The sequence below is a fragment of the Phoenix dactylifera genome, unplaced genomic scaffold, assembly GCF_009389715.1.
Source record: "Phoenix dactylifera cultivar Barhee BC4 unplaced genomic scaffold, palm_55x_up_171113_PBpolish2nd_filt_p 000121F, whole genome shotgun sequence".
NCBI lineage: Eukaryota > Viridiplantae > Streptophyta > Magnoliopsida > Arecales > Arecaceae > Phoenix > Phoenix dactylifera.
The window spans coordinates 5,573-77,661 of NW_024067689.1; the positions used below are offsets into that span (position 1 = coordinate 5,573).

At 41.5% G+C, this 72,089-nt stretch overlaps 1 protein-coding gene and 2 pseudogenes across 1 annotated transcript; 2 read left to right on the forward strand and 1 right to left on the reverse strand.

Annotated features, from left to right (window-relative positions):
• The first annotated feature begins 9,015 nt into the window (after positions 1-9,015).
• LOC120104850 lies at positions 9,016-9,113 on the forward strand (annotated as a pseudogene).
• Positions 9,114-22,222: 13,109 nt separating this feature from the next.
• LOC103713472 (mitochondrial adenine nucleotide transporter ADNT1-like) lies at positions 22,223-31,960 on the forward strand. Its single transcript, XM_008800414.4, has 8 exons — positions 22,223-22,779; positions 24,552-24,600; positions 27,698-27,861; positions 28,706-28,743; positions 29,707-29,819; positions 29,986-30,099; positions 30,998-31,342; positions 31,472-31,960. The coding sequence occupies exons 1-8, from the start codon at positions 22,619-22,621 to the stop codon at positions 31,553-31,555; spliced, it is 1,068 nt and encodes a 355-aa protein (XP_008798636.1). The 5' UTR covers positions 22,223-22,618; the 3' UTR covers positions 31,556-31,960.
• On the reverse strand, positions 31,856-37,644 carry LOC103713503 (annotated as a pseudogene).
• Between the last annotated feature and the right edge of the window lie 34,445 nt (positions 37,645-72,089).

The following is a 72,089-nucleotide window of genomic DNA, read 5'->3' on the forward strand; positions in this document are numbered from 1 at the left end:
CTTCTGGTGTTCCCCAGGCAATGCTTGGAGAAGAGGAGAAACACGATCGCAACTGGCCACGGAGAAACCCCGTCGGGCTGCAAGCGACAGGCGCATGGCCAACGAGCGGAATTTTCCGAGGCACGGCCCTCGGATGCCAGGCTAACCCGATGATCATCCCGGGAGCAGACTAGCCTGAAGCCCCGACCGGTCGCCTTGGCTTGCGCCAGCCTTGGCCGACCAACGAGCGGAATCTTCCGAGGCTCGGCCCTCGGATGCCAGGCTAACCCGATGACCATCCCGGGAGCAGACTAGCCTGAAGCCCCGACCGGTCGCCTTGGCTTGCGCCAGCCTTGGCCGACCAACGAGCGGAATTTCCCGAGGCACGGCCCTCGGATGCCAGGCTAACCCGATGATCATCCCGGGAGCAGACTAGCCTGAAGCCCCGACCGGTCGCCTTGGCTTGCGCCAGCCTTGGCCGACCAACGAGCGGAATCTCCCGAGGCTCGGCCCTCGGATGCCAGGCTAACCCGATGACCATCCCGGGAGCAGACTAGCCTGAAGCCCCGACCGGTCGCCTTGGCTTGCGCCAGCCTTGGCCGACCAACGAGCGGAATCTCCCGAGGCTCGGCCCTCGGATGCCAGGCTAACCCGATGATCATCCCGGGACCAGACTAGCCTGAAGCCCCGACCGGTCGCCTTGGCTTGCGCCAGCCTTGGCCGACCAACGCGCGGAATCTCCCGAGGCTCGCCCCTCGGATGCCAGGCTAACCCGATGATCATCCCGGGAGGAGACTAGCCTGAAGCCCCGACCGGCCGCCTTGGCTTGCGCCAGCCTTGGCCGACCAACGAGCGGAATCTCCCGAGGCTCGGCCCTCGGATGCCAGGCTAACCCGATGACCATCCCGGGACCAGACTAGCCTGAAGCCCCGACCGGTCGCCTCGGCTTGCGCCAGTTGATGCAAAAATAAAATTGTTCTCCCAAGTGCAGGAGAATCGCACAAGTAGTAAAATCTCGGGAGTCCGAGGTCGAATCCTCAGGGAACGATCTATAGATTATTAGCGTAATTTTTAGATATAATTAGTACTTTAGTTGAATAAATATGTGGATTAAGATGATGTTTTGATTTTCAGAAATTAAAAATAAAGATGATATGCAACTAAACAAAGTTCAATGAAATAAAGATGGTAGGAATCTGGAATCCCCCTTGATGATATTGCATCCAAGAAATAAACTCTAAGATTCTTGATTAAAAATTAATTGTAGGATAGATCTAATCGTGGTATATGTTTCATGAACATATGAACTCAATTTCTAAGCATTCATCGTGCTTTCTACATCTACGACGAATCAAATACTAAAGCAATCCATATATCAATAATCATAATCCATTAAAAAGCTATCTACGAAATAACTATGCATGCATCAAGAACATATCAATAAATATAAGTCATTCAAAGCAAAAGTTTAGAGTTTACTTCAAAGAGCAATACATCAAAGGTTCATCCATCTCCCTCCCTAAGAAATCAGCCACTCATTGAAAACATTAATCCCCCTTTCATTTTTTTCTTTTTCTTTTTCTTTTTCGGAAAGAGGGGAGGCCCTGTTTCCCTTTCTTTTTTTTTTTGACAGAGGGCTCCTCTGTTTTCCTGCCGAATGGGAAAGAATGAGGCACTGTTTCCGAATGAACTCTCCCCCGTTTCTCCCCGAATGGCCAAGATAACCAGCCCTGCTCCTCCACCTTTCTCGCACGCGGTGGAGATGGCCGGACGAGATGCATCCTCGGGCGAAAATGCTGGACGCGGACGGCTGGATGAGGCTGTGAATGCGGGATGCTGAGAGGCGCCATGAGATTCGGATGATACGCACGGAATGATCGCAGGGCGTTGGACGCTAGGATGCGGGAAGCTCGCGGGATGATGAGCTGGGACGCTGGCGCTTAGATCACGGAAGCTGGGACGCGGAAGGTTCGCACGCGGACGCGATGGGAGATTCGCGGATGAGGCCGAATCTAGGAGAAACTGGATGCTTGGATTGATCTCGGATGCTGGATGAGGGATTCGATCGCACGAACACGAAGCTGGGAGGCGCTGTGAACCGAAGCTGGAGCTGGAACGCGTGGGAGGATGCTTCACGGACGCTGGAAGGCTTCACGAACGGCCGGGACTCAGATGGATGCGAGGAATGTGAGAAATACGCGGAAGATTCACGGGTCCTGGGATCACGGTAGAGCTGGTGGCAGGGCATTTGAAGAGCCAATTCGGAAGCATGGGATGCGTGGCTTTGGACTCGGATGGGAGCTGGAGCTGGGACGCGTGGGAGGATGCTTCACGGACAGCTGGGAATTGCACGGACACGGGGTGCTTGGGAGCTCTGTTCGTGGGAGATTAGATCATAGATCCTAGGATGCGGACGGATGAGGGAGCTGATAGCATGGCTTTGGATGCTGTGGATCACTCACGGTGGGCTCCATCGGGCTGAGATGCACGGGCTTCTGGGAATTGGTTGCAGTGAACTGGCTGGCTGAACTTAGGTTCCTTCTAGTGTGCAACTAGGGTTGAACCATTCAGTTAACTGCATCTTTTTGGACCCAATGCGTATTTTAACTTTGATTTACGATCACCTGCACCCCACAAAAATATAATATTAATACAGCATTTCTATCATCATTTGTTAGCAATAATACTAATTTGAGTGATGTGTAGATCGCACTTTTGTGCTCTCATCACACCCCCCAACTAGCTTATTGCTAGTCTCTAGCAATTAACGAGCAAATAATAAAATGAGAGTACAAAAGATGTGGTTTAACCTTTGACTTTTTTATTGAAGCTAAAGACATAAAACTAAGAAAAGTACTCACTTTCGTAGGAATCACGATTGCACTTAGCACGTGCAACAAGCCGTTAAACCCCTAGGTTACCCTAGTGGACGAGTGTTGTCTCGTGAGGGTTTTCAGGGATGTTACCCACAAACATCATGAATTATATGACATGAGATTCTAATAAAAATAAACCCTAAGCTAATACACATGTAATTAATTGACAAATATTTTCAAGTATGGCAACTGTCAAAGCAAGGAATATAAAAGTGTAATGTGCATCAAATCATATGACTTTCTCAGAGTACTAATACCTCCACCACAACAGGGCACCGCCTGAGTTTTAGGTGCACTACTCAAGTCCACAAATGTTTTCTACACTTTATTAGAACCTGATCCATCAAATTTTCAGAATATCACATGTTGTCTAAATTTGTCAAGAATGGTTCGTATGTAAAGAAAGAACTATCAATCTCAACTAAACAACCCGGGTACACAGAGGTCCAATACAATGGAGTCAAACCAGCCATTACCACATATCACTAGGTTCAGCCTAACCAACTCATTCATGCTTATTTTTATTTCATTTTTTTTTTTTTTCAATACACATGACAACTACAGCTATCCAACCCCATTAGGCTCTAGTAAGGTCCATGTAGCGAGCTTTCAGTCAATGACCCCCGATCCAGTTGGCTCAAGACATTAGGTGAAACACCCCTCGGACTTAATTACTCGAACCAGACTACGCCACGAGACCAGACTTGTCATCATAAGTTTTTTTTTTTTTTTTTTTTGAATAATAATTATGCAAGAAAAGAAATGATAGACTGAACCATATAAATATTTTTATTATATATGTGACTGCATCGTGACTATAGGTCAACCAAAGTCGGATCATAAGGCACCTAAGTAATCTAGTCGGGATATTCAACCTCTATCTTTATGTGAAAACCAAATCCTGAACCTTATGGTACGAACAAGGATACTCATACTTCTTTTATGGATAAGGCTAACAAAAATGCAGTTAACAAATATGAACTCCTGAGGCCTTCCTATTGTCATTAAGTACACGTGTGGGGATCTAATAATAGGTCTCTGATCAGTCATAGTATGCATGTGTTCCTTGCCTTAATAGTTGTACACACTCAATATGAAAATACATGTGCATTTGCTCAGAAAAGAAAGTAATAGAATAAATCAAATGCAAAAACAAGTTTTTTTTTTTTTTTTTTTTGTCAAAATATTTCCCTCCCCCCAACTTAAACATTGCATTGTCCTCAATGTAAAAAAATGCAAGAAAACTATATGTGAGAAACAATAGAGAAAAGAATATTGGAGAGAAAAAGAATACCTTGAGCTGTTGATTTTCAGAAAAGAAGACCTGGAAAATAAGAAGAAAAATAAAAGAAAAAAATAATTCTAACTAATATACACATACCTTGGCCGTCATGCTCAGTCATAAGAAGGCTCCCCCAAGGGAAAGGAGTCCTCTTCATCTGCAAAATTTTCAAGAAAAGGTTTTAATCTGTGTCCATTTACCTTAAAAATTTGACCATCCTGTGGATTCTCAATTTCAACTGCCCCGTGTGGAAAAACAGTTTTTACAATGAAAGGACCTGTCCATCTTGATCGTAACTTTCCAGGAAACAGATGTAAGCGAGAGTCATACAAAAGAACTTTTTGTGCAGGTTTAAAAGATTTTCTTAGAATTGATTTATCATGCCTAATTTTCATTCGTTCTTTGCAAAGTCTAGCATTGTCATACGCATCCCGACGAATTTCATTCAACTCACTTAATTGTAATTTTCGAATTAAACCAGCATATGACAATTCAAAGTTCAATTTTCTAATGGCCCAATATGATTTATGCTCTAATTCAACAGGTAGATGACATGCTTTTCCATAGACTAGCCGATACGGGGACATACCAAGAATAGTTTTATAAGCAGTACGGTAAGCCCACAATGCGTCAGAAAGTTTTAAAGACCAGTCTTTGCGTGATGGATTCACCGTTTTCTCTAAAATTCGTTTAATCTCCCGATTGGCTAACTCTACTTGGCCACTAGTCTGCGGGTGATAAGGAGTTGCAATTCTATGAGTGATACCGTACTTTCGTAATAGGATCTCAAAAGGCTTATTACAGAAATGTTTTCCTCCATCACTAATTATAACCTTGGGCATCCCAAATCGTGAAAAAATATTTTCTTTCAGAAATTTCAAAACAGGTTTGTGATCATTAGTTCTACAGGCAACAGCTTCTACCCATTTTGACACATACTCAACACCAACTAAAATATACTCATGTCCAAAAGACGGTGGGAATGGGCCCATGAAATCGATGCCCCAAATGTCAAAAATTTCAATAGCAGTAATGGGCTGAAGAGGCATCATTTGCCTACGAGTTAGACTTCCAACACGTTGACATGGGTCACATGTCCTACAGAACTCGTGGGCATCTTTAAATAGTGTAGGCCAATAAAAACCACATTGCAACACCTTAGCTGCCGTTTTCTTAGATGCAAAGTGTCCTCCACAAGCACTGGCATGACAAAAAGAGAGTACACTTTGTATCTCATGTTCCGGAATGCATCTTCTAAAGATTTGATCATTGCAATACTTGAACAAATAAGGAGCATCATAATAATAATTTCTTACTTCACGCAAGAAATTATTCTTATCATTCGATCCCCAATGCTCCGGCATCCGGTTAGTGACAAGAAAGTTTACAATATCAGCATACCATGGCATAGTAGAAAGTGCAAACAATTGCTCTTCAGGGAACGAGTCCTTGATGGGCAACTGTGGCACCGAATCATTAAAAACTAGCCATGATAAATGGTCAGCAACCACATTCTCTACTCCCTTTTTATCTTTGATAGTGATGTCAAATTCTTGGAGTAAAAGAATCCATCGTATTAAGCGTGGTTTAGCCTCTTTCTTATCCAGTAAATATTTTAGCGCTGCATGATCCGTAAAGATAACAATAGGAGCACCAAGGATATAAGAGCGAAATTTGTCTAATGCAAATACTACTGCAAGCAATTCCTTTTCGGTGGTGGTGTAATTCATTTGAGCATCATTTAAAGTTTTGCTTGCATAGTAAATGACATATGGCTTATTATCCTTACGTTGTCCTAGGACAGCTCCTATCGCATAGTCACTAGCATCGCACATGATCTCAAAAGGTAATGACCAATCGGGTGGTCGCACGATGGGTGCAGTGCTAAACATAGACTTCAACTTTTCGAATGCCTCTTGACAGGTTTCAGTCCAATTGAACGGTGTATCAAGGGATAGGAGGTTACATAATGGTCGGGCTATGACACTAAAGTCCTTGATGAACCTCCTATAAAATCCGGCATGACCCAAAAATGATCTAACATCTCTAACCGTCTTGGGTGCAGGTAGCTTGGCGATTAAGTCAATCTTAGCTCTATCAACTTCCATGCCCTTCGATGAAACAATATGTCCTAGGACAATTCCCTTTGGCACCATGAAGTGGCATTTCTCCCAATTCAGTATCAGGTTCTTTTCTATACACCGAGCTAAGACAGCTTGTAAATGTAGTAAACAATCATCAAAAGAATCGCCAAAAACAGAAAAATCATCCATGAACACTTCCAAAAACTTCTCGTTCATGTCTTCAAAAATACTGAGCATGCATCTTTGAAATGTTGCAGGTGCATTACATAACCCGAACGGCATCCGACGGAAAGCGAATGTACCAAAAGGACAAGTGAAAGTAGTCTTCTCTTGATCTTCTGGTGAAATCTCGATTTGGTAGTATCCGGAATAGCCATCGAGAAAACAATAAAAATTATGTCCTGCAACTCTTTCCAAAACTTGGTCTAGGAAGGGTAGGGGAAAGTGATCTTTCCTAGTGACCAAATTCAATTTGCGATAGTCAACACACATGCGCCAACTCGTCGGGACACGAGTTGGGACTAACTCACCCTGCTCATTTTTGACTACCGTCAGACCTGCTTTTTTGGCCACGACTTGAGTTGGACTCACCCACTTGCTATCGAAAATTGGGTAAATAATACCCACGTCAAGCAACTTGAGGACTTCTGCTTTAACCACATCTCTCATCGTAGGATTCAACCTGCGTTGCATTTGCCTTGTGGTTTTGGCATTGTCCTCCAAATATATCCGGTGCGTGCAAATTAAAGGGCTAATCCCCTTCAAGTCTGCAATAGACCACCCTAAAGCTCCTCTATGATTCTTTAGAACACCAAGTAATTTTCTTTCTTGGGCATGATCAAGATCAGATGAGATGATTATAGGAAAAGTGTCATCGGATCCAAGAAAGGCATACTTGAGTTCCTTCGGTAAAGGTTTCAACTCGAGCTTAGGTGCTTGTTCATGGGATGGTACTATCTTTGTTCCTCGAGATGGCAAATGTTCAAATTCCTCTATTCTCGGTCTCCACCCATTGACCATCATGACATCCGAGTTATCTAAAATAGGTGGGACCGTATCATCAGCAGTACCTTCAGAACACCAATCTATCAAACCATTGTCGGCCGATTCAGTAAATGTTTCTTTTAACAGATATTCTTCCGCAATGGTTTCAACCCATTCAACTTCTTTACTTTCTTCATGATCACTGGGTTGTTTACCTATACTAAAGACGTTCAGTTCCAAGGTCATATTTCCAAAAGAAAGCTTCATGACACCATTCCTACAATTGATCAATGCATTAGAAGTTGCAAGGAATGGACGTCCTAAGATGACTGGAATCTGAGATGGTGAATTGGAAGCCGGATGTGTGTCCAGTACGATAAAGTCGACAGGAAAATAGAACTTGTCTACTTGGACCAACACATCTTCGATAATCCCTCGAGGGACCTTCACTGACCTGTCAGCTAATTGTAAGGTCACAGTTGTTGGCTTTAACTCACCCAACCCGAGTTGCTCATATACCGTATATGGCAACAAGTTCACACTCGCTCCTAAATCTAACAATGCTCGCTCAATCCTAAAATTGCCAATGATGCACGAGATAGTTGGGCAACCTGGATCCTTATATTTAGGAAGAATGTTATGCTGTAAAATTGCACTCACATTTTCAGCCAGAAATGCCTTCTTCTTGACATTTAAACGACGCTTGACAGTGCACAAATCTTTTAAAAATTTTGCATAGGAAGGCACTTGTTTGATTGCATCAAGAAGAGGTACATTGATTTTTACTTGCTTAAAAAGCTCAAGAATTTCAGAGTTTGGTTCAAGCTTTTGCAAGGGCTTTAATCTTTGTGGAAATGGTGCAGGAAAAGGACATTCAATTTTTTCAGTAGATATTGGTGTTTCAGTTTCTTCATTATCCTTTTCTTTTGTCTTGGGAGGGTCAGAATCAGGTATGACTTGTGTTTGTTCTGGGACTGGTCGGTCAATAACCTTTCCACTTCGCAAAGTTATTATACTCTTTGCTTGTTCTTTATGCAAAGTTGAAGATGATGCATTGCTACCGCCATAGACTTGAGGATTAGGTTGTGGTTGAGCTGGTAGCTTGCCTTTCTCTTGAGCACTTAAAGCAGTGGTCAGCGTTGTCAGTTGATTTCTTAATTCATCATTGATTTTGGCTTGACCTTGCATGAAAGATTGCAAAGTTTCTTCGAGACTGGATTTTTGAGGGGGTGGGTGTGCATAATGAGGTTGCGGAGGTGGAGGAGTTGGGTTATATACTTGTTGAGGTTGGTCATTCCTCCACCTGAAATTTGGATGGTTCTTCCATCCAGGGTTGTAAGTACCCGAAAAAGGATTATTGAAAGATTTTTGATAGATATTCATAACATTGGCCTGATCGTGCAAGACTTCCTTGAATGCGGGTATTGTGGGGCAATCAGTGATGAGATGGCCAGGCATCTCGCAAATCCTACAACACTCGCTGTTATGTTCTACGGTCTTGACGGGTTCAATCCTTCTAAGTTCAATTTCCTCTACCTTCCTAGTAAGGGCTGCCATTTTAGCTTGAATATCATCCTGAGTATTAAGGTTGTAAAGGCCCTCGTGTGGAATGCTAGTAGGCTTAGGCAAAGGTTTATTCACTCTATCCCCTGTATCCCATAATTGTGCAGTCTCTGCGAGAGAGTCTAAATAGTCCCATGCCTCATCGGGTTGCTTTTCCAGAAATAGACCATTGCACATAGTCTCTATAAATTGTTTCAACTGTGGAGACAACCCTTCGTAAAAGAAACTAATGGTTCTCCATGTTTCAAACCCATGATGAGGACAAGAGAGAAGCAAATCTTTAAATCTCTCCCAGCATTCATAAAATGTTTCATGGTCTTTTTGCTGGAAATTACTAATGTGCCTTTTCAAAAAGTTAGTCCTTTGTGCGGGAAAGAATTTTTTCAAGAATTCTCTTTGCATATCATGCCATGTTCCTAACGATCTTGGTCTCAAGGAGTTCAGCCATGTTTTGGCTTTATCCTTCAAGGAAAAAGGAAACAAGGTTAATTTAAGGACATCTTCTGATACATTTGGCACTCTAAATGTGATACTAATTTCCTCAAAATCCTTAAGATGAAGATAAGGGTTCTCGGATTCCATTCCATGATACTTTGGCAGCAATTGAATTACTCCTGGTTTGATTTCAAAGTGTCCTACATTTTCAGGAATAATCATGCATGAAGGTTGACTAGTCCTAGTGGGATGTAAGTATTGTCGAAGTGTCATAACTGGGGGTCTACCTTCATTACCATGGTGACTTCCTACATCATCATCAGCCATCTCACCAGATCTGAGATTTTGCGAAAAAGTTTCAATAATGTGATCTAAGGAATTGTCAAAATGTTGTCGACTCAGACGTCCAGTGTTGTCTCTATTCCAACCTAGCATACAAAATTTCAGAGTTTATTTATTTGTTTATTTTTTTTTTTTATTGATTACCCTTGATCTTTTCTTAAAGTTCTTACCAATTTTCAATTAGCAACAAGGGTTAATGAGATATGATGATAATAAAATTCTGATTCTAAAAAAAAATTAAACACAGAAAATTCAAAGCAGACAGCAGCAAGGTTGTATATTAATTTAATGGTCGTAAAAGTATCAGAATATCAATCAGACCGTTCAGATGAAAGAAACATGTGTCCTACAGCAGTCGACGAAATTTGAGTATAATCAGACGGTGGATTACTCAGATATCAGAGTTTGATGCAGACTGTGCAGGGAATAAAAAAACAGCAATAAAGATTTTTTTTCTTTTTTCTTTTTCGAAACAAAAAGACTAACTACTAAAGTACTAATTAAATCTAAAAATTATACTAATAAATCAGCCGTTCCCCGGCAACGGCGCCAAAAACTTGATGCAAAAATAAAATTGTTCTCCCAAGTGCAGGAGAATCGCACAAGTAGTAAAATCTCGGGAGTCCGAGGTCGAATCCTCAGGGAACGATCTATAGATTATTAGCGTAATTTTTAGATATAATTAGTACTTTAGTTGAATAAATATGTGGATTAAGATGATGTTTTGATTTTCAGAAATTAAAAATAAAGATGATATGCAACTAAACAAAGTTCAATGAAATAAAGATGGTAGGAATCTGGAATCCCCCTTGATGATATTGCATCCAAGAAATAAACTCTAAGATTCTTGATTAAAAATTAATTGTAGGATAGATCTAATCGTGGTATATGTTTCATGAACATATGAACTCAATTTCTAAGCATTCATCGTGCTTTCTACATCTACGACGAATCAAATACTAAAGCAATCCATATATCAATAATCATAATCCATTAAAAAGCTATCTACGAAATAACTATGCATGCATCAAGAACATATCAATAAATATAAGTCATTCAAAGCAAAAGTTTAGAGTTTACTTCAAAGAGCAATACATCAAAGGTTCATCCATCTCCCTCCCTAAGAAATCAGCCACTCATTGAAAACATTAATCCCCCTTTCATTTTTTTCTTTTTCTTTTTCTTTTTCGGAAAGAGGGGAGGCCCTGTTTCCCTTTCTTTTTTTTTTTGACAGAGGGCTCCTCTGTTTTCCTGCCGAATGGGAAAGAATGAGGCACTGTTTCCGAATGAACTCTCCCCCGTTTCTCCCCGAATGGCCAAGATAACCAGCCCTGCTCCTCCACCTTTCTCGCACGCGGTGGAGATGGCCGGACGAGATGCATCCTCGGGCGAAAATGCTGGACGCGGACGGCTGGATGAGGCTGTGAATGCGGGATGCTGAGAGGCGCCATGAGATTCGGATGATACGCACGGAATGATCGCAGGGCGTTGGACGCTAGGATGCGGGAAGCTCGCGGGATGATGAGCTGGGACGCTGGCGCTTAGATCACGGAAGCTGGGACGCGGAAGGTTCGCACGCGGACGCGATGGGAGATTCGCGGATGAGGCCGAATCTAGGAGAAACTGGATGCTTGGATTGATCTCGGATGCTGGATGAGGGATTCGATCGCACGAACACGAAGCTGGGAGGCGCTGTGAACCGAAGCTGGAGCTGGAACGCGTGGGAGGATGCTTCACGGACGCTGGAAGGCTTCACGAACGGCCGGGACTCAGATGGATGCGAGGAATGTGAGAAATACGCGGAAGATTCACGGGTCCTGGGATCACGGTAGAGCTGGTGGCAGGGCATTTGAAGAGCCAATTCGGAAGCATGGGATGCGTGGCTTTGGACTCGGATGGGAGCTGGAGCTGGGACGCGTGGGAGGATGCTTCACGGACAGCTGGGAATTGCACGGACACGGGGTGCTTGGGAGCTCTGTTCGTGGGAGATTAGATCATAGATCCTAGGATGCGGACGGATGAGGGAGCTGATAGCATGGCTTTGGATGCTGTGGATCACTCACGGTGGGCTCCATCGGGCTGAGATGCACGGGCTTCTGGGAATTGGTTGCAGTGAACTGGCTGGCTGAACTTAGGTTCCTTCTAGTGTGCAACTAGGGTTGAACCATTCAGTTAACTGCATCTTTTTGGACCCAATGCGTATTTTAACTTTGATTTACGATCACCTGCACCCCACAAAAATATAATATTAATACAGCATTTCTATCATCATTTGTTAGCAATAATACTAATTTGAGTGATGTGTAGATCGCACTTTTGTGCTCTCATCACCAGTCTTGGCCGACCGACGAGCGGAATTTCCTGAGGCCTAACCCTCGGATGCCTGGCTTAGTGCCGGAAGAATTTCCTGAGGCCTAACCCTCGGATGCCTGGCTTAGTGCCGGAAGAATTTCCTGAGGCCTAACCCTCGGATGCCTGGCTTAATGCCGGAAGAATTTCCTGAGGCCTAACCCTCGGATGCCTGGCTTAGTGCCGGAAGAATTTCCTGAGGCCTAACCCTCGGATGCCTGGCTTAGCGCCGGAAGAATTTCCTGAGGCCTAACCCTCGGATGCCTGGCTTAGCGCCGGAAGAATTTCCTGAGGCCTAACCCTCGGATGCCTGGCTTAGGGCCGGAAGAACTTCGAGAGTTAGGAGTCGGCAAGACGCTGCCAAGAGTTAAAAAGAAAAAAAAAAGAGGAGGACGAAAGCGAGATGAAGAAACATTCGACTTGTATTAATTTTCATTATTTCAGGGCCAAGGCCCATACAATTTGGCAAAACGCCGACATACAAAAAAAAAGAGGACGACGAAAGGTACAAGAGGTCAGCTTGGAGGAACCCCCGGGTCGGGAGCGTCGGGCTCGTCCGCAGGGGGTAGGGAGGCGGTAGGAGAATCAGCAGGCGATGGCGCCGGAGAGGAGTCGAGAAGGGAAATCCCACTCAGGTCAACTTCGGGGTACTTAGCCGACACCCTTGCCAGGCCCTCCTCGAAGCCTAAGATGAAGGATTCGGACCCCGCGTCCGACGCGTCACGGACGAACTCGTCAGACTGACGATAGGCCCGTACCGCCTCCGACATATCACGGGTGAACTCGGCGGACTGACGATAAGCCTGTACCGCCTGGCGCCCGATCTCCGCACTCTTCTCGGCCAGCGCCGCCTCTGCTCGCTCCGTAATCTGAGCCTTAGCCTCCAAGACCTTCGCCACAATCCGGTCTTCAGCCTCGGAGGAGACCCTCAGCAGATTAGCCTGAGCCTCCTTATGCTTCGCCTCGGCAGCAGTGCGAGCGGCCTCAGCTTCCTCCAGGCGCGAACGGAGCTCTTGGTCGTTCGCGCGGGACCTCTCCAAGGCTGACTCCAATTCGCCCAGTTTTGCTTCAAGAGACCGGGTTCGGTTGCGGGCGCTGTCGGCAGACCACTGAGCCTTCTCCCACCTCTCTCGATAGTCCGCGATCTTCCGGGACTGCTTTTCAGCTCGTTCCTCCGCCTTCTTAACCCTGCTTTCGAGGCCCGAGGCGACTTTGAGTTGCTCCCGAGCTTCCAACAGTTGCTTCTCGAGGGCGGCGAAGCCGAGTGCCCGCTCTTCGGCCTCCCGGAGCCTCGCCTCGAGGTCCCCGGTCGTCCTGCCCGCCACAGCCTGGCCTCCCTCTTCCACTGCTTTCAGTCGGTCCTCGGCCTTCGCCAGAAGCCCCGCCTGTTCCTTGTAGCACTCCTCTAGACGGATCAAGTACTGGGCGAGCTAAGAGATAGGAAAAGTGAGGGCGTCAGGCGGAGAACAACAGAGCTAATAAATGGTGAAAAGCGGCCAGAAGAACACTCACCGACATGAGACAGACGCAGCTGGCAGCCCCGACGTCAGAGACCCCCAACTCCCGGACCCGCCGACGGTCCTTCTCCAGCAGCACTGTTTCGATGAGGTTTCGGGCGCCATCGGTAGTGAAGGCCGACCCCGATTTCTCCCCGGAGCCGGATGGTGGTTCTGCAGCCTTACCCTTATCCATCGCCTGGGGAAGAGTCCTGCTGATTGTGCTCGGGGCGGGGGTCACTCCAGGAATTGATAGGGCCCCGCTCGGCCGGGGCCTCGGCGCGTCCCTCCTCGAATCATCAGGAGCCGGCTGAGTCGAAGGCCGGGCCGGGGACCGATCACGTCCGACCCGTCCGTCTCGAGCGGGCTCGGATGATACCTCCGGAATAGCGGCAGTCTCACCACCGGAGGGCTGATATAGCGTCAGCTGCCGGTCCGTGCCCACGACGTCTCCCTGATCGGTGGGCCCGGACTCGTCGGTCGGCGTCGGAGGCACCTCCTTGCGGGACTTCTTCGCTGGCGGGGCCCCGCTCAGAGGAGCTCGTTTCCTCCTCCGGACCGCTTCCAGTAGGGACGACCTACCAACGGCCGGTCCCTTGTCCGACCGCATGACGTCGTCAATCTCTGCAACAAGAACGAGATGGTCGAGGGCTGAGAAACCGAAGGAAAGAACGAGACGGAAGAGGAGAAAAGAGTCAAACAAGAAATGGTGGCGGGCTCACGGTCGGTGGGGACCGAGCTCAGACCGACATTCACCAAGGTATCCTCGGAAATAAGGTGGGCCACCGGGGGGAGCTGGCCCTCGGCAACCAACCCCTTCAAGCCGGCCAAGCCATCGGATTCCTCCCTCGACAGTCTCGATAGGCCGATCGGGGACTTCATCGGCGTCTCCCAGGTCGCCCTGATTTCCCAAGAGGGATCTACATCGATGAAGAAGAAACGCTCCTTCCAGCCGTGAATGGAGGAAGGAGCCTCTTTGACGAGGCCGCACCCTCGCCGCGCCGCAAAGCACCACCACCCTTTGTCCTGGGGGTGACCACTCAGGCTGTAGAACTCCCAAAAAACATTCAGAGTGGCGGGAATCTCGTGCATGCGGCAGAGAACCTGGAAGACCGTCAGGGCACGCCACGAGTTCGGCACCAGCTGCGTCGGCGCAACTCTTAAACCCCGGAGTACCTGCACGACTAAGTCCGAAGGGGGAAAGCGGAACCCGGCCTGGAGAATGCCCTCATTGATGGCGATCTTCCCTGGAGGAGGATGGGACATCCTCTCCTCAGGCCCCGGGAGCGTAACGTTGCAGGCCTCGGGAAGGTGGTACCGAGCCACGAGTTTGTCTAGTCTTCGGCGACCAGCTCCGACTTAATGTGGTCTGCTCTCACTTCGCCCATTCCTAATGGCCAATAAACCTACGGTCAGGACGGGGACAAGAAGGGGGGAAAGGCCGGGACGACTGGGGTACACTAGTACCAAAGGAGAAAGTATGGAGAGCCCTAAGTAGAAGAATGGGGTAACTCACCGGAGGAGAAGGAAGAACGACTCCGAGAGCGTCAAAGGAGAAGCAAGCGAACAGTCCGACGGCAACAACGGCAGCGCAAAGGGGAAACTCGAAAATGTCTGTAAAGAGGAAGACGGACGGGGGAGGGCCCCCGGTTAAATAGGCGGAAAGGCGGGTGATGCCTCGATGACGCCAGAGGACGTCTGGCCGCCGAAGGGTCGCTCGCGCCCCAAAGGCGAATCGACACCATTAAGGAAGGATGTCCGCCGAAATCCTCAGACTGCCAGGTCAGCAACAACCGCCATACGCCATAAAGAAGGCGGGAAGCTCGAAGCGCGCGCGCCTCTCCGAGGGATGGCGGCAATCTCGAAGCATCACTCCCTTCACCCGTTCTCCTTCTGGTTCCAGGCTCGGAAGTGGGGGGCTACTGTTACGGGGGAACTAAGCCGCCATGCTCCACGTGACCGGCACGCGCGCCCATGAAGACTACGGCTGTCCTTTGATCCAGCAATCCGACCCCGAGTCGGACATCTTCGGCTCCACAGCCCGACCTCGAGTCGGCTGCCCTTTGATCCAGCAATCCGACCCCGAGTCGGACATCTTCGGCTCCACAGCCCGACCTCGAGTCGGCTGCCCTTCGATCCAGCAGTCCGGCCCCGAGTCGGACATCTTCGGCTTCGCAGCCCGACCCCGAGTCGGCTGCCCCTTAATCTAGCAATCCGACCCCAAGTCGGATATCCTCAGCACCGCAGCCCGACCCCGAGTCGGCTGCCCCCTGATCCAGCACTCCGACCCCGAGTCGGAGATCTCTTGATAACGACAGGCTGCTTCCCAGAGGCACGCCGAGGCCTCCTGCTCCACTACTCCCTGCAACGGCTGTATCCGATGCTGTTCCACGATCTCCTGTATCAGCCGTACAAAGCGGAACTCCACTACGCCCTGTCATGGCCGTACCCAGCGCTGCTCCACGACGCCCTGTAACGGCCATGTCAGTGGCCACTCCATCGCGCCCCACGATGACAAACCCCCCTGAGAGACCCCCCAGCCAGGTATATATGCGGCTGGGGGGAGAAGGGGGGGTAAGCAATATCTTCCAGAGCACTCTCTTGCTTGCTATTATCATTTCTCCTCCTCCTCCAATCTCCTCTGACTTGATCGTCGGAGGGCCCCCGCTACCCCAGTGGTGGTGCGAGGCTTGCTTGCAGGTTTTCCGGTGGAAGGTCGAGCACAATCAACATCGACCAAGGCAGCTCAGACGGAATCCCGTTCACACCGCTGTGCCAATCGTTCTCGGTTTGGACCACCAGCAACAATACCCATTCCCCTTAAGCCTAATTCATGATAAATCACTGTTAACTCATGGGCTTGATCAACTACAGGCTTGGTGTCAACCATCTTATAAGACAGGAATTGACTAGCAGCATACTTGTCCATTCCGGCATCTTGGATACCATATTTCTTATTAAGATCATCCCAAATCTCCTTGGAGGTTTTAAAAGTGCAGTAGACATCAAAAAGGGGATGAGTAAGATAGGACAGAATCCTTCCCCTACACAGGTAGTCTTTCTTCTTAAATTCCTCCAAATTACAAGTTCTAGCTGGTTCATTCTCTTCCTCATTTGGAGGAGAGTCAAAGATTATGGAAAATAACCCAAGTGTGGTTAAGAAGATTTCCATCTTCTGTCTCCAACGCTTAAAGTTATTTCCATTAAATTTTTCAGGAGGAACCGGGTCACTTGCATTGGCCATTGGGGTAACTCTAAGTACTAGCCTATTATATGTAGGAGGAAATCTACTTCAAGAATGTTGGGAATATACTGTCCCAGAAAATTTTAAATCTATAATACTCTACTTCAACAAATAATAGGCAGAAATAGGCTTACAGAAAATAAATAGAGAAAGTGGAAAAATGGAACCCGAGATGCTGAGGCGTGGTATGTTGGTCACTTTCCTTGAAGTAGATTTCGCCACCTTACAGTGCACTAGGCTTGGATGGCGTTCTACTCCTGAGATACAACAGCCTCTCGCACTGTTCCTTCTGCCTCAATGATTTGCACGGATCAAAGAAGCTTTCGAACCCAGAATCAGTATGCAGCAAGCCCGTTGATTGAAAGAAAAACAGCAAATAGGGAGAATAGAAGTTCTCTGTTTTCAATTTTTTTTTTTTATGTACTGTCTAATCCGAAAAGGTCTATTTATAGACTTCTTCGGGACAGACGCGACCCAAAAACGATCCAACGGTCGAAACCGGTAAGAAAGTTTGAAAAAACACTGGGAGTATGGCAAGCGGATGCGAGGTTGGTTGCGAAGAGGTGCTAACGAGGAAGCGACGTGGCTCCTCGTGCTATGGGTGCGAGGCACGGCCCACGCACCTCTTGGCTCATCGTACCCGTTGTCCGACCTCGGCTCCTTTGGGCTCATCACACCTGTGGTCCGACCTCGGCCTCGGCTCTTCGCGCTTCAGTTGAGGTGGGTCGGATGAGCACAGGCACACAGAACCTCGGACGAGCAGGGGCAGGGGAATGGGAATCGAACCTGTTATCTCATCCCCACCCAAACAACACACCAACCACCAAGCCAAACTCCCTTATTAACATATATGTATAATATATATATTTTAAGTATGAAAACTTTTAATCATTATTTAATAAAAATCTAACAGCTTGTTGTTGTTGTAATAGAGTGTGGTCCGCTGGAGTGATTAGCTATCCGGCACTCAAATTTCTGTTAAGAAAGAGGTGAAGAAGTGAGAGAATTTGAAGGATTGGAGGAATCTTAGAATCTGGTTAAATTATCTAAGAAAAGATACAATGTTTTTATAGCATGCAAAAAATACTTGTTTTTTTTTTTTTTGTAGGATGAACCCTGATAACACTCTGACTAGAAGGATTTTAGCTGTTCGATAATGTCATCAGCAGAATTATTTTTTTATTTTTTTATTATAAAAAACACTCTTTTCTTACGAGACACCAAAGTGACATGACTGATACCGCCAACCTCTGCTGAAAGTTTTCTTGATTTTTTTTTTAAAACCTTCAATGGAACCGAGCGAAAACAATAGAGCCAGGATAACCCCAACGAATAAACAAGCTACGAAGTGAGACCATGAGATGGTGAATTGGCACCGGTAGAACAGATGAAATCCTGTTTTTTATTTCAAAATGCATAAAATAAAGGTTAGAAAAAAAAAAGGCGAGTTTCACAATAATTGTTCTTGCTTACACCAAATGTCCTTGATTAGCTAACATGCATCAAAATTATGCATGCAATATGTGGCAAATGTAATATCATTCCAAAATTGTGCATGTAGCTACGATATCATACAAAAATTGTGCGTGCAATATATAGTAACTATGATATCCAATATCATAGATACTATAATAGGCGAGATTGTGCATAATTCTAAATTGTAATACATAATATTATTATTTGCGCCATAACTACAAAAATATCAAATTTGATTATCGATAGCAAACAATTAATACAATAATACCTTCAGCTAGGTGTGGCCAAAACTTGCTTCCCTTGATAACCCAGCCCCGCTCAATAATTTGATCCAATTCGCATGGAGTTTCTTCTGTATGTTTCGATTTGAGCTAGAGGAATGTCTAAATTTTCCATCATGTTTTAGATAATTTATGACACAAAAAATTCTTGACTCAGATGAACCAAAACCACTCAGAATCAAATTGGCTTGACCAACTAGGTTGCCTAAGATCAGCTCGTATTCAATTTATTATTGGTTGTGTAATTTTTTTTTTTTTTTGCAAGCACCAGGAGTTGATATGGATCAAGGTGAGTAAGTTGAGTTGGATGGGCAGGTCAATCAAAGATGGGACGGATTCCACAAATGAGTTCCATGGACTCCCCTGAGGAGCCATGGAATTCATTTAGCTGATGACACTGCTTCGTGTACTGTCATTTTGTATTTTGGACTTCTCACCTCACCTCACCTCCCTAAGTCAAAATCACTTTGTTCTTTCAAGAGAATGTAACGGTCGAGTCCTGAGCTAATGATATACGGGGAGTGTCCCCATATTCTACACAAAAATAAATAAATAAATAAATAAAATGCACTGGATTGGATCATGCAAAAATTTGTCAGGTCTTGGGAGTGGACCAAAGTCATAGACAGCAAAGGCCAAAAAAACAGGTCTTGCCAAATTCAGTTCGAGAGTGCATACTGCACTAACTTTCTTTTTTCCTCCTCCCCTCCAGTCTATCATCTAGAGTTACGAATGTCACTCCCGAGAGATCAACCACTATTATTTTTGGTAGACATTAATGCCTAACAGCCTAATCTAACCCATTGCAGTCATGACTTATCTAAAAAGAGATTCGGCTATAATGATCGAGTGAATTTAAGACCTGTATAATTATGATGACCGGCACCTAGCCGACTGGATCACCTCCTACGATGTGCATTATTTGAAAGAGATCCTCTAAAAAAATCACGAGTCTGTTTCTTTTTCTTTTTGTCATTTTTTTTTTAAAAAATTTATTGGTTGCACTCGTATTCGGCTAGTATAGGCCGCCGATATAAATTTTTTTTTATTTTCCCTCTAGGTTTTTTTTTCTTAGAAAAAAGAGAAGAAGGGGGTGAGGAGAACCTCACCCGCGTAGCAACTTCCACCGGGCCCCCTTTCCGCTGGAGAGTGTTTGATGTGGATAGAACATTTTTTACTCATATTCTTTCAATCTGTGATAGAGCCCCACTAGCGTGGCAACTCTATTTTCGTGTGAGTACATTATACCAGCACCATCTAAATAACGGCAGACTAGATAGCGACTTCATCGGACAAACCAGACTGGAGGTATCTTATTTCCGTATTTAATCGATGCCCATGCGTTTCGAATTTGGGCACTTCAGTAAAATTAAAGCTCCATTTCTGCTACCACTTTGGTGATTCTCCTTTGGTTCTAAACCGATGCAAACCACATCTAACAAAAAAAAAAAAAAAAAAGTGATATAACCGACAAAAATTATCTGGTGGTGCTGGTGGGCACGTATGTGGATTAAATTTCCGAACCAACGTAGGTGCACGTCACCCTTACCTGCCCCTCACGTGTACGTCCCAGACCACATACCCAACCGTCCAAGCGACCGGGGCTGCTGGGGTAGTTCTATATACACCCCCCCTATTGCTCAGGACACCCCCCAAAAACCAAAAAAAAAAATACCCAAACTAACCTTTAGTGTAATTACCATATTGCCCTTGAAATTTTCTCATACACCCCCTTCCTCCTCCTCCGTTTCGTTTTGAAAAGAAAAAAAAAAAACACCCCTCAAACCCCCCTTAAACCCCTCCTCCCTCGTTCCCCCTTCTCCCTCTCGTCGCCGGCATTCTCCCGATCTCCGACCACCTCGCCGGCTTCTCCCGAATTTTTTTTTTTCACGGTTCGTGCTCCGTTCGGCACTGGATCGCCGAACAAAAGGCTTCTGTTCGGCTGAACAGTGCCGGACAGAAGCCTTCTGTTCGGCAACCCTCAACCGAACAGATCTGTTCGGCTGCACAGTGCCGAACAGAAGGCTTCTGTCCGGCACTGTTCAGTCGAACAGAAGCCTTTTGTTCGGCGATCCAGTGCCGAACGGAGCACGAACCGTGAAAAAAAAAAATTTCGGGAGAAGCCGGCGAGGTGGTTCCGGAAGAAGCCGGCGAGGTGGTCGGAGATCGGGAGAATGCCGGCGACGAGAGGGAGAAGGGGGAACGGGGGGGTTTTGGGCGTTGGCGAGGTGTTTTGGAGGGGAAGAGCGGGGTGGGGGGGGGTTTGGGGGGTGTAGAGAGCAATTTAGGTGAGGGGGTGGGGAGGGTGGGGGGTAATTTAGGAATTTTTAATTTTTTAGGGGTGTCCTTAGCAAATGGGGGGTGTAGAGAGTATTTAATTTTTTTTTAATTTTTGGGGGGTGTCCTGAGCAATAGGGGGGGTGTATATAGAACCACCCGGGCTGCTGATGCCTTCGTCCATCCTTTTCCCTATCGAATATCACCAAAATACCATCAGATTTCTCCTATTATAACAATTTTCCCCCATCCCCATCAAAGATATAAAAAATAGAAAAAAAATGATGGACCCAGCGGCTGCCAAGTGGCAATTTTGTGCGGATGCTGCCTGAAGAGAATATTTGTTATGATAGAAAATTATTAAGGTATATTCCCTAGTACCATCTTATTTCATACAAATTGTAATATATATATATATATATATTAAAAAATAAGATATATATATGCCTATTACATATACTTATGAGCAGTTGTCATATGTTTTATTCAACTTGAATTGTAAGTTTAAGCTCAAATTAGAGAGTTCGAATTCTCTCCTATGCATATTTTGTGCCGCATATATATATATATATATATATATATATATATATATATATATATATATATATATATATATATATATATATATATATATATATATAGGCGGCAACCTACTCATTTTAGATTGTAAAAAGAAAAATCACCCATATGAAATGTCTGACATGCCAAATATGTCTAGTATTTCAAATATAGTAGGCTGTGAGATGAATTATTGAGATGAGTATGTATTGTCTATCCAAACATTCGCAGCTCTTTACAATACAAAATATGCTCCGAGGATAATGCCAACTCCAAATTGGAATATCTTGGTTTCGAATATGGTAGAACAATTTGGGTCTATCATGGAAAAATTCTAATTCTATTTTTAGAAAAATAGTCGGTAGTGGTTGCAAGCTAGATATTGAATATTTTCGGCTTTTTAGAGTTAGTACCACTTGATCAACATAATAGGTTGGGCGTTGATTTGAATCCTAGGCCTGAAGTAAGTTTCCTAGCAAATAAAGTCAAGTTGGATCCAACCCGCTTGCTCTCCTTGCATGAATAAATGGTTCACATGGATCCCGAACTTCCATCTTATCCACCCCTTTCCTTCTGACAGGGTCTGGAAAAAGCTTGGATAAGTTAAAGAACTTCTAATATCAGCCACAGAACCTTTCATCCTCTGAAAAATCCATCAATTCAGATGTTGAAAGAAAATAAATGCTGCAAATAGATGATAGAGAATGCTTGCATCTAGGATACAGGTAGATAGATGCCTAAATACAAACACTATCTTGGAACTTTCCATCCATTCCATTCCAACCTTATCTTTACCCATCAATATGACTCTAAAATCTATTTTCTGCCATAAATATTTGTCATATTTGCAATATCTAAAATATTATCCGGCATACGCTTGTGCTTGTCTGATCTTCTTCCAAATATTTTCCATTCATTTATTTTTTGGTGGGTGAATCCGTAACTCCACGCCTAATATGGTGACTGGCTCAAGTAAACGGTCGGAAGGGCTCGCTCGTACGACGGATCTAGGTTTCCGTTTCGGGAACCAAAGCGGAAAAAAAAGGGAAGAGAACGGAAGGCGGACTGCGTGGATCCATTTCTCTTCCCTCACCCTATCTGTATATAAGTATACCCCCGCCGCCACCGATAACTCCGAGAAGAACAACCTTGTTGCCCTCCTCCTCTTCTGTCCGCCGCCGCCGCCGAGCTGCGGAAAGAGAAAGAAAGGAACCAAGAATAAGAAAATGGAGACTGTCGTTGTGTGATCCGTCCGATCTGATCGTTCGCTCGCTCGGTCGCTCGCTCGCGGACGATTCGACCGCCGCTGCCGCCATCGCCTGTGGGACTGGGATTTGGGAGGGTGCGTTCTTTTCCGCCTCTTGGGTCCGGGTTAGGGTTTGGTAGGGTCTGATGGCATCGGAGGATGTGAAGAGCACGAGCGAGTCCGCGGTTAAGACGATCGTGAATCTGGCGGAGGAAGCGAAGCTCGCCAGAGAGGGTGTCAGGGCTCCCGGGCACGCGATCCTCGGCATCTGCAAGTCGCTCGTGGCCGGCGGCGTCGCCGGTGGAGTGTGAGTTATTGAAAACTTCGCTTCTTCCAAATTTTCTTGGCAAACATTTCTCTTTTTCTTGATGATTTTTTTTTTAATTTTCCCCCTATATTCGCATTTTTTTAGTAACAAGTTGTGGTGATTTATTTATTTATTTTTTAAGTTTGATTTTCGAGTTCTTTTCACTGCAAATTTTCATGATATGTATATATTCCTTATCGGTTCTAAATTTTTAATTTTTTTAGTTGCTTCCTTGTTTGGTATTAAACCCTAACCAAGCTCTTGATTCTCGTCTTCGGTCACTAGCATCGTGGCATTCTGATAGCTGCTTTAGGATAATAATTTGTTGCTGAGATGGTAAACGGCTATTGACTATATCAACAACTATGCTGGGGGACATGGACATCTCATAACTTGTGATATCGTAGCCTACTAGGTCAACCCTCTCTGTTCAGATTGTTAATGTTTCTGGAACAACTTAGATCATCATAAATTATTTATCTGGTGGTTGTATTTTATGCATACACGATATATAGGAACATGGAGAAAAATATGTTTCACAAGAATTGTTTGCTGAAGTTAAGAAACAGATGGATGATTCTTGATGGAGTTGTGTCAGAGCAGGTTTATGCCCTAGGTATATGAATGCATATACTAAGATGTACCAGTCTAGTATGACATCAGACTAGGTAAGGAATCATGGCTTTTTGAACACTGCAAGAGAAACAATGATCAAAGGAGAGGAGTGGCGATTCTCATTATTTGCTGAAGCTTGCTATGTTGGTGGCATGAAAGCCATTCATCTTTAGCTTTTTTTCTTTTTTTTTCCCTGAAAAAGGGAGCTTTGGCACGCTTTTTATCATTTTTACGAGAAGCACACCTATAACTTTTGTTCCTCATGAAATTCCAAAACGTGCAATGCTGAGATATGAACAAGATGAAGTGTATATTGAAATTTGTGGAAACATTTGAAGTTAATTGTTTTTCTTTTATGAGTTTAAATTCTGTGGCAAATTAGACGTAAAATTACCCCAGATCCCTTGAATCTTTCCAAAAGTTATAATCTTGTAATGCAATGCATGTTGCTTTATTTGTACCAGCATCTAAAAGTACAATATGATAGTTGACATCCCAAATTATATGGTAATTTTGAACTTCTGCACCTTTTCCATGTAAACCGCTTTATATGGTTCCTCTGTTGGATGGTCAGCCGTCAAAAGTGGTTTGTCGGGAATATGTTCAGCAGGTCCAATTGGACTATTTTGCCGGTTTTGTACGGTCTGTGTCTGTTTTTGATCTTCATATGATCACATGATTTACTGACCTGTATTTTGCTACCATTTGTTCTCTGTTATCACCTTTGGCTTCTCATGCAATGATCCGGCAGACTAATTCTCCAAGTCTTTTGCATGAATGCATTCACCTATATGGTTCCTATATCCTTCCTCTAATGCAACAAGAAGGCAAATTTGTTAAAGCACAGATCCAAAACTTCCTTTTTCACTTAGAAGCCCTCACCATAGCATATTGATTAGGAATGACACTCTGTGCAGGAAATATACTTTGTCTTCATCTATTGATGTTGTCGTTTTCAGCATTCCGTTGACCTCTCCCATGATATTAAGTTTGAGAATCTAGAACCTATTGCCACTTAGTGACCTAAGTAAGCCTAGTGTTATAATTTGTCGTTTTGCATTAACATATATTTGGAATGTTGTTCCATATTAATAATGTTTTTCTGATAGCATGCTATTCCTTGCAAATTTCATTTTAGTGTGATGGGATTTGTGCAGGTCACGGACTGCTGTGGCTCCACTTGAGCGATTAAAAATCTTGCTTCAGGTACGTTTTTCTTTTCACTCTTTTCCTTTCTTTTCTTGGGTTTTTGACTACTGGTTGTTGTATATGGCATGTTCCTTCTTTCCTCCCAACTACTAAAATTGGTTCAGAAATTTTAATGTTAGCACATAGTCGATCATTAGTATTGCAGCATAATCTAATTTGGATTAAGCTCGAGTTCTTTGGCGTATTATTGCATGTCTCCTGAATGGGGTAGTTTGTTGAGTGTATCAGCTCAAACAATTTACATAATAATAAAGGATGGGAAGCTTTCTATGCGTGATGTTCCTGTTCTGGAGAATCTTGCTAGATTGTAATTTTAATGATGGCAATTTTTTCCCATAGACTAAGCCTTCTGTGTTTGTTTCCCTACCTGTCTCATAGGGAATAGAAGCTATATCAAATTATTAGTATATCTCCTCCTATTATGTCTAAAATTACAGAAATGCACTTGTGTACATTACATTAACAAAATGAATCATCCATTTTTTCATTTGCTGGTCATTATCTGGACTTGCTTTTAGAAATCTTTCTATATTTTGGTTGTGTATATTACATTAACAGAAGGAATAGTCTCTTTTTTTCCTTTGCTGGTAATTATCTGGACTTGCTTTTACAAATCCTTCTGTATTTTGGTCAAGATCCATCACGATATTCTGCCCCTTTTTTTCCAAGCTAAGATATACCTTTCAGTGTCATTGCAAGTATTTGAATGCAATAAAATGAATGAAACACTGGCCTTCGAGAAGATACTAAATTTATACAAATAAAAGCTTTTAATACCACAGGCTACTCATTATGAGTATGTTCTCTTTTGAACATTAAAGATGCTAACCTTTTATTCGCATTACATACTATAGAACCCCTTATAATTCTACTCCACATTAATTAGTTTAAGTCATGAAGCATGGTTGACCCAGGCAAGTCACTATGCTTTTGCCTAACACGAAAGACCTTGGCAGGAGAGCTGGTATTTAGGATTAAGATTTGATATTCAACGCAATATGTAGCTTGACTGTTTCTTTACTCCACATTTATGAAAGAGTAACAGAAGTGGTTGCAGTAGTTCTTTAGATAGATGAGCTTTAGTCATGATGGAACTGAACCTGGGGCCAGTCTTTAATCTCTTTACTCTTGTCGAAAATGAAGAAAATATTAAAATCAAGCACTGATATTATTATATTTTTGGAAGGACCGGTGTTAAAATAAGAAGATGAAATCAAGTTAAATTCTAAAATGAAATTGTGGAGGAAAGTTTATTACATATAAACATGGAGTATATGGACTTAAAATATATCTCTGTTGGACTAACATGTTTCAGTGGACTCTGGCTGTTTTGACAATTTGCAAAAAAAATCTTGCCATATCATCTGAACATCAAGATGGGCTTGAAGAAATTCTTTCTCATGCATACTCTTAATGTTCAATAGATCAATTTGCTCTTTAATGTTCAAGAGAAGCCTTTTGTGTTCTGTTTTTTAAATACTTTATAAAATGTGTTAACTAATCACTTTAATATTTCCTTGCATATGCATATATAATTGCATATGGACACAAAACTATGTGAAAACCATGGTTTCTGAAATATCGATTAAGGAGTATGCAAGACAAAGGTGGTTTTGATAATTGGTCTTCATATAGATGCTCGATAAGGTGAGTGCTAAAAGATTTTCTGTTGTTGAGATTCAAAAGCAAGTCACTCTAGGTGGGACATCGAGGAATTGGCAATTTTTTGCCTTGGAAACTTAGCTGTTAATTTCTAACAAACTAATTTTTCTTTATGCTTGATGTTGTTTTGATTTGCGAAATATTGATTTAGGAGTATATAAGACAAAGGTGGTCGTAATAATTTGTCTTCATTACAGATGCTTGATGGAGGTGAGTACTAAAAGATTTGCTGTTGTATGAGATTCCAAAGCAAGTGACTCTAGGTGGGACATCAAGGAATTGGCAAAAAATTTCCTTGAAAGCTTAGCAGTTAATTTTTAACAAACTATTTTGCCTTCTTTTATGGTCAACGTTGTTTTGATCCTTGACATCAATATCATTTAGAGAAGTTGAGAGATGGATTGAACTTACAAAATTGCGTTAAAATAGTTGGTTATATAAGACTTGATTAGTTACTGTCCCTTATTTCCTATTCGGAAGCAAGGAAGTACTGTGCATAAAAGAAATCTGTTCCATGATGATGAATAGTTGTTGGGAAATTAAGTAGGCTAGAGTAACTTCTTGTGACATTGAAGTCCTTGAGATATGTTTCAGATCAAGGTTCGCCGTAATGGTACTGAACCCCGTACCGGTACCGCACTAGTATAGACATACCGAGTGTCGGTACGGTATGGTATGCGGTATGTCAGGCGTACCGACATTGACATACCGATACCGGTACCCATCGGTATGGGTACGGTACCGACCGGTACAACATACCATGTTTTAGATAGTATTATTCTATTAATGGAAAATCACACAACTTATTGAGTGTCAGATATACATAATTACTATATAAAAATATCAAATAAAGACAATGTTTTACAAGTACATATTTTCTTTTGCTGTCGAAAATCTTCATATAATCGAACATTTAAAAGGCCTTGATATTTGTGTATGATATGGTCCTAGGCTCCTAGCAAAATTCTTTTATTCAAGGCTAAGCACGTTACATGGTGCTAGAGGGTTAAGCCACACAAACACATCATGCATGCATGATATATTCATATGTTGTTTTTTTAATTGGAAAGAGTATTTTATTGTGATGAAGAATTTATTGAGACAGTATGGGCATGTACAATGATGATCTAAAGTGGCAAGTAGTGGTACTTTAATCTTTGTTGAAGAATGTAGGAACAGGATGGAAAAACCTAAGGTGATATTGATGGAAGATGTGGTAAAGGATATGGAAAGGATTGAATAACATCTAAGGTAGCCAAAATTGGAATTTTTGAAGAATAAGGATTTATAGAGCCAGTGTGAAATACTTGGGGTGGATTGCTAGGATTTTGGCTGGAGTATATGAATATCTTGTGACAATGACATGTCATTTTGGCCTTTGTATTTGCAGTATTAATCATTTTAACTGTGTGGTATTGCTGGCAAAATGCAGGTCCAAAACCCTCACAATATAAAGTATAATGGAACGATTCAAGGCCTTAAGTATATATGGAGAACTGAAGGTGTTCGAGGACTATTCAAAGGCAATGGTACTAACTGTGCACGTATTGTCCCAAACTCGGCAGTCAAGTTCTTTAGCTATGAGCAAGCATCCAGGTATGATTGTGAAACACACCATCTCATTTTTGTATTAGCTAGATGAAAGTAATGCATGCTTTTATAAGCTTAAATTATTTCGAGGTACTGCTACATTGCTGTTTTGACTTCTATGTCTACTCTTGTTTCATGTTGTCTATCCTTTTGTGTTCTCTAGCATGGCAGACTGGCAGAGCACTGAAATCATGTAGTACAAATGCTTGAAATGCACTTAATGTTATGCTTCTCCTACATACAGTTGTTTGTTATCCTTAGATAAAGTTCAAATGGAGATTTGGGATAAATCTTGCTGCAGTCGAAGTTAAAGCATGGATCCCATGTCCTAGGTTTCTTGAATGGAATTAATAAGCAAAATCCTGGGACAAATGCAATGCAGACAGCAAGGCAACTAATTTCTTGACATTGTTGACGCATGATTACTCTTAGTTTGTGCGACAAATATGATGTACTATCTCTTAGTTGACACATGATTACTCTTAGTTTCTCGCTTTATCCCAGAGATAACAGCTCCTTTTACAGCATTAACAGCTAGATTATTGTATATGTGTGACTGTATGTGCAATACAAATTTCCCATGCATTGTTTATGGTCAAATTTTGCTAGAAGATGGAAGAAATGATTTTGTACATGGACATGCATGTGCAGAAGTTGTATGCTTCAGAACTCATGTGCTGGCTATGCATGCTTGTTAAAAGTTGATCTGGTCATTAAACAAGACACAATCTAATGAGTTCATATACAAGTATGGAATCCATTTGGTATTTATTAAGTAGTAAATTTATAAGATATATAAGACCAATTTATTTTCTTCCTCTTTCTTGCTAATATTTGAATTTTTTTGCAGTGGAATTTTGTGGCTTTACCGACGGCAATCAGGCAATGGTATGACCATCCTTTTCTTTCTAGGACCTTTTTAACATTATGCAGGCCATATTTTGTGAGGTTGTCAATGATTTATTAGCTAATATCATGTTACATTGCTTGTTTGTTTTGCAAACCTTCACTAATCCTGATATTTGAATGTTTATGCAAGACATGCCCCTTGCTCTAGCATGGCACATGTATCTATGCACATAAGCATGTAGACAAAGGCATGATCTTGTATGTCGAAGTTTTGGATCAATATTTACAGATATATAAATAATGGAAAACCAAGCTGTATTTAATAATTCTAAACACTTTATATTAATCTCTTCTTCCTTACAAAAAAAAAAGATAATGGCCACTTAAAGAAGTTCCAAACTTTTAGGTTTTTCTTTTTCTTTTTTCAGTTCTATGCATTCATCAGTGCTAGTTACAATTTTAATGGTGGTTAAGAACATTTTGACACTGTTCTATAGAAGGAATTAATGCTTTACTTTGCATTGGGTTTCTAGTTGCTGTAATTTGTTACACTTATGATATTTTGTGAAGTTGAAGTCTCAAATGATTGTATTCCTGCTGATATTTGTAATAATGGTCTAATGCCGATATTTGTAATCGCCCAATGCCGATATTTGTAATCGCCCAATGCCGATATTTGGAATCGCCTAATGCTTTGATTTGAGTACTATATTGATTAAAATTTGACACAACATTGTTGTTCTGGTGTATTATAGCACCACATACATGCTAAAGCAGCAGACAACTTGTCTTTTCATGTGATTTTCTTGTGTACAAATTAAATTCTTTTGGTGATAGTAAAGGAAGAGCTAGATCAGTAATATGTCAAATATTTGAACATGAGACTAAGTTTTGAGATATTTAAATGAACTTGCTGATTTTGTCTTAAATTTTTTAGTTTCTTTTTTGTCAGTAGTATGCACTCATTGAATTGTCAAACTGTTTCATTTTTAACTTATGCAGAAGATGCTCAACTCACTCCTGTATTGCGCCTTGGAGCTGGAGCATGTGCTGGAATCATTGCTATGTCTGCTACTTATCCTATGGACATGGTCCGGGGCAGGATAACTGTGCAGGTGCTGCTTCAGGTTTCCTCTAGTGAATTATTGTCATTAATTGTAACTCAAATAATTTGGTGCACTGCCTTTGGATCTGTGTGGTGAAAGTGTTGGGTCGTTTCTTGTTTTTCATTCCTCGCATTAATTCTTTCCTTTTCTATTTCTTTTTTGTTTCCCCCTGCAGACTGAAAAGTCCCCTTACCAATACAGAGGAATGTTTCATGCGCTAGGTACGGTCTATCGAGAGGAAGGCTTTCGTGCTCTGTACAGAGGCTGGCTTCCATCAGTAATAGGAGTGGTAGGTTCTCTCTCGACTACAGGGTCAAGAATCCTATTTCATCCATAGTTGAACTGCCAAAATTAATGGTTGGGTCTTAATGCAGTGTTGATATCATATTGGAAAACTTTTTTACAATGACTTACAGGTGTCCTGTTTTACATGTCTGGTATTTTATGCAAAAAACTGATATTTCTTCATGCCTCTGTCGGTAAAATTTAGTGGATGACTAGTTTTTTTTTTTTTTTTGTCTTACTTTTAGTAAATTGTTGTTTAAAAACTCCATTAGTAAAATATTCGATTTTAGCCATCCTATATGTATTTGACACAAATAAAAGCAAAATGCAGTCAACTTTACACTGTTAACATTTCCATGGAACATTCATATAATCATAGTTCAATAATGTGCTTGTTCTGCTGAAAAGTAAATGTTGCCTCATTAATTTCAAAAGGATTTAGTTTGATTGAATCCATATTTATAGTTGTCCCATTGATGCATTTAAATCTAACACCAAGGTCCCTCTCCAACCCTCCCCTCCCCTCTCTCTCTCATGATTCCCCCTCCCCCCTCTCCCTCCTTCCTTCCCTCCCTCCCTAGCCCCCTTCCCTGAAACTCTCTATCCCCCTACCCTACGTCCCTGACCTCCTCTCCCTTCTGAAACCCACTCTCTATCCCCCTACCCTAAGTCTCCGACCTCCTCCCACACCCCCACCCTCCTAAAAAAAAGAAAAATAAAACACACAGACACACTAATGTATGCACAAATCAGTGCATGTTTGCACAAACTTATATAAGATGTTAATCTATACACAAATTACACGCTTATATAGGTTCTTCTGGATGCTTAGACACCCATGTCATGTCTCTTAGCATTAATTTTTGTGTTTTTTGGAACTCAAATATTGTTTTTACTTGCAGATCCCATATGTGGGCCTCAACTTTGCTGTCTATGAATCCTTAAAAGATTGGTTAATCAAATCCAGGCCATTGGGTCTCATTGAAGACTCAGAGCTGAGTGTGGTGACAAAGCTTGCTTGCGGTGCTGTTGCTGGAACTGTTGGCCAGACTGTTGCCTACCCTCTTGATGTCATTCGTAGAAGAATGCAGATGGTGGGTTGGAACCATGCTGCTTCTGTTCTGACAGGCGAAGGAAGAAGCAAAGCACCATTGGAGTATAGTGGAATGGTTGATGCATTCAGGAAAACTGTGCATAATGAAGGCTTCGGGGCATTATACAAGGGCCTTGTTCCCAATTCAGTAAAGGTTAGTGTTTACAGAATCAGCTTAACAAAAGTTATCAGGTTGCCATCAAACCATGAGTCTCCTTGTTTAAAGAATCACACATTACATTTAAAGTATGTTTAAGTATAAATCTATTATACTTTGTTTCAGGTGGTGCCGTCCATTGCGATTGCATTTGTAACATATGAGGTTGTGAAGGATATTCTTGGAGTAGATATGAGACTATCAGATTGAAGCAAGAAAAATGGGGTCCAACACTCCAACTGCTATTTTGTAGGTGCTTTGACTGCTTTTTTTTTCTAGGTGGATGGTAGAAGATAGGAAAGCTGTTCAGTATTAAGGCCTCAATCCGTGTTGATATCCAACCAGTATTTCAGTACCTGTTGCCGGACATCTAGATTTCATCTCATCAACTTGAAGAATAAATTGGCTGTATGGCAGGGAGAGAATATGTGTAGCTTCCATGATATCCATTCACTCTATATTGAGATTGTTATGTCTGCTGTTTCGCTTCTCTGCTTGTCCATGTAGTATGGGCCATCTAGTTTTTTCTTTAATCCAGATGACAGCCATAGGTGTTCCCACCCTTAAATAAAAGCTACTATTATAATAAAAAATGCTGGTCTATTTATTTATTTATTTATTTTGTTAGAATCAATATGTAGTGTAAGCATGATGGTTCAAGAGGTATTTGCTTCCGTTTAATTCCCATTCTTAGTTTTTGGTCAGCGTATGAATTACCATGGTTGTAGTTGATATTTTTCTAATTTCTGCATGATTTTGATGTTCAGCCTCCTCTTAAAGACGTTAATTCCACTTTTCTTGTGGTTCTGGTAATTGACCATATGGCTGAAGTCTCGAGATCCTTTGGGATAGAGATTGTCCACCTCTCAATAAAAATATGTGGAGTTTTGAAGATTCTCGTGTGATGCATTAAAGTGCTTTCAGAAGTAACAGATGCAGATGAGCAAGAAAATACAGGCATCATTAAGTTTCCCTTCCCTGTGTGAGAGGGCAGTCCAGCACAACCATTCCTGGTGGCAGGAGTCAAGTCGGAAGGAAAGTTTGGGTTTTCCAGCTAGTCAAAACAACGATGCGAGGTAGTATAAGTTGAAGATGTCAGTTCAACTCAGCATAGGAAGCAGAGGTAGGAGGGAATCAGAGATAGCTCAGCGTAGGAAACAGATGTAGAGGATAATCAGAGAAGGCTAGAGGAGAGGGAAGAAATGCAACCTTTTTGGAAAGTATCTGTAAGGTTTCATGCGCGTATTATTAATGGGTCATGCGCAACTTATCTACCGCATTCAGAACTTCCAGTGGTTCGATGGCTCGTTGACACTTGCATTCCACTATCAAATAGAACAAGATCTTGTATGTACCTGTCGCTTCATTTAAGTTGCATAATTTAGATATTACAAGAGTAACTATACTTCTAGCAACTTAACTGTAGATGTATACGAACTACACTAGTTTATTATTTCTCTATAGAGAGCTACTAGAGTAACCTTGTCTCCAAAACTTATATTTTTACAGCACAATAACGGTAAATGAATTCGTGGTGCAAAAGAGGAAGGAGGCTTGGGAATTGCACTGTTATTTAAAGGGGCTTGGATATTGATTAGTGGATTAAGAGCTTCATGGATGAATCAGGTGAACAGTGTGAGACAAAAGATCTGTAGCTAAGGTTTCGCCTATTTGGAAGGGCATCAGTAAGGAGCTCGATACATTTTGGAACAAGGAGCTTGATACATTTTGGAATACCACATGGGTAATGGAAAAAATATTCGATTCTAGGACTCATGGGCAGGCTTGATACCAAGGTTGTCAAGACTACTGTCATTTGACAATTGAACTGGAGAAATGTGAGATGGAATAATAAACTGTCTAGTCGACACTCTCTTCAAAAATCTAGATAACTTGAATTGATGCAGGATCCTTGTTTACCTTCAGCCTTCAAGACTAGCAGATGCTCCAATATGGAAGCTAACTGATAATGGCACCTTCATTATGGACTCTAGTCACAGGTGCATTGACAATGAGGGTTTACTCTATCCTTACTACAAAGCTGTTCACAAAGCTTCTGTGCCAAAGAAAGTTTGCACCGAAAAACAGATTGCACACGGGGAAGATCCTTGCTAAAAAAAGGTTGGAGGTTGAGCTCTGATTGTCCATTTTGTAGAGCTAGCTTAGAAATAGTGTTGGATATTTCTATTAGGTGCTCGTTCTCTTTTTTTGGTGAATATTAGGTGCTCGTTCTCTACAAGCATTTGGTTTGCTTGAATTTTGCCCTTCAATCTGGATGGTCAACCCCTGAACCTTCATGCCCTATGGACTTCCCAGAGATGCAAGCAGTCAGTCCATCTATTAGAACATGGGATCAATTTCTTATGGCTCTTACCTGTCAAATTGGGCACGAAAGAAAAGCAAGGATCTCCCTTATGAAGAGTCTGTTTATCAGCATTGTTTTCAGCAAAAAAAACACCACACCTTCCGGTTTGGTGGCAAATTTTATGTTTGGATAAAATGATAGACAGTCGCAGAAAGCTCGGGAGCTCTCTGGCTCCATTGATGACTGTTAACACTAATGAACCTTCACCACCATTGTGGTTTCATCTCTTTCCCTACATTTTTTTTTTCTCTTTCATGTTTTTTTCCTGTAAACTCTCATCTTTATACATATTGATATATAAATTTGTTGGAAGCACCTCACTTCCCTCATTATTTCCCAAAAATTATAAATGAATTCTTGCAATTTGAAAGGAAACACCTTCAGTATCTCAGAGAAAAGTTCGCTTCTTATCATGTCCCCCAGCATGCCAGTCACATTCACTGTCTGTAAGACCATATGAGTTGCGGGAGCATGCCTCAGCTAACCTCGGCGTTCTCAATTGATGGTTTTTTTAATGATTTGGCGCCGAGCTAAACCACAGCCTCCATTCTCTTCTCATGTGAGTGCATTTCAACAGGCAGGGAGAATGGCAATCTCACTGGTTATCCAAATCAGTGAAAGAAGAGATGGGGAAAACAAGGAATTTTACAATGAACGTCCAGTTCTCTTGAGCATTGCAGAGAGGTATTGGAAAAGACAATCGCACTTCTCGCGGTGGTATTCAATCAATAAACATAACTGCTTTATGGCCTCCCTTTTCTCATCATTCTTGGCCAGCATCTCCTCTTCCTTCTCCTTCACCCTCTTCTCCAGATCCTCCATCTTCTTCTCAGACTCATGCATACTTTTCATCAACTTCTCCATGCCTTTTTCCTTCTCAGCCAACTTAGCTCCTAAATTCCCTGCCTCATCTTTTAACATCAAGATCATCCCATCCTTGCTTTCCAATCTCACTGTCAGCTCATGTTTCTCTTTCGTCAGCATTTCCTTCTCATAAAGCTGCTCCTCCAACTTACTCTTCAGGATCTTTAGCTCTTCTGTACATATTAATAATTTACTGAGGATCCGACTGTGTTCTGGTTCAAAGAGGGTTTCTAGCTCATGTAGTCTCATATCCAAAGGCAAAATCTCAGAGTTGACGGCTGTTTTCACTCTTATGAGCTCATTTTCTAAGATATCCAACTTTTTGACAGATGTGTACATCTGTTCCTCAAGTTCTGTGCATTTCTCCTGCAGAACTTCCACCATCTTCTTATGTTTTTCTTCTTTCTCCTTCTTTTCAGTTTCATTTATTTCAAGCTTCTGGTTTGATAGGTGGAGCTGGACTTTGAGTGTTTGAACTTGTCCGTGCAACTTCGCAATCTCTTTATTGGCCTGTGCTCTTTCTGTTTCAGAAAGTGAGACTTTTTCGAAGAGTTCATTACGATTCTCCACCAAATTGCTAATTTGTTTCTTCTGCTCTTTGCTAACAGTCTCTGCACTATGCAATTTTGCATGTAACTCCCAATACTGATCTGTGAATTGCTTGCATGTCTTAAGCAATTGACGGAAGCTACTGCTCAGCTCTTCCAGCATAGTTTCCTGAATGGAAATTTTACTAATTGCCTTGTTTTCTAAGTCGTTCATCAAAATCTGATTTTCTGAGCATCCATCCCTAATAATTTTCATCTTTTCTTCCACTTTGTTTTTCTGGTTGTGCAGCAAATCTAGCTCCATTTGAAGTTCATTTGCATGGATGGATGCTTCCTTCAGTGCTACAAGCTTCTCACTGAGAGATAACACTTCGGCTCTTGTTTCTTCCAGCCTTCTCTCCAGATCAGTGTTTTTATTGTACACATCTTCATTATTTTGTTGCAGCATGTACTTTTCTTCCCTCAACTGTTGCAGCTCGATTTCTAGTTTCTTAACATTACACTCTGCCTGCTCTAACTCTGAGCTCAATGCATTTTATTCCTCCCCTGCAGCTCCAATTTCTCTATTCCGATCAGTCAATTGGAGATTCATTGTTTCCAATTTAACATTCAGGTCATCAATTTCAATCTGCAACCGAGATTTACCAGATATTAGTTGTTCTGCTTCAGCCTTTAGGCCATCGATGATCTTCTCAGCCACCTCCAGCTTGCTTTTGTGCTCCTGCAGTATCGAATTTTTCTCATTCAACTGTTTCAGCTCATTCTCTAGTTCCTTATTGCAAGCATCTGCCTGCTTTAACTCTCTCATAGCCCTTGAATTTTTTGAGGTCAATGTGTTAATTTCGTCTGCTGCAGCTCAAAGTTCTTTGTTCAGACCAGTCACTTGGAGACTGGCTCCTTCCAATTCCAGACCCAGGTCATTGAGTTTGACAAGCAATTGAGATTTATCATTTTCTAGTTGTTCTATTTGAGCTTCCAAATCAATCAAATTGATTTCAGCCTGCTCTGTTTTGCTTGAAAGTGCTAGATTTTCTGTGGTCAATGAGTGCATCTCATCATTTGTTGCCTCCAAGCTCTGCTTCAACTCAGATGCTTCCTGGGTTCTAGCTTTCAGTTCCTGCCTCAGGTCCTCATAATTAAGCAACAACTGGAAGTTCATATTCTTTATATTTTCTATTTCCATCATCAAGATTTGTTCTTTATCCCGTGCTTCTTGAGCCTTTTCAACAGCTTCCTTATCCTCGGATTTCAAAGCACAAAGTTCCTCATTTTTAGCTTTTATTTGCTGGTGCAGATCATCGACAATATCCTGCAATTTTGCTCGTTCATCTTTTAACACTTCAGAGTCCATTGTCAGATTTTTAATGGTGTACTCAGCCTCTTGTATCTGAGACGATGACCTTACAATCTCCAAAGCTCTCTTCTCTTCTTCACTTGCTGCCAACTGCTGGTTCAGTTCATCTCCTTTTCTCTGAGAACCATCCAGCTTAAGTTTCAAACTTTCCTTCCCAGACAACAACCGCTTCTTCTCTAAAGACGGCCTATCAGCAGTCAATTTCTGGTTCTTAATGGTATTCTCAGCCTCTTCTTGCATCTGATATGAGGACCTTAGAATCTCAGACTCCAAACCTCCCTTCTCTTTTTCACTAGTTGCCAATCTCTGGTTCAGCTCATCCCCATTTTTCTGAGAGTCCTCCAGCTTAAGTTTCAAATTTTCATTCTCAGACAACAACTGTTCATTCTCAGTAGACAGCCTATCACATTCATCTCTGAGGTCTGCCAAAGCTTTCTCTGCCTCCTGTATCTTGCTCCAAAATATGAAGCTTTCAGATCTCAATGCTTCCTTTTCTTTATTTGTATTACTTAATTGGTGAATAAAAGAATCCACCAGCTGAGCTCTCTCTTCCATTTCTTGCTTCAATTCTCTATTATCAGATGCCAATTTGGATATCTCATCTTTCATCTGTTCATTTTCAAGTCTACATTCTTCTATATCTTTTTCTGCGTCATGCTCAGTTTGCAAGATTTTGACATTCTCAGCCATGGATTGGAGATTGTTCTCCAATTTTTCAACTACTGCTTGCCTTTCTGCTAAATTAGCTGAGGGTCTTTCAAAATCAGAAAGATTTGCAGACATTGTTGCAGCTCCAGCCTGCAGCTCAGTCTTTCTCCTTTTTGCATCCTCCAACTGTTCCTGCAAAGTTATGAAATCCTCTAATGAGGTCTGCACTTCCACATTCCCTTCTTGAATCTTGCTTGATCTTTCCTTATTAGAAATTTCATCCGGTCCCAAATCTGCTGAGTCTGATTCAGAAGAACCAAAAGTAGATGAAAAGCTTTCTTTGCCACTTTCATGATGAACTTTCTTCTTTAACTTCGTAGACAAACTGTCGTAATGTTCAAAGAGAGTTTGGTAGCCATTGTGAAAATCCTTGATAAGGGAAGCTAGTCCAGACTTGTTAAATGAATTTGCAGATGCATAACTCCCCTTCTCACTTATCAGCTTCATTATTTTCTCCATATTCTTCTCAATGTCTGCAACATGAAAAATATAACTGTTCTACTCACACTTGTTTTTTTGAAAAAAAAAGGTGCAATTGCATGGGAAAGAACCCCAGGTTAACTGAAATATACAATACCAGACTGTGGAACAATTGGAATATGTTTACATGTCAAAACTGGACAAACTGATAATGGAAATAACCATATGACAGCAACAGTCTTGTAGATTGTAGTTAATAAATTTTTAAAAAATGACAATAAATACTCGCACTTATTGTAAGAAAATATAAAATATATAAATAAATCAACCTCATCTTATGATCTTAAGCTTTTAGGATAAGTGGCGATTTCAACATGGTATCAGAGCAGAGGTCCTGAGTTCGAACCCTGTCTCCGCACTCTTTGATCCCATTATTAAAAAATTTCATATGTTGGGCTCATCCTTTAAAGAGAAGTCCGGCCCACATGTAAGGAAGAGTGTAAGAAAATATAATATATATAAATAAATCTATCTCATCTATAAGCTTAAGCTTGTAGGAAAAGTGGTGATTTCAACCCTTATATCAGAGATTAATCAAGAGAGAAGCTGGAAACATAGCCTGGCATCTTTTTGATCAATCTCAGCAAAAAAAAAAAAAGGATTTCTTTCAAAGGATTAAGAATGTAGTATGCAGACCTTATGCAGAAGCAGTACCTTTCTTGTTCTTCAATATTTCTGACTTTCTAGCAGCAATGCGGGTCCCAAATATGGAAGAAAAGAATTTCCTAAATCTGTGTCTCCTCTTCATCTCTAAAATCTTAGCTTCAATTAGAACCACCTCATAGTAGTCTCTAAGCAAAACTTATTTCTATTAACTTGTCTGTGTTTGAGCACATACGCACCAGGAATCTGAAAGATACAAGAAAATAAGTCTTTTCCAGGACAAGTATATGATAGCTGCATTCATATTTTTCATGCTATAAACTGCATGAGTAACAAATTGGCTCATAGAGTGAAACTAACATATAGAGAAAATTATCAAAAATTCATTGAAATTGATTTTCCTTTTTTTTTTCCCGGGTGAAATGAACAGTTAAACGCACCATAAAATGCAGGGACAGCAAAATTTACAGAGACAGGTAAACAATGCCCCAAAAAGTTCCAATTATTACAATATGAGATGTCTTTCAATTCTACAGACTAAATAAAAGCTCATGTCAATTTTACTGCATACGAGATAGTTAACAGGCTTTCCATTTAAAAAATAGAATGCAGTAAGAAGATTCATTAACATGATAAAAATTCATGGTGAGCAGGGTATTAAGCATTTTAGAATGTTTGCCAATGAAACCTAGAAAGAAAGAAAACGTGCTGGCTGGTGAGCAGAAAACAAAATGTTAACACCTCAACTCTGCTTTCCACAGAAAGAATATACAGGAGAAATTTATGCTCTCCTGTAAATCTTAAACCAGAACAAGGAGGTTTGGTAGTGGTGGGGAAAAGTTGAAAGAAAAAGTATCCTTTCATATGGAAATTATGTTCTGCTTAGAGTCCTCGGAGCTCTGGATATGTGGCTGATTAGGTCATCCTCGTCATGGTTAAGATCTTGAATGACATCCATATCACCATTTTCTACCTGGCTCCTTCTTCGATTTTTGTATCTTGTGTTGTATTATTCATCAAATTCAATTATTTTCTAGCAGAAACAAGAAAGCCATCCCACAGTATAAGAAATTTGCCAACACATAGCTTTTTTATGGTACTTTATTGTTACTTTAGTTTTGATGTTTTACATAACTCTAGACATCAAATCCAATGGTTTGAACCATAACCTGTGTCAAAATGTCTCTTTTCATTGAAGACAACTCAAGATAGTCCAACCAACCCTGATGTCCCATGATAAATGGATCAAGTTCTGCAAAACTGGCAAGGGACATCCGGGTATGGGTGCTTGATGAAGAAGGAATTAGATCTAAAGAATAACAAGCATTTGATCAAGAGGATTGTTGGTAGTGGTCAATTTCTGTTGCCTTTGGGAGATTTTATCTGTATCATTTTTTTGCAATGAATTACTAAGTGTGGTTGTCAAACAAGCTCAACAATGTGTAATAAGGCAAGTCCTGTGTAAATAGAATTTTATTCTGTAAGCAATTCTACACTCAATCGAGGAAAGATTGTTTTTCACAGTATAACAACTAAAACGGATCTAAAAGTACTCAATAAGTTTTTTGACTTCTTACTGTAGTTAAAAATTGAGAAACTCATACAAATACTAACATAATAAGATAGCTATCGCACTAAGCTATGTTAGTCTCAAGGGTCAGATAAGTCATGGATCTACAATACAAATTGCTTTTCACTGAAAGTTGCTGCATGTGTACATGGTTCTAAGGTTTGATCACGACCAATTTGAAACACACCTAGTTTCAGAGTCCTGCTCAGTTTCAGTCAGTTTGAACTAACTTAAGTGGTTTTAGCCTTTTTTTTCCCAAATTTGATTGGTCTTGATTCTCTCCCTCACCCCCTCCTCTCTCTCTCTCTCTCTCTCTCTCTGTGTATGTATCTCTCTCCTTGTGTGCTCATGTACATATTTTTGTGTTTGTGACTTGTGAATGTGCGGGTTCACACAGCCAGTGGAGACATTTCTGATAAAAAAGAAGGATCCCTTTTTGTGTGGTTCATTCTAGTGACAGCAATCCTAGTTTTATTATCACTTCCAGTACTGGCAGGGGTAATTACTATGTTATTAACTGATTGAAACTTTAATACGACCTTCTCCGGTGCGAGCATGCACAAGATCTTGTGAGGATTTTCAAGGAGCATCATGTTGCTGGAATGGAGAGGCTTGGAGGACTGAATTCAGGACGAGATTGACAGCATCATTGCAGTGAAAAGCTTGAAAGGTTCTATTAAGATGACCACTATAATACTATTATTGGCTTTCTATGTTACTCTCACTTAGCTGTACGGCGACATCTGCAAGATCTCTTCTTGCTGTCAAATATTATTTTTCCTTGAATTCCTATTAAATTCTACAGGTATGTAAAATGGTGGCACAAGAATCCAAATTTAATGCTGTCAATGGCCCAGGCTTAACCTGCCCTAACAAGCCCTAGTAAACATGTCCTCCAGTGGCAAGCTTCCTGTTTATGCTAAAAACTATATAATTGCAAATTTCTTCAAATTTGTTAGAAATGAGGCCCACATACAAATCAAAATGGTTCAAATGCTCAAAAAGATCTGCGCAGCCCCAGAGCAACAGAGAAGCTAGGCCTAGCACACTGTGGTAGACCGAATGCATCGCAGAAACCACCCAAAATGGGTGAGGCCCAGAAAATCCATCAGGCTGATATAAAAATCCTCATAAATACAGAAAAAAATGATCTAGTTTGCTGTATCAAATAATGATAAAAAAAATAAATAAATCAAAGACCAGATTACAGGTCACCATCCCACTCTGCCACTGTTTCTCTACAAAGAAAACTACCATAATATTGTCCATCAAGCTTTTCGTCCAATTCTCAATCTGGTTTCTTCTAACCTTCACTCAGATCATCCAAATTCAATACAGAAAAAAATATTTTGCTTTCAGATTGAACGACACAAAATCACATTTAAAACAATAAAAGGAATAGAACCGCAAAGCACAAATCGCAGCATATCCGCTAAAAATTCATAGCATTCAGATCCAAAACAAACGATTTCATCAATATCTCTCCTTTATTGAACTCAAAAATACCAAAAATCAAGAAATAGAACCATACCTCAAATCTTTTCTCCTCCCAAGAAAAGAAAACAAAAGGCGGCGGAAGATCTGAAACAACCGAAGCAAACCAATCACGAGCTCCACTTATCTGAATTAAAAAACCGTATCTTTTGAGCCCGATAGTTTGTCAAAACCCTAAAAACAGCTATTGGGAAAAAATGAAGGAAAAAAACCCACCTGAAGGGTGCGAATGGAAGATGGAGAAGGGATTATACTTTTGAAACTTCTCAAATATGTCTTTGTGAATCCGGCAGCAAGATTCAGTGTTTTTTTAATTTTTGGTAAACCGAATTTATTAAACCATGCTGCAATAAATACAACCGGAGCCACGGAAACGACCTCTCGGCACGCGGACAAGGCTCCCAGTGGCGGGAATCCTCGCACACCGAACCTGGTTTTCTTTTTTTCGAAAAAGACAGTTACCGTTTACTCCACGGTCAAAATTTAATGTTCCAATTATCGGATTTTAAGAAAACAAGTGGTAACAAATTGTTGGGAGATCTGATTCTATGGATGGAGGAGGAAGATAACAAGGATTGGACGGTCTGCAATGCACGTCGACTGCTGATAGGCCATCTGATGGATGACACATGGGCTCACTGTTGCAACGGTCTTGATGTAATTGAATTCGGAGCAATTTGTTTGGATTGAATACATAGGATGGGGGAACATCGAGGTGGTAGCACGGTGGAAACGGAGCTTTGAGTCCACTTTGAGTGGCCCAGATTCGAAACGTGCATCGATTAAATATGGAAATCGGATATCCCCGTCTGGTTTGCTTGTTGGAGTAAATATTTGGTATACTGTTACTTACGTGGTGTTGATGTGACATACACATACGAGAATAGGGCTGCCATGCTGGCGGGGCTCTGTCACATGTGAGAAGAGTATGAGTAAAAAATATTCTACCTGCATCGAATACTCTCCAGTGGAGAGAGGGTCCAGTGTGAGTTGCTACGCGAGTAAGGTTCTCCTCATTCTTTTTTTTTTTTTTTTTTTCCTTAAGCCAAAAAAAAAAAAAGAGACATAGGATGGGGTATTCGGATGAGACAATATTATCAGTTTGTTTATTGAGGTAATGTCCAATAACTGGGCTAACGGTACCGGTTTAGAAGATGCCATGCAGCTTGCATGCGAAGTGATGGCCATGCCAGCCACCAAACGATGCCGCATGTGGACATATGGGCCTCATAATATTTAGAGTGTTCGGCAATTCTCAAACTGGTTCTAGGTTGTAATGGAGATCAGGTCCTCCTCCTATTAACACTTATACCGCTGCTTGTGCAGGTCAAAAGAGCATGTTAATGCCATGGTAGCGATGATATAATCAAGATGCTACTGCTCTGGGTAGGGGTGAAAGTGGATCAGATAGTATTCGTTTGGATCTATTTTTATATACAAATTTATCCGAATATAAATAGAAATTTGAGCATCCGACTAATATCATATATGTATCTATATCCGTTAAAGAAAAATGGATATGAATATGAATAGATAACTATTCAATCTCTATCCAACTATCCGATTTTATTTGTAATCCTATTTAATTTTATACGGCACTCATGAATATTTTTTTAAAAAATAAGTAACTATACTAATATACTATTAACTTGATTTATAATCTACTTAGTAATATCTTTGATTCTGTCGTCATAAATTTTTTATCTAATTTATTCCATATTGATAGCTATACTTTCGGTATCCAATTTATATCCATATCTGTTTAAAAGAAATATGGATATAAATTTTTGCATCTGACTAATATCTATTGTTGGGGGAATGTAAATCGCCCCAAAGCACATGAGCACATCGTCAGCACGTGATCAGAAGCGCCCGACCTCGGACGCCCGGTCAGGCGCTCAACCTCGGAAGCGCCTGATCTCGGACGCCCGACTAGGCGCTCGACCTCAAAACGACCGACCTGGCGCCTGACCAGGCGCCCGACCTCGGAGCTCTCGACCTCGGGAGCCCGACCTTGCTACCCACCTGCAACGGTCACATCCCTCTACAGCTCGGCCGAGGACCATACCCTGCCACCGCTATCAACAATTAATGCGCATGGCCTCTGCAGAACTCCGGCTCACTCAACAATTAATGCGCATGACCTCTGCAAACCTCCGGCTCACACAACAATTAATGCGTATGACCTCTGCAGACCTCTGGCTCACTCAACAATTAATGCGCATGCTATCTACGGATCTCAAGCCCTTCACAGCAACAGCTGACCTGCTCGGCTGCGTCCGATCAGCCACGACGACTTACTGGCTCCGGCTTGATCTCCTACGGCAATGCAATAATTCACACGATCATGCGTTAATTCGGACGACATGCTCAATTATGACGGTAACCTGCTCGCTCTGTCACATAGCAGGTACACCTATATCCCTTTATAAAAGAAAAACCCCTCCTTAGAGAGGGTTGGACTCTGAAACTCGGGAGACATATTTTCTCCCTCCTTCTACACATTAACCCCCTCTGATTTAAGCATCGGAGGGCCGGCGCCGGAAACCCTAGCCACCGGCTTTTTGCAGGTCCCCTAGAGGACGCCGCCCGCCGACGGACCGCCATCCGCCTACTCTTGCCAGAGCTCCTCCTTCTCAGCCAAGCGGTCACCCCCAGGTCCAAATTCCAACAACAGTTGGTGCTAGAGGAAGGGCCCGAGTTGTGGCCATGAAGTTGAGAAGTAAAAGAGCCTCTAATGCCTCCCGGCGTCTCCCACCAAGTCCTGGACACTTTGTCCAGAACTCACCATCTCCGGCTGATCCAGTTCCCCAAGTCCAGCCGGAACAGTTCAACGTCCTGGTACAACAGGTTCAAGCCTTGGCCGCAGCCATCCAAGGCCTGCAACGTGAGGGAGCCCCACCTGTGCCGCCTCTGCAGGCCCAGGCTTAGCCAGTGCTTCCTCCGAATGGACCAATGCCCCAGGGCCAAAACCTCCACGACTCCTCGAGGGTCAATAACGAAGAACGATGCTGTCGCCAAGACTCAGCCCGGGCGTTTCCCCGGAGAGAATTGCCAGGAAGGAGTATAGACAGAAGGCCACAGCTTTCGGAAGCCGAGTCAGCCTTGGACCGTCACGAGCCTGAGCAGACTACTATGGCAATCCCTCAGGCTGGGGAGCTCGACAGGAAGGTCGAGAACCTGGAGCGCCAGATTGAGGCGCTTCATAGCAGAAAGGCAAGGCGCGAGTGACTTTGATTTTACCACCAAGTTTTCCTTCTCCTGCCAGATCGAGGACGAGCTGGTCCCACCGAGGTTCAAAATGTCCCAAGTAGAGCCCTACAATAGAACTACCGACCCCCTCGATCATTTGGAAAGTTACAGAGCCCTCATGGCGTTGCAAGGGTCCTCGGAGACTGTGCTCTGCAAGGCCTTCCCAGCCACTTTTCAGGGAACGGCTCGGCTTTGGTTCTCTGGACTGAAGCCGAGCTCGGTATCCTCTTTTGAGCAGCTCGACAGACAGTTTGCCACCAACTTCGCTGCCAGCCGTCGCCAGCGGCGAACATCAGATTCCCTTCTGAACGTCAAGCAGAAGGAAGGAGAATCCCTCAGAGAATACCTCGACCGCTTCACCGCTGCAACCTGGGAGGTCCGCGAGCTCGACTAGTCCATAGCCATGTCAGCACTAAAGATTGCAGCTTGCTCCTACAGATTCCTCTTCTCCATCGAGAAGAGCTTCTCCGCCGACTTCACCGAAATGTTGGCCCGAGCTCGGAAGTATGCGAAGGCCGAGGAGGCTATCGCCTCCAGGCGGGGCACGACTGAGCAGGCTTCGAAAAAGCAGAAGAAACGCCGTGAAGAGCACGGTTGCCCGAGAAGTCGATCTTCCCGCCGAGATAATAACTTGCCTCGGCTGAAGAGCCCACCTCGACAGCAGGGACGGCTTCGACCAAGGTCCCCGCCTCGACTAAGATCCCTGCTGCGGCCTCGAATGCACTCGGGGAGGTACAAGAACTACACTCCCATCAACGTACCCCGGGCCGAGATCCTAATGGAGATAGAAGGTCGGGACTTCTTCTGACCCCCACCCTCGATGCGGGATATGGGAGCCCGGCGCAACCCTAAGAAGTACTGCCGCTTCCACCGGAACCACGGCCACGATACGGAGGATTGTTTTCAGCTCCGAGATGAGATCGAGGCGCTTATCCGCCGTGGGGTACTCAACTGGTTCGTGCTGAACCGGCGTGAGGAAAGAAGGCCAGTGGAAAAATGCCGCGCCGCCCGAAAATCTAAATGACAACGGACCTATCGCCGGCACCATCAACACCATTGAAGGAGGAAGCTCGACTGAAGAACCAATCGAGGAAAGGACATCTCCGAAGCGTCCGCGCACCTCCGAAGCTATCTCATTCTCGGACGAGAATATGGAAGGAGTTGAGACTCCTCATGGTGACGTTGTGGTCATCTCCATAATTGTAAATAAGTTTGATGTAAAACGTGTCTTAATTGATAATGGAAGCTCGGCAAATATTTTGTACTACCATGCCTTCCAAAAAAATGGGGTTGACAGAAAGCCAGCTGTTGTGCCGATTTCTGTTTACTTAAAAATATGCTAAACAGATCGTTGTTAGAACCGACAAATAAAGTTTAATTTAATTTTACTCTTACCTTTCCTACTCGAAGAATAGCAGTTGTAAGAGGTCGATCCACAGGGAGGCGATTGGAGTTGCATAAAAATTAGAACGTTCACTCGAATTTGAAACCGATTTTTGAATGATAAAGAAAAAACATTACTTCGGAGATGTGGAATGATTCTCCAGTCTATTAGAGAATGTTTTCTATTTGAAAATAAACAAAGGAAAGAAAGAAAACTTGCAATTGAAATTTGATGCAGAGTAGGAGTCGATTTCTAAAGAGAGAATATAAATTAAAATCGTCAATCGAACTGCAAAGATTCATTCCAAGGTTATCTTAAAATTAAGAATTCTAGAATGCATATAATAAAATTGTAGAATATTAAATTAAAACTGTTGCCCAGTAGATACAACCCAAGAGGGGGGGGGGGTGAATTGGGTCTTTTAAAACTTTTATACTACTTATAAAACTTTTCAATTAATTATGCTAAGTTGTATAGATGCACAGTGGAATTTAAACTTAGCAACAGTTTGATTTATTGAATGAGACTTGATTAAGTAAATTGAATATGCTTGCAACTTAAAGGATGCGCAGATAAGAGTTAAGCAAGCAATTTATCTAAGTAAGTGAGCAAGTTAGACAATGACAAAAAGCATCACAAACACAACAAACATATAGTGGTTCGGTGCACCCCAGCACCTACATCCACTCCCCAAGACCTCTTGGGAATTTCACTATAATCCTCTAGATTACAGCCGGTTGTTTTACAAGCTCACAACCCAACTTGTTGTTTTGCGAGATCACAACGAACTCAGTCGGTTTTCACAGGCTCACCGACTAGAACCAACCGATTGTTTTCTCGGGCTCACAATCCAACCCAGTTGGTTTTCCCAAAGGCTCACCAACCACAACCTTACAACGTTGGTTTTCCCTTTGGCTCACCAACAAACCTTAACACCGTTGGTTTTTCCTTTGGCTCACCAACAAACCTTAACCCCTTGATTCAATCCCTTGATTGAATCAAGTTACAAGATATTAGACAAAGAATTTAAAGGAAATACAAGCTTCTTAACTTAAGCAAATATAGCAACTGTAAATAAGTAAAGTAAAGAGAAGAAGCCCTCAAACTGATTCGTAGATGGAGGAACTCGGCTTCTTCTTCTCTTGACCCTCTTCTGATTTTGCACGAAGTAGAGGATCACGCAAGGCAGCACACAGTTGAAGAGGAAGCTTTGGGATTCACTTGGATGCTCTTCTTCTCTCTATTTTGCTTTGAATGGCCCTTTTGTGCTCTTGGGAGATTTTTCTTTGAGATCTCATTCCTAAGTGTTCTCTCCCTCTTCCATATTTTCTCCCCTTGCTCTCCCCTTGATTTTATAGCTTTAGAGAGTGTGGGAACACAAATCTAGCCGTTAGAGACAAAAATAGAGCCGTTCTGCATATTCTGCAACTCCTGACAATGTTTCCGTTGGGATCGGAGTCGACTCGCGCGATCTGGAGTCGACTCGCCTGGTGCAGGAGTCGACTCGTGCTTTTCTGGAGACGGCTCGGCAATTGTTCCAGATTTGAATTAAAGTGCTGTCTTGACTTGGAGTCGACTCGACTCAACCTGGAGTCGACTCCCCAATGTCCGGAGCTGACCTGGCATTTTTGGAGACGACTCGTTCCAAGGAATCCTGAGATGTATTTTTCAAGTTTGCTCACTCGAGTCGACTCGAAAATTCTGGGAGTCGACTCAGCGCTCAGAGTCCGAACTCCCGATCTTCTGTCTTTTGACTCGTGCCGTCCTGGAGTCGACTCGAACTGTTTCGGAGTCGACTCGGCTCTCAGTATCCGAAAAGCAGTCTTCTGTCTTTTTGAGGTAGCGCTGCCTTGGAGTCGACTCGGACTTTGCGGGAGTCGACTCGGCTCTCAGTGTCCGAAAGTTGCTCTCTGACTTTTGCTTTGTATCACACTGGGAGTCGACTCTCGCTTCCTTTGGAGTCGACCTGCCAACCATCAGAGTCGACTCGAGTTCCTCCGGAGTCGACTCGGCTCTCAGGGTCTAAAATAACTTCTCTGTCTTTCTGTCTGTAACTCCCTAGAGTCGACTCGTACTACCCTGGAGTCGACTCGGCAAGCATCGGAGTCGACTCGCGCTCTTCAGGAGTCGACTCGTTGACAGGTTCTGAGATGAATCTTTCTGTCTGGCTGTCTGTTGCTCCTTGGAGTCGACTCGGAACTGTAGGAGTCGACTCGAGTGCCTTTCCTTTGAATTTTTCTTAAAACTTGCTCTTCTAAATTGAAGCCTTTGAACTTGAATCTTGGGCCAATGAGGTGTGGCTTTCTTCTAACTTTTCTTGAGAGCTTTGGAGGCCTTCTTGAATTCTTCCAATTTGCTATGTTTTTTGCAAAATAAATAATCTTTCTTCTTGCAACACAAACATTAGTATTTATACTTCAAGGTTTTGTGATCATCAAAATCAATCTTTAAATCAATCTTTGGGTCATCAGTCTCCTCCTTTTTGATGATGACAAAACTTGGAGTATATGCAATATATTGTGTTCTAGAAGTAATGCATAGCTAAGTTGTTTGAAGTAGAAAATATATATCTTTAAAACATACTTCATGATAATGCTTTAGATTTAATCAGCTTAACATAATCAACATATCTAAATTTAAGCTGGTTTGTATTCAATTCAGAACATACAGAATATAAAGCATTATGAGCATATAGTTAGGTATTTCTCCCCCTTTTTGACAACATCAAAAAGATAGTGAAACATTAAGCACAAAGATAAGACTACTCAAATATTTCTTTTTCTTATTGTACTCTGATTTGCATGTCAAATTATTGCAAGGATATGAATCATATAACTTAAGGCAATAATATTAGAATAAGATTAATGAGCATAGATCAGAGCCAATTAAAATAATTTCAGAGCAGAACACATCGAATGTGATTCCAAGGATAGTTTTCAACTCAAGTGTAGATGGAATCTTTCTTAAGTTAATTCAAGAAGTACCACGAATGATATTCAAAGAAAGCACGAATGGAAATCTAACCTCTCTTCAATAATAAGTATGACAGCTCGTTCATTTAAGATCTTTTGCCCAATATATTAAGTATTTTATCAACATGAGAGCAATTTAATTAATTTTCAGAGTATAAGTGCAAAACTCATATACTTGAAAAACAAATCATCATGTTGGATCATTAATTCTTAATGACTTCAAAGTTCTTTTATGATAATAAGAACATTGGGGCACAAATACCAAAATATGGATTCATGCAGTTTTGATACATCTTAGAGCTCTTTTAAAGACTTTCTTTTATTCCTTTAGAAAATAAGCACAATTTGGTTCATGATTTATGCATAAGATATATTAACCAAATAACAAACCTCAAGGTGTATCATAAAGATTTTCAGATTTAAATTTCAGATGATACATATTGGAGAGTATTAGGATCACTTTTCATTTAGTATTCTTTCTTTCTCCTTTAGTTATAGTTTTATGCGATTAAGTTCCATAAGATCTCTCCTTCTGAAATTTTCTTTCTCCTCCTTAATTGATCATTTCATTTAAGAGTTTAGAATTTGAAGATAATGTTCAATAAAATTGTCAATCAAAATATATATATATATATATTTTCTATAAGTTTCAGCTTATTTTCATAAGACTCAATGTTTGAGATAAGACAATCTTTATAGAACTCATCTCAAGGTATAAACTTATTATATAATTAAAGCAAGTCTTGCAATATTAGGGGGTTCACCAAAATCAATAAAGGTATGCATCAAATTAAAGTAATTTTTAGGATAAGATACTGAATATCTAAAGCTCCCCCTCAAAAGATGCATTCTTCTTTAATCATTCTTTTCTATTGTTGAATTTCAGATTTTAGTGATAAACGTGAATAAAACTGAAATTCTATGATATCGAGAATGTAGAGTAATCTAGTATTATTCAAAATTTGTAGCAATTACTCTTTCTAATCCTTCAAGACAAAGTTATGCTTTCTCTTAATCTTAGAGAAAATGTATAGAAATATTAATCAGAAAATGATTCATTTGAAGCTCAGTTTCTTTCAAAAGCATTTACATTTTCTTTCTTTTAGAATCATTTGAGTGAGCTGAAATATTTCTAGCTTTAAGATCATTCACTCTATATGTATATTTTGATGGAAGTCTTTAAGAATGCAGGAGAGAAAAACATATAGATGATCATTGGGGTATATATATTTATAGAACTCAATTTCTTAACCATAGTTTTTCAGCAATGTATACATGAAACACAATAAATCTTTTTAATATCAAAATAAAATCATATATTTAGAAATTTTTGTTTACAATCAAGATCATCGAAAGACAAATCATTTGGACCAATATTAGTACACTTTGAAGATAAGAAATGATATGTTTCGGATGCGTATCGGAGCAATCAACCAAGGCATCAAAATTAATTCTGTTTTTCTTAAATTAAGATTTTATTTAGAAATCATATTGAGTTTAAGCGTTTATATAAAATCATATTCTGAATTTCATAAAGATTTTCAATAGAGGCTTTCAAAGTCATAATTTGAGATATGTATCTTCCACATTGTAGCTCATCTTAAATCATTACGATTGAAAATACATATTTCAAACATATAAGAGCATATTCAGAATATTTGTATTTATTATTGAGTTTTGATACAAAATGGAGGATATTTTAACAAGTATTAGGATATTATGTATCAAAGTTAGGCAAGTAGAAAGATAGATCAAGATCAATTCATTTTGCCTAAATAGAGATATCTTTCTCTTCTCCTTTTTACAAATTTATTCAACTTTCAGTTTTTAAAGATGATTGTGAACGACAAATCTGAAATTTCTTTTCAATAATACCCAAAAATAATTTTATGCAGTATTCCAAACATTCAATCAAATTGTCCAAGCATGGAGCATTACAAAATATTGAGAACCCATAATTTAAGACATCATGCCACATGCAAAATATATTATGTGTTAAGTCATGCATTAAAATAACAAGCATGTCAATGATCAAAATCAATTCTTTTCAAATAAACTCTCCCTATTTAAACATACTCTTGCATTGATTTCATCCTTAAAGTGTGTTTTCAAGTGATTAAAAATTTGACTTGATTCTTTTTATATACTTTCACTTACTTTGTTTTTCATTTTTACTTTCTTATGCTCTATACTCTATTTGCTCCCTATCCGGGGGAGTTGGAAGGGGCACGAGGTACTACCACTAGCCTCCCTCTTGTGCCGTCCCTAATATACCCTACACCGAATAGTTGGGTCAAATAGTGCCGGGTACTACCACTAGCCTCCCCATTGGCACCATCCCTATGATGAGCAATATAGAAAATTTGTAAAGTTCACTTCAAACTCTCCCTGTTTAAGTGTAATTAATTACGAATTTTATCCCTTCCAAATGTGCCGAATATATTATGCTTGTTTTGCTTTTTCTTAAGATTGGAGTATTTGCCTTTGCTTAGATTTTACATCTCTTGAATAATATCCATTTTCTTTTCTTTATCTCTCTCTCTTTTTGTTATTCTCAAGTAATTTACATGAAAGAGTAGAATAAAGAAATAATCTTATGTATCATATAGATGTATATCATGCAAACAACATTTTCATTGTGCTCAAGGATTCATAATTTCTCACAAATTATTTTAAATCAAAATTTTAAGCATAAACTTGTGTATTTCATGGTTATGACATAGGCAAAGATATATTTTAGTTTGGGCAAACCATGAAACAATTTCTAAAAGTATAAGTCAATTAATATATATATATAGACATGATATCAAAAATTTATAATTAAAGACCTTAATCATGCCATAATAAGATTTAAGTTATTGACTTTGCTCAATTAATTTATGAGAGAAGTATCTAGAATTACCAATTCATTCTGCATTCTTCAGTCAAATACCTACTAGATTTCTTATGTATGAACTTTTGGCTGAAGAAGGTCCTCTCTCTTGTTTGCATGTGAATGTTTATTGTATCTTACATGGAGATATCCTTCAAGTTGAGATCTCTCATTTTCTTGCTCAAGGATCCTGCATTATTAACAAACTCCTTTTCTTTCTTGAAAGAAAGTGATTAGTTTCTTCAAGATACAAACCATTCATCCAACATATTTTTTAACTAGCTGACTCAATATAAGATATGACAATAGTTGAATATTGAGTCACTTTACTCAAGAGATTGCCTAAATATAAGCAAGCACATATCACTTGAACTAAAGAAATAGTTTCATTAACGAAGATGGTTCAAGGACAAGCATGTGAGGCACTAGGAAGATTTATCAAGGTTAAATCAGTTTCTTATTTTCTAAATCAATTTAGTTTAGATTTTATTTGCTTAAGATAATTATCAACAAGACATGCTAGCCAAGTTTTAATCAACTTATCTTAAACAGTTGTTTCTATCAAAATTCAGATTATGATTTATTTATTATCAATAAAATACGATTCATTAAAGTTAGAATGAAGTCTTTCATAAGGTCACATAATGAGCATACAATCTGGTCTACTAGCTGTGTGATAAAATAATTATTCTATCATGCTTCAATACAGCTTTAAAACAATAGATCTACTTTGCTCATCCTTTTCAAATTCTACAAGATGGGGTCATAGACATACCTTCTTCATGCCAATCTTCTATGAGAGTTTCTTGTGGACTAACTTTGGTCAATGAAGATCCCCTTTCTTGTTTGTCTTAATTTGGAGTTTGAGAGAAAATGTTAATTCATTCATCATACATATTTCAAACTCACCTTGCATGAGCTTAGTAAAATCTTCATATAAATCCTCGTTTGTAGAACCAAGAGTGATATCACAAATTCTTCTTTTTGATGCATAGGTTTATCACTATTACTTTTTATCAAAAAGTTACTCAAGCTTTTATATCATGTTTTTGGTGCTTGTTCCAAATCACATATTGCTTTATCATATTTGTAATGAGTGTTTTCTACACATTCATTTGACATAATATAAAGCTCATGAAGCAAGCAAATGATAATAGTGATCTTTACTTCTAATTATGCAAGAATTTCATCAAGATCAATTTCTCTTCATTAAGTACATTTCTGAAAAACTCAATTTGGTTCTAGTGATTAACAAGTTTTCAGATTGTTATATGTAAGAGATTAACCATATACATATATAATTAAATTTCAGTTTCTTGATAATAAATCATTAGTCTCATAAAGAATAAAATGAATTGATATTTCTACAACTCGAATCTTTTCATTGAATGTTCTATATGCATTGCTTGATGAATGATATCCAAGGATAGAAATATCTTTATCAGATTTGGCATTATTTTCAAAAGACCATATCAAGCATAACATAAACTACTGAAAAATATGAAAGATATGCAATAGATCATTTTCAATTTTTCAGAAGATCAAAAGGAGTTTTCATCAAAAATAGATTTAATAGAAATCATATGTATGACAAGCAGTGATGATAGCTTTTAAAAAAAATATTTAAGTAGATGACTATCATACACAATTGTCTTTTTCATTTCTTCAAGAATTCTATTAACCCTATTTTACTTAAGGTGTCCTTGGTGCTGAAATAATTAATTTCTGTATAAACTTTATCAGGATTTTGGTTTTCAACACTGTGCCATGATACTCTTTATTTTCACAGTTTGGAAACCTTTATCATTTGAAACACTTTTACAAGATTTAGCAAATACAGAAAATATTTCAATTTTATTTGCCAAGAACAAATCCAATGTAAGCTTTTGAAAACTTAGTGATGGAAACAACATCTTTAGATTTAGAAATTGATTTTTTAGTTTGTTTCCTTAGTTAGCATGCATAGCAAACTTTGACCTTTCGGAAGATAATCTGAGTAAGCTAATGGCAAGGTCTTTTGAGATTCAGTACATACTAGCATGAGTTGATTTTATATGCCAAAGATGGTTTCTTTAATCTTGGTATTCATAGTGCATATATTCAAAAGCACACCAAGTACACATTATCATATCTATGATCAATAAACAATAATGCCATGGATAAAAACTCTCAATCAAGCACATAGAGAATTCATAGAGTTATTCTTAATAAATTGATTAATCATTTAGCAACTTATCCAATGGTGAGTAAAGTATACTATAAAATGAAGTGATTATATTTCCAAAAGTATTTTCTATATCACAAAATTGGTCAATACTTGCAATTCATATTTTAATCAAATACTAAAGCAAAAATAATGATGAGATGCAAGGATTACTGATTTCATTATTATTATTATTATTTATTTTTTATTTAAAATTACTTTTCATAAGTATGTTTTAAGTTTCATTTTTTGACGTGTGTCTAGAACACCCATTTGTATGAATCTATTTGTTCCATGGGTATCTTGGCACATCTATATCTACATCCTCATATTTTCATTTTGGGTACTCAAGCTTGCTTGGGTCCTTGAGAGTTAGGACATATGGTTCCTTTTGGAACCCAGATTTATTTAATTTTAATAACTTTACCTCTTGATTTAATTATGTTAGAACGATAGGTAAAGTTGTTATGCCCATTCTTTTCATGTTTGAAATAAGTTATCTTATTTAATGGTTTGCTTGGTGAATTGATAACCTTTTCCTCTAGAGATTTATTATTAAGTAAAGGAGTCAAGCCAAATTTTGATTTATCATAAGCAACATATTGGCTTTCAAACATTATTTTTAATCTTTCTGAACTTACAGTGAATTTGTTAATAAAAGATTTTAATTGGTTAATTTCTTCACTTAAGTTTTGATTTTCTTTAATTAAATTCTGATTTTTCTGAATCAATTGTTCTGAATTTAACCTTAAGCTTTCATTTTCAGAATTTAGTTTGTCATATATTTCAGCAATAGAATTTTTTCCTTTTGAGATTTCGAGATTTAGCTTTTTAAGATTTTTATTTTTGATAGCTAATTTTCTACATTCACTATACAAATCATGAAAAGCATTTAATAGTTCATCATAAGAATATTCTTCATGAAATTCATTAGATTCAGATTCTACTTTATCTTCTAGTGCCATAAAACACGAGTTAGTTACCTCTTGTAGTTCCTTGGAGCTAATATCATCATTGTTGCTCCTAACTTTTAATTTCTTGCTTGACTCTTTCTTGGTCAAGGCTTTCTTCCTTTTTATCTCTTTCTTCCTTTCTTCTAGCTTCCTCTTCTTCTTTGTCTTTAGGAAGCTTTTGAATCTTTCTTCCTGATTTAGAGTGTTTCCTGCATGCTCAATATTAGTCTTGCAATTATCCTCAAGTAAACTAACATGGGGTTCTTCGGAAATATCATAAGTTGCTTCAAGAGTATCCCATATTTGTTTGGCAGATGAACATATACAAATTTGGTTGAAAATATTTTTATTAAATGCACAGTAGAGAAGGTTCATAGCCTTAGCATTTAGTTCAGCCAAATTTTTATCGAACATACTTTCAATTAATTTCGTGGGTGTGTGTAGGCCATTTGTTATGACATTCCATAACTCATAGTTTTGTGATTGAGTAAAGATTTTCATTCTGGCTTTCCATTGAATATAGTTAGATCCATCAAACAGTGGAGGTCTGTTTGTGGAAAGTCCCTCAGCAAGTAATACGTTATGTGGGGTTGTCATGATCTTTGGCTCTAGTCGGTTATGACTACAAATAATATTTGAGCACCTGCTCTGATACCACTTGTTGCCCAGTAGATACAACCCAAGAGGGGGGGTGAATTGGGTCTTTTAAAACTTTTATACTACTTATAAAACTTTTTAATTAATTATGCTAAGTTGTATAGATGCACAGTGGAATTTAAACTTAGCAACAGTTTGATTTATTGAATGAGACTTGATTAAGTAAATTGAATATGCTTACAACTTAAAGGATGCGCAGATAAGAGTTAAGCAAGCAATTTATCTAAGTAAGTAAGTGAGCAAGTTAGACAATGACAAAAAGCATCACAAACACAATAAACATATAGTGGTTCGGTGCACCCCAGCACCTACATCCACTCCCCAAGACCTCTTGGGAATTTCACTATAATTCTCCAGATTACAGCCGGTTGTTTTACAAGCTCACAACCCAACTTGTTGTTTTGCGAGATCACAACGAACTCGGTCGGTTTTCACAGGCTCACCGACTAGAACCAACCGATTGTTTTCTCGGGCTCACAATCCAACCCAGTTGGTTTTCCCAAAGGCTCACCAACCACAACCTTACAACGTTGGTTTTCTCTTTGGCTCACCAACAAACCTTAACACCGTTGGTTTTTCCTTTGGCTCACCAACAAACCTTAACCCCTTGATTCAATCAAGGGATTGAAATACAAGCTTCTTAACTTAAGCAAATATAGCAACTGTAAATAAGTAAAGTAAAGAGAAGAAGCCCTCAAACTGATTCGTAGATGGAGGAACTCGGCTTCTTCTTCTCTTGACCCTCTTCTGATTTTGCACGAAGTAGAGGATCACGCAAGGCAGCACACAGTTGAAGAGGAAGCTTTGGGATTCACTTGGATGCTCTTCTTCTTTCTATTTTGCTTTGAATGGCCCTTTTGTGCTCTTGGGAGATTTTTCTTTGAGATCTCTTTTCTAAGTGTTCTCTCCCTCTTCCATATTTTCTCCCCTTGCTCTCCCCTTGATTGTATAGCTTTAGAGAGTGTGGAAACACAAATCTAGCCGTTAGAGACAAAAATAGAGCCGTTCTGCACATTCTGCAACTCCTGACAATGTTTCCGTTGGGATCGGAGTCGACTCGCGCGATCTGGAGTCGACTCGCCTGGTGCAGGAGTCGACTCGTGCTTTTCTGGAGACGGCTCGGCAATTGTTCCAGATTTGAATTAAAGTGCTGTCTCGACTTGGAGTCGACTCGACTCAACCTGGAGTCGACTCCCCAATGTCCGGAGCTGACCTGGCATTTTTGGAGACGACTTGTTCCAAGGAATCCTGAAATGTATTTTTCAAGTTTGCTCACTCGAGTCGACTCGGAAATTCTGGGAGTCGACTCGGCGCTCAGAGTCCGAACTCCCGATCTTCTGTCTTTTGACTCGTGCCGTCCTGGAGTCGACTCGAACTGTTTCGGAGTCGACTCGGCTCTCAGTATCCGAAAAGCAGTCTTCTGTCTTTTTGAGGTAGCGCTGCCTTGGAGTCGACTCGGACTTTGCGGGAGTCGACTCGGCTCTCAGTGTCCGAAAGTTGCTCTCTGACTTTTGCTTTGTATCACACTGGGAGTCGACTCTCGCTTCCTTTGGAGTCGACCTGCCAACCATCAGAGTCGACTCGAGTTCCTCCGGAGTCGACTTGGCTCTCAGGGTCCAAAATAACTTCTCTGTCTTTCTGTCTGTAACTCCCTGGAGTCGACTCGTACTACCCTGGAGTCGACTCGGCAAGCATCGGAGTCGACTCGCGCTCTTCAGGAGTCGACTCGTTGACAGGTTCTGAGATGAATCTTTCTGTCCGGCTGTCTGTTGCTCCTTGGAGTCGACTCGGAACTGTAGGAGTCGACTCGAGTGCCTTTCCTTTGAATTTTTCTTAAAACTTGCTCTTCTAAATTGAAGCCTTTGAACTTGAATCTTGGGCCAATGAGGTGTGGCTTTCTTCTAACTTTTCTTGAGAGCTTTGGAGGCCTTCTTGAATTCTTCCAACTTGCTATGTTCCTTGCAAAATAAATAATCTTTCTTCTTGCAACACAAACATTAGTATTTATACTTCAAGGTTTTGTGATCATCAAAATCAATCTTTAAATCAATCTTTGGGTCATCAAAAACTTAAACATGTATTGCATAAAGAAAAATTAAAAAATTGCATTAAAAAAAAAATCAAAAATTAACTTGAATTTAGAACAGGAATTGCATGAAAGAAAATTGATGGATTTCATAAAAAGAAAAACTGATTACAAATAAAAATGGAGATTAGAGGCCTAATACTCCTTCTATTTTGCAAATAAAATAAAGAAAAGAAAACAAAAAAAAAATTACTTCTCTTTTCCCTCTCTCTCTCTCACGGTGGAACATAAAATACTCATTTCCTCCTTTTTTTTTCTTTCTTCTTCCCCAAAACAGAGCTCCTCCTCTGTTTTTCTTTTGAACCCGCCGAGCACACCTTCTCCTCCTTGGACCCGCCGGCCACCACCTCCCCGCTTGTTCTCTGCCGTCCTCCCCTTTATATAGCTTGCCAGAGCCTTGAAGCCGGCGAAGGATCAAAACGGTCGCGGGATCAATGGGTGCTTGATCACGGATGGCTGGTCTTGGGGGATCCGATTGCTGGGAGGAGGCGATTGCATGCGGGATAAGGTGCTTCACGAGCGGCTGGGACGTTGATCACGGACTCGGGGCTGCGGGATCAACGGGAGGAAGGAGAGGGCAGACGCCAGATGTTGCGATCATGGGGAGGCTGATTCGGGAAGGAGTGGACTGCCGGTGATGCGTGGAATGAAGAAGAGATTGCTCGCGGACCGTTGCTCTCGCACGGGATGGACGCGGTGCAGATTTGGGAAGTGGGCGTTGAATGCCGATGGCTGGAATGGAGGAGGCGATCATCCGAGATCGCACATGGAATGGAAGGCGATCCGGGATCGATGGGAGGACGCCGTGGACGCTGGGAGGTGCGGACGGTGTGGCTGGCTGGCGGGCTGAGGCGTTGAAGACGGGAGGAGGCATTCACGGCTTGGATCCTGGCTGGAGCTGGGAGGAATCGCGGAGGAGTTGGGGTGCTGGAGTTTCGGGATGGAAGAAGAAGGAAGTGGCTTGAAGAGAGGGATCACGGAGATGATGGCGTTGAAGATGCGGACGCTGTTAGCATCCCTCATATGCCATGAAAATTTTGAAATAATTTTCAGATTGCAGCGGAAAAACATATGCGGGATCCATTCATCGCATGAACGTATTTTAAAACCTTTCGTTTGTAGATAGATTAGAATTAAATTATTTTAAACTATTTTAAAATCATTAAGAAGATCAGATCTTCACCTTGTGCGGGTAGATGGTCTCCGCAAATCTGATTTACGTGGATTTGTAGAAGGTTCGTTGGAAGCCGCACACGCGTCCGGCCTCTACAGGTATCCACACGAGGTAGTGAGTCGATCGAAGCCTTTGGATCTCCCCGGGGTGCTAGCTCCCTTGCAGAGAAGGCTAATGATGGCTGATATCCTCTCCTTTGAATCAACCTTTGATTGCCTTGAGAGGAAGAAGAAGAAGGAGAGATCTAGGAAGAGGAAACAAAGCTCTTTGCAGCCTTTTCTTTTTCTCCTGAGCTGGACCCAAGAAAGAGGAAGAAGAAGGCCACGCCACCCTTTCTTTTTCTCCCTTTTCTCTTGCAGCTGAAAGGAGGAAGAAGATGGGAGGTTGCTGCCGTGATCCCTCAAAAAGAACCATAGAGAGGAGGGGCCGTACCCCTCCTCCTTTTCATTTCGTTTGGGATAAGGATGAGCTCCTATTTTTAAGGAGCTCATCTTTATCCTTATAATTAGGCAGCAAGGAGGGGCTTACGCCCCTCCTTTTTCCTTCCACGTACTTCCCAAAGGGAGGGGCATGGGCCCCTCCCTCTAGTCCATTTAAATCAGCCCCCACTTAATCAAATTAAGTGGGGAGGATTGGGTTTAATACTTGGGTTCAATTCTATTCCAAATAGAATTAGGTGCATGCATTTCCTTTTATTCCAAATCCTAATCCAATTAGGATTTAATTGAACCATGACTCTATTGAACTCTTCAATCCTAATCCAATTAGAAGTCATAAAATTAATTAGATTAAATTTAAAATTAATTAGGACTTAAGAAAATCCTAATCTAATCAGGACTTGTTCAAATTTCAGCCCTAAGACAATTAGGACTTTAGAAATCCTATTCCAAGTAGGACTCTAATTTAATTTGAAATCCTAATCCAATTAGGACTTCATGAATCCCACTCCAAGTAGGACTCATGATCAAGTTTAATTAATTAAATCCAATTAATTAAATTAAATTTCAATCCGATTGCTATTATTCCTTATTCCAACCACTAACTCTTAGCGGGTTATCCATTTATCAATCTAATTGATTATTTGTGATTCCTAATCACATTCAACCATCGGATCGGTCATTACCTCTAATGTGTGTGACCCCATAGGTTCTATTCTGACTGGTAGTGAGATATATTGCGATCTCTATCACAATATCATTGAAAACTCCTTTCAATGGGTTGAAACAATTTCAACTCAACTCATCAGGATTTATCGACCATCAAGATGATCCCTGTGAGTCTCACCATCCACCAGTGACACCTAGCAGTATGTAGTGGCCACCCAGCAGAATAGAATGATGAACCTCTAGGTGCAGTTATCGTATGATACAGTCCTTCTATCGTGGATCCCTACAGACCAGAGGTCATGGATAACTCGTCAAACCCCGTCGTCTGTCATATGTCTAGATTTATTCGACTTGAGTTCGATAGTGGAAAACTCTTTGTCCACTGTATATTATTGCCCTCGCCAAGGTCTTAGAACTCTGTCTAATAAATCACATAGGATCACTCCTCTTCTATCAAGGTCGATAGATTCCATGTAAGTGCATACCCTACTCCTACAGTGAACCTACTGCAGCCAATCTACACAACAAGGACCCATATGACTAGAGACCATATATATGTGCAGTCAAACTACAATAACCTCACTGTGAGTAGTCGAAGCACCGCAGGTCAAAGGACCAGTCACACTACTGCAACATCAAGTAAGTCACTGACGAGTGGATAGACATCCAAGTGACTTCTTGTCTTGGTCACGCTCAGTACCCTTGTTCTCTAACAAGCACCTGCACTCTCACTTCAGTGTCTCTACACTGTGGACTCGAGTCTCGTCCATCCATAAGAAAAGCGATCTGTGCACTGATCGGATCGATCACCGTCCTCGTGATGATCCATTGATCAGGAGCATTTAGAAATTAATCACCAATGATACATGGCTCAAATTCTCAACTCTTGAGAATATGTATCATCATCTTATTAATTTCTTGGACGATTCATAGACACATAAACAATATGAATGAAAAGATGCCCATTTATTATTCAATAATAATAAAGTCAAGTACAAATTTATGTTCCAGAATAAATAATGTGTCTGCCAGATTGGCTTCTAGGGCATACATCTAACAGACGCGGGCGGCTTGGATCATGGGAGAGGCACCAAGTGGCTTGGCTGAGATTTTCTTTTCCCTCGTGAGATGGGAGCTGGGAGACACCAAGTTCCGTCCAATTAGTCATATCGATAAAAAAAATAGTGTGATATGAAATTTGGCTTGTAGGCGGACGGACTTAGTCCGTCACGGGTCATCTGTTCTGACTGGAGGTCAATTGCGAGTCTTTTAAGCACCTCATAGTTATATATGGCCAAATTAGATTTGTCGAAAATTCTTTCCCAAAAGCACAAATAAAATGGACCCGATTCGGACCCGAACCCGACTCGGACCCAACTCGATCTTCAACTGGGTCGGATCTGGGAAGGGATCATTCTGAAGTCAAATTTGTACTCAATGTGCATTTTATCTCTAATTTATGATAATCTGTGTCAAACCCAAATATAATATTAATCTAGTGAATTTATTATTATCGGTTAGCAATAACATTAATTTTAGTGACATGTAGATTGCACTTTTGTGCTCTCATCACCAGCTTCAGAGAATGAACGCTCCACTGGTTGGATTTACCGGGAATTCGGTCTCGGTTGAGGGCAAGGTCAGTTTTCTTGTCACAGTTGGGCTCGCCCCCCAAGAAAGCACTATAAGGACGGACTTCCTTGTGGTTCATCTGCCTTCGGCCTACAACGCCACTCTTGGACGACCGGGACTTAATGCTCTCCGAGCTGTGGTCTCGACTTATCACCTGCTCGTGCAGTTCTCCACCGACCGAGGAGTAGGCGAAGTTCATGGGGACCAGTTAATAGCTAAGCGGTGCTACATGGCAACCCAGAACCCACAAAACAAAGCAACCGGCTAAAGCACCAAGCCAAAAGGAGCAAACAGCCGAGGCGCCAATTCAAGCATCAGATCAGGCACTTCCCATCGAAACCTTGGAGGTGCGAGACAACCCCTGGAAAGAACGGATGGAGCCTGGTGAGCTTCTTACCCAGATTTCTTTACAAGAGAATTGTCTAGAGCTAACCGTGCAGGTCGGCTCCGGCCTAAGCTCCCTTGAAAGGAGCCGCCTGATCGGGTTCCTTCGGTTCAACATGGACGTCTTCGTCAGGTCGCCCGCCGGCATGCCGGGAATCGACCCTGAGGTCATGGTTCACCGACTCCAGGTGAAGCCAACCTATAGGACCGTGCGACAGAAGAAACGGGGCTCCACTCCGAAATGACAACGAGCAGCGGCCAAGAAAATGGACAAACTCCTCGAGGCCGGCTTCATCCGGGAGGTCTCCTATCCATACTGGCTCACCAACGTGGTCCTCGTGAAGAAATCCAACGGAAAGTGGCGCATGTGCGTGGACTACACCGACTTGAATAAAGCCTGCCCAAAGGATAGCTTTCCACTTCTCAGCATCGACCAGCTTGTCGACTCCACCTTGGGACACCAGTTGTTGACCTTCATGGATGCCTTCTCGGGATATAATCAAATCCGAATGGTGTCAGAAAACGGGGAGAAGACGGCCTTCATCACCGACAAGGGCCTCTATTGCTATAAAGTGATGTCGTTCGGGTTGAAGAATGCTAGAGCAACATATCAAAGACTGGTCAGCCAAATCTTCAAAAATCAAATAGGCCGAAACATGGAGGTCTATGTGGACGACATGCTGGTAAAGAGCCAAACGACCGAGGACTATGTGGTTGACCTTAATAAGACATTCTCCACATTTAGAAAGTATCGGATGAAGCTCAACCCTGCTAAGTGCGCGTTCGGAGTCACCTCGGGCAAATTCCTTGGCTTCGTAGTCACCCAGCGTGGAATCGAAGCAAATTTTGAGAAGATCAGAGCACTGCAAGAGATGGTGCCACCAAAGACGGTCAAGAAGGTACAGTGGCTCACAGGCCGGGTCGCAGCCCTCGGAAGATTTGTCTCTAGGTCGGCCAAGCGGTGCCTCCCATTCTTCAAAATCCTCAAGCGACCGAAAGACTTTTTATGGTCAGAGGAATGCCAGCAAGCTTTTGAAGAGCTTAGGCGCCTTCTTGCTTCTCCGCCGCTACTTACCAAACCCCAGCAGGGTGAGCTCCTCTATTTGTACCTGGCCGTCTCCCCAGTTGCGGTAAGCTCGATCCTGGTCTGAGAAGAAAACAAGCTCCAAAGACCAGTGTACTACGCCAGCCGGGTCCTGAGGGATGCTGAGACAAGATATTCCAAACTGGAGAAAACAATTTTTGCCCTGGTCATCTCGGCTCGGAGGCTCCAACCCTACTTCCAGGCCCATACTGTGGCCATACTGACTGACCAGCCTATGAAGCAAATTCTGCAACGGTCGGATCGCGCCGGGAGGATCGCGAAGTGGGCAGTTGAGCTCGAAAAGTTCGACCTCGAATACCGTCCGAGGCCGGCGATCAAAGCCCAAGCGCTCGCCGATTTCATCGTGGAGTGCACTTTGCCGGACAACCTCGAGCACCCACTCATGCCAATAAGGGAGGCCCCGAGGCAGCCATGGGTCCTATATGCGGACGGCTCCTCGACCTTGGGGGGTAGCGGAGCAGGTCTTATCCTTACAAGCACGGAAGGGATAGTTGCGGAGCAGGCCCTACGCCTTGAGTTCCCAGCTTCGAACAACGAGGCAGAGTACGAAGCGCTCATCGTCGGGCTCAAGTTGGCGAAGGAGCTGAAAGCTGAGGACCTGAAGGTCTTCAGTGACTCCCAACTGGTCGTGAGCCAGATCCTGGGGGACTTTGAAGCAAGAGAGCCGTCGATGCAGAGATATCTATAAAAGGTGCGAGACCTCACATCCACCCTGGGCTCCTTCAATATCTAGCATATCCCCAGAATAAAGAATCTAAGGGCAGACCAACTGTCGAAGCTGACGATCCCCCGCATGAGCGAGCTTCCTAAGGCAACAATGCTTGAATATCTCCAAACGCCCAGCACGGAAGAGCCTGAAATGACCCTCTACATCGATACCGAGCCGAGTTGGATGAACAAGCTCATCAGCTATCTACAAAATTGTTGCTATCATATTTAAACAGACTCTAACTCAAGTTTCATTACATCCCATCTATCTGCTAACAAGTCAAGAATGTAGTGAGGTGCAAGATAGTATCATATAAATGAGTGGCTTTCACTTACTTCCAACATGATCACTCCAATTTTCAAGACTTTCTAGAGTTAAATGGTAATGAACACCCCATATTTATTTATTTATTTATTTATTTATTTATATCAGACTGAATGCTAAGAAGAATGACTTGTGCAATATCTAGCCTTATTAAGCTTTCTAGCTGACCTATGTAGCGAGTGTTAGGCCAATGACTCCCGATCCAGATGGCTCAGGGCACTAGGTGTAGAGACACCCTAACAGGCTTAATAACTCAAGTTAACTAGGCTTCAAGGCCAAATTAGTCACTCAGAGTTTAATCTCAATCATCCTCACCTTTTTACGCGAACACTCGCTGCTTGCCAGGCAAGAGGCCCGGTTACTCAGTGAGAAGACTTAAAATAAACTCATTATTTTTATTTTATTTTATCTTTCTTTTTTTTTCTTTTTTTTTTCTTTTTGTTTTGATTAGGGTGTTCATCACACATATAACTTTAAATTATCCCGAAGATTAAAAGTATTCATATTAGTTGTAAGTATACATACCCCACTATTCATATGCTTACGTGTTGGTGCTAAATCATCTTGTAACATGTTAGCAGAAGATAGGTGGGACGGAAATTCAAGCTAGAACTGCTATCATATTCCTTAACTCAAAGCTATTGTCAAAGCAATTCCTGGTTTGTACAGCCAAAAAGATTAGAGTTTGAGTTAAAAATTTGAACTCCCCTTTTTTTAATTTTAATTTTAATTTTGAATTTTTTTTTTCAAAAATATTCTCACCCCCATACCTAAATCTAACATTGTCCTCAATGTTAAAAAAAATTTAAGGCAGTAATAGGACAGAGGAGAAGTTACCTGATATGGATGGATAAAGTGACAATTGGGGCCAAAAACCCCCAAACCTACATATTAGTAATTTATTTTTTTTATTATTTATATATATATATATATTTATATAATATTTACATGTTGGGTTGCCTCCCTTTAAAACCCATGGAATTTAGGTAGCATATTTATTGTCGCAGCCCAAATTTCAAATTGGGCTGCATTATTTATTGGCAACACTGTAGGTGGACTAGCGGATGCAGGAGCGAATAACTCATTCAGGGTTTTAATATGATCATCCATTGTAGAGATTGGTGGTTAATCAATAATTCGTCGGATGTGATGATACTTTTTTCCAACCTCTGGGTTAAATGGTGTTAACTTACCCCTTAATGATTTTCTACCATACATATATTATTCACAACTTAATTAGACTCGACTCCTAAACGAAATCCTAAAAGAAAAGAAGGGCTAGACACAGCTGACCACAACCAACACCACACAACAATTTGATCCTATTAGTCTTAGAACTAAGTGAGGTTTGGTAGCTTCTTAAATCTAGTTGCACAGAGATTTATCAGGTTAAAAAAGTTCCTGAAATTCTCTCTAGATTAGACAGCTCCCAATCTCCCTTTCAGATTAAGCTTGAGCTTACCAGTTAAGTGATCCAGTAACTAGTGACCAGAAAAGTCCCGGGGTGTGTGGTGGTGCCAGAAGGGATACACCGATACCACAATACCTGTAACAGTTCTCACTGTTGTAAAACTTTCCTAGACATCACCAATTACTAAATCCTCACTGGAGTGGCTTTCAGCCGCTTCTTTCCAAGAGCCTAATTGAGCTCGAAAACCCTAAGGCCAACGTCTAATTTGATTTTAATTTAATTTGGCTTAGGATAAGTATGCAAGGTGGTGATTTTTGGGCTAAGGACAGGTAATGACTTCCCGACCTTATCTTTTTAATGGGTTTTGCCCTTAATTACTTTATGCAAATGCTTAATACTAAATGCAGCAAATAATCAATATGTTTTTTAAAGTTTATGCAATGTCATTAGGTTGTATTGATTAAATGAGCAAGCAATTTTTTTTTTTACTTTTAATTTTTTTTTAAAAAAATTTAAATTTTTTTTTTTAGCAATAACTTGAATGTAAACTAAACACAATCCTTATGCGTCAGTCAATCTCCGAATGCCCGTTGACTAAGCTCTGGAGATTACTCCGTGAGGAGCCCCAATAAAGGTATGATAACCTTGGGGATTGCACCTTATCAATTACTGATGGGGACATCAGAGCCCTTCATCCAGATGATCCTGAGCCCCCGGATTGAGCCAGACTCGTTTATTTGCATATTTATTTTATTATTTTATTTTTGGGCTTATTTGCATTCTAGGGTTTATTTGTGGTTTATTTTATTTCTGGGCTTATTTGCATTTTAGGGCTTATTTGTGTTATTTGTGGGTTCATTAGGATTTATTTCTGTGTAAGGAGGGTTTATGCAAGTTGTGTATTTGGGCCCTATATATAGGGAACTATTTTCATGATTAGGGTTTAATGAATGATTAAGAATTTCTTTTCCCCCCAGATCTTATTCTTCCTCCTCCTCCTCCCCTTCTCTTCTTCCTGTGTCTCTAGAACCTCTTCTTCCTTCTCCTCTCTTGTTCTTCCTTCTCCTCCTCTTTTTCCGCATTTGTGCGGCATCAACTTGGTATCAGAGCCTCGGCTTTGCCCCTGTGCCAAAGCCCCAGATCCTACACAGCGCCTTTCTTCTTTGCTGCCATTTGAATAGTCACCCCCACGCCCGCTGCACAGCTTCACCCCACCGCCTCCGCCTCCGCCTTTCTCCTTTGACTTCCCACTGCCCACTACCACCCGCTTCCATCATCAAGCCTTCCAAAAAAAAAAAAAAAAAAAAACAAACCTTTGCAGGTTCCCTGTTCCCGTGACCACCCGTCACCGCGATCGCGGCCACCGCTTCCATCCCTCACCGACGACAACACCAGCGCCGCCGCTTCGACTCGCTGCCGGAGGTCGCCGTGACCCCACGGAAGCCCGCCTTCCTGATATCAACCGCGCGGCAACCGTCCTGACGGAGGAAGCTCTCGGCCGCGACCCCTGTGGCCACCGTCCGTGGCCAGATCCAGAAGTGGGACACCGCTCTCCTTCTCCGTCGCCGCCCTAACGCCTCCCTCCGCCGCTGCAACCCGGGTCGCCCGCGTCTGCCGCCAACCGCCTGCATCGGGTCCATAGAGGGGACCGCCGCCGACCTTCGCCGCAGGCCACGAAGCCGTGGCCGTGATCTCGCCGCCACCGCAGGTCGTGGAGCCGCCGTCGTGATCCCTGTCCCGGCCCGCAGCCGCCGCCGCGAAGATCGACGCCCTCCCGAATCCGTCGGGAGGTTGAAGAAAGAATCAGGGTAACGGGGAGTTCTCAACCCGTTAACCCACAACCCGTAACCCGGGTCCAAAAAAAAAAAGTTTCACGTGACCCACACGTGACGGGTCCGTAAAGGGTACGGATCGGGTCAAACCCGTTAACCCGAATCCTAACGGGTCTGAGTTAAAAAAAGTAAAAAAAAAAAAGAAAAAAAAAAGAAAAAAAAAAAGAAAAAAAAAAGGAAAAAAAAAAAAAGGTACCTGTTCATCTTCCTCACCATGAGCACCCTCGCCACCGCCTTCGTCCGCCGTCGCCGCCCGCCTCGCCGCCTTGCCACCGCCTTCGTCCTCCTTCGTCACCGCAGCCGTCCACAGCGCCGCCCGTCCTTGCCGCGACCGCCGTCGCCGTTCCACCGCAGCGCCGCCTTCGTCTTGCCGCCCTCGCAACCGCCGGTCCGAGCATTTTTTCCACCACGCCGCTCCGCCTGGCCGCCTTCGCCACCCCCACCGCTTCTTCTCCGATCGCACGCCGCCCACTGCTGCCTCCGCCTCGCCGCAACCTTCCGAACTCCCATCGCCGTCCCCTCCACCAAAGCCCCTCGCCGCCTCCGGCTTGCCCTCCGTTTGCCGCTGCACCAGACCGCCGCCACCTGCCTGCCGCCTCCTCTGCTCCGCCGCCGGCCGTCCCCATCTCGAACCCCTGTCACCTTCCGCCGCCCCTCTTCCCCTCAAACCCCTTCCTATCTGGCCGATCCCACGCGCCTCCCACCCTCCTTCTAAAGTCAACACGGGCCGACCCCAGGCCCACGCAGCAGGAGCCTGCCCCGACTCTCTCTCACGAGCCCAAGTCAGCAGGCCGAGCCACTGCAGAGCCCCTTTCAACGGGCTTTTTCTTCTCCAGGGGGGCCACACCACCCCCTCCCTCCTCCCTTTTCAAGCCCATCAGCTGCACTTCGCTTCTGATAGTCGCCCCAGACCTCGAACGCACCATTCTGGTTGACTGCATCCGCCACAGGTGATAGGTTTCCATTTTTCTTGGATTTGTTCATTTAATTATGTTCTAGTTCTCTTGCATGATAGCCATATACTTGAAAATTTATATTGTTGTCAAAATTCAGAACATAGAACCCCTACTTTCAAACCCATCCTATTTGCCCTGTTAAAATCTAAATATTAAATTAGCACACCCTAACAACTGGATGCTTCTCAACATTCTTCGATCATATTGATTTAGGATCAGAACAACTGTACTACTTGATTGCAATCTAACTTCTTAAATTGAATAATCTTAATCCTTAATTCTGAATAACCGAAGTAAAAATCAGCAACATTTAAATTTTAAGTTATTATTGTGAAGACTTGCTGATTTCTGAAGTCATAACAGATTGCATTAGTAGGTTGTCCAGCATCAACTTTGGTCCTACATTATAGTTATTAAGGTTTCATTAGTGACACTGCATTTCACATCATCACCCAGTGTCATCATTGCATGCCAACCTGTAGTGATATGGAGTACTATCTCAGTCAACCTAAAACCCCTGTAGCTACCATGAATTCCGACATTTTGAGGTCTATCAAGGAACAGATCGTTGCCATACGGGCTAGATACAAAGAATTCAGACAAGAGATCCGTGAGCTCGTGCAACATTCTAGGACCCCTAAATCGCCAACCCCTGTTACAGCCCAACCTAAAATCGGTTTGGTCGCACCACCTGTAGTCCTTCCCTACTCTCCTAGGCACCAAACTCAATACTCTAGGTGTCAACAATTCGGCTATATAGCGCCCCAATGTTCCACTAAGACCTACCCGATTACTGAACCAGAAGTTAGGAACCAAGAGGCCGAATATGTCGAAGAAGTCTATGAACCAAATATAGAAGACTATGAAAAAGACTTTGAAGACGAACCTACAGAATTAGACTTTGTCCAAAATGATTCCCAAAGGGAGACTAGTGATCTAAGTACAACCAAGCCACTTCACATCACAACTGTGGAAGAGGTAGTGACAGATATTGAGAGCCAATCATCTGAATTGGCACTTGTAGCTAAAGTTACCCATGCGGAGTCCAACCTTGAACATTCCCCGGTAGTAGTTTCCCTTCTAGAGGAGTTTCATGATGCACTCCCTGATGATCTTCCGGATGCACTTTCTCCAATGCATGATATCCAAAGCGCAATCGATCTAGTTCCCGGAGCATCTCTGCCCAACCTTCTACATCATAGGCTCAGACCGAATGCATATGCTAGGACCTGGAATTTAATGTTACCGACAGTTGAGTTTGCATGTAATAGTTCGGTTAACAAGTCCATAGGTATGAGTCCATTCGAAGTAGTGCATGATTACAAACTTAGGCAACCCATAGACCTATTTTTCATGTCTCATCAGTATAGAGTCTTTGAGTCTGCACAATCAATTGTATCACATCCACATTCATTGCATCAAGAAATCAGCAATTGTAGTCACTTTAATAACTTAAAATATAAATCCTTTGCTGATTTACACAGACGTTATAATGAGTTAAGTGAAAGAGATTACATCATGATAAGAATTAGGTTTGCACGACTTTTTTCGGAAACGTTTAAGAAATTGCAAATTTGTAGTGCAGAACAGTTCAAAATCTTAAAGAAAACCAGTTCGAATGCATATGTTGTGGATCTTCCTGATGACTATGGGATTAGTGCGACATTAATATTGAAGATTTAGTCCCATACAAAAAGATAATATTCCTGCCTTCTGACCCCTTTATTGATATACCTGCCTATGTTGGATACCCTGCCCTATTACCTGCTGTTGAGCCACCACCTCCCAAATTTCATGCACGCAGAGAACAAATAGAACATATATTGGATGAGCAGGTTATTTCAAGCAGGAACGGTGGTTACCAACGTTACCTTGTTCGGTGGAAAGGTCGACCAAAGTCTGATGTGACGTGGATTTCCAAAGCACAGTTGCAGCGCATTGACCCCGATCTTCTGGAGCAGTACGACAGCCGGCCAGACCTGTACTCGACGGGGTCGAGTTTTTCTCACCCGGGAGGAGTTGATGGGGACATCAGAGCCCTTCATCCAGATGATCCTGAGCCCCCGGATTGAGCCAGACTCGTTTATTTGCATATTTATTTTATTATTTTATTTTTGGGCTTATTTGCATTCTAGGGTTTATTTGTGGTTTATTTTATTTCTGGGCTTATTTGCATTTTAGGGCTTATTTGTGTTATTTGTGGGTTCATTAGGATTTATTTCTGTGTAAGGGGGGTTTATGCAAGTTGTGTATTTGGGCCCTATATATAGGGAACTATTTTCATGATTAGGGTTTAATGAATGATTAAGAATTTCTTTTCCCCCCAGATCTTATTCTTCCTCCTCCTCCTCCCCTTCTCTTCTTCCTGTGTCTCTAGAACCTCTTCTTCCTTCTCCTCTCTTGTTCTTCCTTCTCCTCCTCTTTTTCCGCATTTGTGCGGCATCAACTACTAGCAAAAATAATATAGATTTTTTTTTTTATTTTTTTTGAATTTTTTTTTATTTTATTTTTTTTAAATTTAAATTTCAAATTTTGAATTTCAGAATTCAAATTTTGAATTTAAATTTTTGAATTTTTTGAATTTTGAAATTTTTTTTTCCAATTTTTTTTCATTTTTTTTTGAATTTCAAATTTCAGAATTTAATAACTACAAAATTATTAACTGAAAATAATAAAAATAAAAACTTACTACCGGAGTGCGTTCACTCCGGGCATCCAAAATCCGATTTGATTTTCATGATCGTTCTTGCTTCTCGATTTGCCTCCCCGGCAACAGCGCCAAAATTTTGTTCGTCCGATTCCTGTCTACCTAAAAATATGCTAGACAGATCATTGTTAGAACCGACGAACAAAAGTTAAACTTAAATTTTACTCTTACCTTCTCTACTCGAAGAATAGTGGTTGTAAGAGATCGATCCACAGGGAGGCGATTGAAGTTGCATAAAAAATTAGAACATTCACTCGGATTCAAAATCGACTTTTGAATGATGGAAGAAAAAACATTATTTTGAGGATGTAGAATGATTCTCTAGTCTATTAGAGAATTATTTTTAATTGAAATTAACAAAAAGACAGGTATTTAAATTTGAAATGCATTTATATATTGAACTAATCAAAGAAAAGCTTTGGCATAAAATGGATAAAAAAATGCTAGAAAAATTAGAGACTGGAATATAGATTGCATGAAAGAAGATTTAATTTGCAGAACAGAAATTAAAATTGCAGAATAAATATATGTGGAGTGATTGATTAAAACCCCATTTGATTTTGATGAGCTCAAAGCATTTGAGTATATCTTGTGATTACTAATGAATTCAATTGAGTGTTTCAGAGAAAATCCTGTCCAAGTGTCTCTAGACTTGGTTCATAGTATTTTGGATAAGTTAAGAAGTCTGCATGAACCAAAGCCTGAGACTCGAGTCGACTCCCGAGTATCACGAGTCGACTCCAAGCGTATCAAGTTCACTGGCACGAGCTCGAGTCGACTCCAGACTAGTACGAGTCGACTCCGACTGAGAACAGAAAGAAGAACAGAAAGCCTCATCTCAGAACCTGTCAACGAGTCGACTCCTGAAGTGCGCGAGTCGACTCCAATGTTCAACGAGTCGACTCCAGGGTAGTAAGAGTCGACTCCAAGAGGTACACAAAGAAAAGTCAGAGAGCAGTTTTTCGGGTCTGAGATACGAGTCGACTCCAGTGGAACGCGAGTCGACTCCGATGGTTGGCAGGTCGACTCCAAAGAAAGC

Excerpts from the sequence above, each read along its gene's own strand:
- LOC103713472 (XM_008800414.4), top strand. The coding sequence starts at position 22,619 with ATGGCATCGGAGGATGTGAAGAGCACGAGCGAGTCCGCGGTTAAGACG. Across the intron at positions 22,780-24,551 it reads GGCGGCGTCGCCGGTGGAGT|GTCACGGACTGCTGTGGCTC; the intron begins GTGAGTTATTGA and ends GGATTTGTGCAG. Across the intron at positions 27,862-28,705 it reads AGCTATGAGCAAGCATCCAG|TGGAATTTTGTGGCTTTACC; the intron begins GTATGATTGTGA and ends ATTTTTTTGCAG.